The sequence below is a fragment of the Emys orbicularis genome, chromosome 5 (assembly GCF_028017835.1).
Source record: "Emys orbicularis isolate rEmyOrb1 chromosome 5, rEmyOrb1.hap1, whole genome shotgun sequence".
NCBI classification, from domain to species: domain Eukaryota; kingdom Metazoa; phylum Chordata; order Testudines; family Emydidae; genus Emys; species Emys orbicularis.
In genome coordinates this window covers 93,510,638-93,582,726 of record NC_088687.1, presented here as the reverse complement: position 1 = coordinate 93,582,726, position 72,089 = coordinate 93,510,638, and the positions used below count along the sequence as shown (strand labels likewise).

The 72,089-nt window shown below is 42.0% G+C and overlaps 1 protein-coding gene across 2 annotated transcripts; it reads right to left on the bottom strand.

Annotated features, from left to right (window-relative positions):
* Positions 1 to 14,426: 14,426 nt before the first annotated feature.
* On the bottom strand, positions 14,427 to 50,953 carry CHIC2 (cysteine rich hydrophobic domain 2). 2 transcript variants are annotated; one of them, XM_065404909.1, is made up of 6 exons: positions 50,685 to 50,953; positions 36,599 to 36,653; positions 36,035 to 36,190; positions 19,887 to 19,943; positions 19,661 to 19,720; positions 14,427 to 16,471 (listed from the first exon to the last, which is right to left on the bottom strand). In XM_065404909.1, exons 1-6 carry the CDS (start codon positions 50,801 to 50,803, stop codon positions 16,421 to 16,423), a joined length of 498 nt encoding a protein of 165 aa, XP_065260981.1. In that variant the 5' UTR covers positions 50,804 to 50,953; the 3' UTR covers positions 14,427 to 16,420. The 2 variants fall into 2 exon arrangements, 1 of the variants encoding a protein (XP_065260981.1); XR_010561439.1 differs by lacking the exon at positions 14,427 to 16,471 and adding an exon at positions 29,791 to 29,948 and having other exon boundaries at positions 19,692 to 19,720.
* Positions 50,954 to 72,089: the final 21,136 nt, after the last annotated feature.

Here is a 72,089-nt window from a genome sequence, read left to right as displayed (position 1 = left end):
CGTGGATAATTTGGGAGAGAGATGAGTTAATCTTGATTGTGTAATTGGGCTTAGGTCTTTATTTTGTAACTTTCAGAAGTGAAACTGTGCGTGGGAGATTTGATAACTGCAGTAGAGAGCACTCAAGGCCAAGTGATGGCATTCCTGGATTCTGTGAACATTCATTGGGATTTTCAACATGTATGAACCCAAGATAATCTGTTTCCATATATTCTGTCAGATCCTGGTGTTCTTTATCTGTCGGTACACCACATATTTAAATATTTTGGCTGAGATCTGATTTTCCAGTAGATCCAATCTACAGGGGTTACAGGCAAATTATCTTCATCAGCTTTTTCTTGAAGGTTGCTGTAGCAGGGGGCTTGGGGTGCCGAGCAGCCTAGTGGTTGGAACGTTTGACTTTCAGCCCACTGCTTGGTTGAGGAGCCTCAGTCTTTAAGGCAGGGAGACAGGGGGACCCAGATCATCTCTCTCCACAGGCTTCAAGCCCCTAGCCCTGGGTGCATCGACCCTTGAACAGGGTGGGGGGGAGCAGCCTCCCAGAAAAGAGTCTAAATCTACTGCCCTGGGCTTCTTCCTACCACTGTCTCTTCAGTTCGGGGTGTGGCCCCTCTAGTCCAATTCGCTGGGTGTCTTGCTTCTCATAGTGCCCGCTCGTGGATCTTGCCATCACCTTGCCACGGTCCTAGGCTCCTTCAAGCAGAGCAACCATGAGTTGGTGAGGCCGAACCCCACAATGTCTCCGGGCTTCACTCACCAGTTCCTTGGGTGCAGGAGGCTCCTAGGTCTCCTCCTTGGCTAGGGAGACAATACTTACTCCCAGGTGGCTGCATTGGCTGGCAAGCTAGTGACCTTTCTCTTAGGTGTGGAGGCAGCTAGCTCTTGCCTCTTTGCCATTCAGCACTGAGCCAGGTATTCTCCTTTTCTTCCCCCCTCCAGACCTGGCATTGGCTGCAGGTATAATGGGGCTGGGCTAGCTGGGCCCTTTAACCCCTGCTGTGCTGGCGGGCAGTTTCTCTGTTTCATCACAGTTGCCATGCCCTTTCCCAAAGGGATTGAGTGCAGATTCTATGTATATTCTAGTGCAGGGGTGGCCAACCTGAGCCTGAGAAGGAGCGAGAATTTACCAATGTACATTGCCTAAGAGCCACAGAAATATGTCAGCAGCCCCCCATCAGCTTCCCTCTCCCCTCCCCCCCCACTCTCAGCACCTCCTGCCCACCGGCAGCCTCACCGATCAGCACCTCCCCCTCCCTCCCCGCACCTCCCGATCAGCTGTTTTGTGGCATGCAGGAGGCTCAGGGGTGGGGGGAAGGAGCGAGGGCACTGCAGGCTCAGGAGAGGGGTGGAGTGGGGGCAGAGCCTGTGGCAGAGCCAGGGGTTGAGCAGTGAGCATCCCCCGGCACACTGGAAAGTTGGCACCTGTAGCTCCAGCCCTGGAGTCGGTGCCTATACAAGGAGCCACATATTAACTTCTGAAGAGCCGTATGTGGCTCCATAGCCACAGGTTGGCCACCCCTATTCTAGTGGCTAGGCAGCTCTCAAGCACATGCAGGAAGAGTGACTAGTGGAGAAGAAGGTCCTACATATTATGGGGTTCTGGTGTAGCTTCCATTATATGTACCCAACTCTCTCTCCTGGCTGCAGGACTAGTAGGGGCTCTGTGACAGCATCTCAAGCAAGGAGCTACACAGCATAAGGACCATTCCTCTGTTTATTTATCTGTAAAATAGATATAGTACTCACCTCAAAGGGTAAGATAAAAGCTTAACTACTATTTGATGTTTAAAGCCTTTTATTATGGCTATTTGCACTAGCCCATAATAAGAATAATTCTTGGTCTATATTATAATGTATATTGTATAGCTGTAGACAGTATAAGCACAAGTTAAATATATAGCTAGTACTAAGTTCTTTTAACTGCCTTCTGGAATTTAAAAAGGAAGTTCCCTGTGTTCCCTTTTTTTAAAAGAAAAAAAAAGTTTTATTCACTGCTCTTTGACAGGTCTCAAAAATCCATGAGCCCTTTGGCAATCCCAAAACAAACTATGGACATGGAATAAGCAGTACATAAGCACTCTGGTGCACTACAAGTGCAAGCTTTAAAAGAAAGAGAATCCAATTGTTCTCTATTTCCTTTTTGGTGCAACATACCGACAAGTGAGGCACCTGTGATCTGTAAAACTGTATATGAAATGCACACAACTTATATTGGAAAAATTCATATTTGTTAAGACTACACTGTTTTTAAGCCTCTTAGCTGGGTTTAGTTCAAATTAAGCAACAATTATTGGATTTATAAAATAATTAGTAAGGTTAAAAACAGCAAAAAAGCTCGTCTAAATTATTTTGGGAAGGAATTGATCTAGTGACTAGAATGTGGACTAAGATTCAGGAGAGCTGGGGTCTCCTTCCTGGCTCTGCTACTGATGTCCTTGGTGCCCACAACTCACTTAACATCACTTGGCTTCAGCTAACCCAACAGTATATTGGGCATAACGGAGTTGAAGTGAGGCTTCATTCACATTTGTTGATGTTGTGAAGGCCAGGACTATAACAGGGTTCAAAAAAGAACTAGATACATTCATGGAGGATAGGTCCATCAATGGCTATTAGCCAGGATGGGCAGGGATGGTGTCCCTAGCCTCTGTTTGCCAGAAACTAGGAATGGATCACTTGATGATTACCTGTTCTGTTCATTCCCTCTGAAGCACTTGGCATGAGCCACTGTCAGAAGACAGGATGCTGGGCTAGATGGACCTTTGGTCTAACCTACTATGGCCGTTCTTATGTTATTAAGTGTTTTGACTTTCTTAAATGAAAGCGCAAAATATTGTTCAATTATTACTAATTGGGGGGAGGGGGGGATCTGTAAAGGAATTATCACAGTGCTACCGCTATACAGCCACGGCGATTTCCGTTTTTGAAACTGGGCTTTTTTCTTTGAATTGTGCAGAAAGGCATAAATAATTTTAAAAGCTTCCTGTGCTATAAGAGGTAGGGAAGAAGAAAAAGTGTTCTATTATACAGAATGCGGTAACATCTACTACTAAGCTTGGCTACTGGATTTCTTGCCTGCTCCCATTAATTCAGGAATTAAATGTGCTTGTTCCAAAAATGTTTTCACGTCAATAGTTGAAGATCTGATGCGTTAGTATCAAATCTTCAAAAGGAGGGGAAGTTTTATTTTTAATCTTTTCTATGGCCTTCTGGAAAGGTAGAATGCATGGAAATGGTATGGACTAGAGCTAAATTACCCTCTCTTTAACTATATACACTTCGACACCATCAGTGCCATGGCTATCATCTCCTTCATAAGGAAGTGAAAGGTAATGAAGTCACTCAGCCAGCACATTATTTACTGCTTTATTGCACTTATTATATCGATAACGAGACAGATTGATATTCCCGGTGAAAATGCTCACTTTTTCAGCTTGTAAGACATCTAACAATGTAAACAATTGTACATCTGAAAAAACGAGGACATTTTTCTAGCCTAGCATGAGCTGTTTGGCTGTAACTGCTCACAGGGTATTGACTCTGGTTCTCTGATCTGACTGTATCAACCACCTTTGGCCAGGAGGGTTAGCAAAAGCAAGCATGGCTCATTTTCTCGGAAAGCGGGGTTACATTTTGTATCCTTAACGTAAGAACATAAGAAAGGCCGTACTGGGTCAGACCAAAGGTCCATCTAGCCCAGTATCTGTCTACCGACAGTGGCCAATGCCAGGTGCCCCAGAGGGAGTGAACCTAACAGGCAATGATCAAGTGATCTCTCTCCTGCCATCCATCTCCATCCTCTGACGAACAGAGGCTAGGGACACCATTCTTACCCATCCTGGCTAATAGCCATTTATGGACTTAGCCACCATGAATTTATCCAGTCCCCTTTTAAACATTGTTATAGTCCTAGCCTTCACAACCTCCTCAGGTAAGGAGTTCCACAAGTTGACTGTGCGCTGCGTGAAGAAGAACTTCCTTTTATTTGTTTTAAACCTGCTGCCTATTAATTTCATTTGGTGACCCCTAGTTCTTGTATTATGGGAATAAGTAAATAACTTTTCCTTATCCACTTTCTCAACATCACTCTTGATTTTATATACCTCTATCATGTCCCCCCTTAGTCTTCTCTTTTCCAAACTGAAGAGTCCTAGCCTCTTTAATCTTTCCTCATACGGGACCCTCTCTAAACCCTTAATCATTTTAGTTGCTCTTTTCTGAACCTTTTCTAGTGCTAGAATATCTTTTTTGAGGTGAGGAGACCACATCTGTACACAGTATTCGAGATGTGGGCGTACCATGGATTTATATAAGGGCAATAATATATTCTCAGTCTTATTCTCTATCCCCTTTTTAATGATTCCTAACATCCTGTTTGCTTTTTTGACCGCCTCTGCACACTGCGTGGACATCTTTAGAGAACTATCCACGATGACGCCATGATCTTTTTCCTGACTCGTTGTAGCTAAATTAGCCCCCATCATGTTGTATGTATAGTTGGGGTTATTTTTTCCAATGTGCATTACTTTACATTTATCCACATTAAATTTCATTTGCCATTTTGCTGCCCAATCACTTAGTTTTGTGAGATCTTTTTGAAGTTCTTCACAATCTGCTTTGGTCTTAACTATCTTGAGTAGTTTAGTATCATCTGCAAACTTTGCCACCTCACTGTTTACCCCTTTCTCCAGATCATTTATGAATAAATTGAATAGGATTGGTCCTAGGACTGACCCTTGGGGAACACCACTAGTTACCCCTCTCCATTCTGAAAATTTACCATTAATTCCTACCCTTTGTTCCCTGTCCTTTAACCAGTTCTCAATCCATGAAAGGACCTTCCCTTTTATCCCATGACAGCTTAATTTATGTAAGAGCCTTTGGTGAGGGACCTTGTCAAAGGCTTTCTGGAAATCTAAGTACACTATGTCCACCGGATCCCCCTTGTCCACATGTTTGTTGACCCCTTCAAAGAACTCTAATAGATTAGTAAGACACGATTTCCCTTTACAGAAACCATGTTGACTATTGCTCAAGAGTTTATGTTTTTCTATGTGTCTGACAATTTTGTTCTTTACTATTGTTTCAACTAATTTGCCCGGTACCGACGTTAGACTTACCGGTCTGTAATTGCCGGGATCACCCCTAGAGCCCTTTTAAATATTGGCGTTACATTAGCTAACTTCCAGTCATTGGGTACCGAAGCCGATTTAAAGGACAGGTTACAAACCTGAGTTAATAGTTCCGCAACTTCACATTTGAGTTCTTTCAGAACTCTTGGGTGAATGCCATCTGGTCCCGGTGACTTGTTAATGTTGAGTTTATCAATTAATTCCAAAACCTCCTCTAGTGATACTTCAATCTGTGACAGTTCCTCAGATTTGTCACCTACAAAAGCCAGCTCAGGTTTGGGAATCTCCCTAACATCCTCAGCCGTGAAGACAGAAGCAAAGAATCCATTTAGTTTCTCTGCAATGACTTTATCATCTTTAAGCGCTCCTTTTGTATTTTCATCGTCAAGGGGCCCCACTGGTTGTTTAGCAGGCTTCCTGCTTCTGATGTACTTAAAAAACATTTTGTTATTACCTTTGGAGTTTTTGGCTAGCCGTTCTTCAAACTCCTCTTTGGCTTTTCTTATTACACTCTTGCACTTAAGTTGGCAGTGTTTGTGCTCCTTTCTATTTGCCTCACTAGGATTTGACTTCCACTTTTTAAAGGAAGTCTTTTTATCTCTCACTGCTTCTTTTACATGGTTGTTAAGCCACGGTGGCTCTTTTTTAGTTCTTTTACTGTTTTTCTTAATTTGGGGTATACATTGAAGTTGAGCCTCTATTATGGTGTCTTTAAAAAGGGCCCACGCAACTTGCAGGGATTTCACTTTAGTCACTGTACCTTTTAACTTTTGTCTAACTAACCCCCTCATTTTTGTATAGTTCCCCCTTTTGAAATTAAAGGCCACAGTGTTGGGCAGTTGAGGTGTTCTTCCCACCACAGGGATGTTGAATGCTATTGTATTATGGTCACTATTTCCAAGCGGTCCCGCTATAGTTACCTCTTGGACCAGCTCCTGCGCTCCACTCAGGATTAAATCTAGAGTCGCCTCTCCCCTTGTGGGTTCCCATACCAGCTGCTCCATGAAGCAGTCATTTAAAGTATCAAGAAATTTTATCTCTGCATTTCGTCCTGAAGTGAAATGTTCCCAGTCAATATGGGGATAATTGAAATCCCCCACTATTATTGGGTTCTTAATTTTGATAGCCTCTCTAATTTCCCTTAGCATTTCATCATCACTATTACTGTCCTGGTCAGGTGGTCGATAATAATAATAATCCTTCATTTGAACCACCCCCCTCCCCCCCAAAAAAACAATAAACCAAAACCTAACTCGGAGCTTGAGCCCTGCGGTTTCCAAAGCAGAACAAACAGTTCGCCTGGTGAATGTTTACAAACGGAATTGGCTAATTAATTGCATTTTTGTACGAATTTCTTGGCAGGCGCAAGGGCAGTGAGCTACTTATTGCTGATAGCCCATAGTCCCAAAAAGACGAGCAAGCCAACTGTGTATATGACGGTCAAATATTTTTTAAGGGTCACATCGCTCCTCAGCTGTGCACATATAGGAAGGAGAAAAACAAACAAGTTGATGTGACGAGGGAAAAGGAAGGAAGTGAGCGCAAATGCCTGGAGACTTTACTAAACATCTATTTTCAGTCCTCTGGTTGCATCGGGTTAGAAACTGAGCTGACGGCTTCCTGACGACAAATCTCTAGTGCTTATCCGCCAATGCAGTGTTTACTGTGTTAGTTTTCACACGTGCCTGGTCCGCCTTTAGCAGTGCTGCCTGGCAGCGCCACCGCCCCAACCAACCTAAGCGCCACCAACTCCCGCTTCGCCCAGCAGCTCTTTTAAAAATAACGATAAAGCTGAAGGGGGGGGGGGGGGGAGGGAAGGGGGAAAGAACCACCCTCTGTTCCTGATCTGACCAGGTCCTACCTTTGCAGCAATCCCCTACACCTGCTCGATCCTGCTCGAAAAGGAACGAGTTGCGACCACCGTTTCTCTTCCAAACCCGACTCTCCTGGGGTTTTGATGGTTTGGTGCAAACGTTAAAGATCCCCCCGTTTGTCATGTGCAGATGAGCACTTGCCTTCAAATTGTTCAAGCCTCTGACAAAACTCCTCTTGGGAGGAATGGGAACCGGTGGGGCCCTTCCTCAGCTCCTGATTTTGCAGGAGTCAGTAGCTATTTCACACTGGTGCTGCTCTGTAGCACGGCTACTGCAGTATGAGCCCTAGCCAGACCGCCAAACACGACACCCCGGCAAGATTGTGTGTCTTTGGTTACTTTGCTCTATTGAGTCAGCTCACTGTTTGTTAGGCCCAGGACAGCGGGGTTTGGCTGGCCAGGGGGATCGGACACGAATCCATGTTTTCTAAAGGAAAGCACCGGCACACACCGGTGACCGCTCTCCCCGCTTGCCTCCTGCCCTGGTATTCACAACAGTGATCATACGGCCACAGCCAATCCTTCGCCCCCCACCCGAGAGCGAATTGACGCTGCCTAGCAGCGGGAGGGGGGCAGTTCGCTGGGCTCCAGAAGGTCCCCGCAGCCCTTAGCACGGAGGGGTCCGATGGGGAGGTCACACGCCAAGACAAACGCCCGAAGGCAGCGCTAAGGGTGTTTCCAGGAAAAGCCCGGGAAGCGCCGGGGGAGCAGAGCGGCCTGGCTATGGGACCCCTAGGGGAAGCTCCAGCGCTGAGCAGTGGCACAGCCCTAGAGCGAGCCTGCCCCGGCCGGCAGAGCAGCGCTTTGTGCGCAGTGAGGTAATCCCCGGAGAGCAGCGAGTGGGTGGTCTTTGCGGAGGGAGGCGCTCGCTCTTCTCCCTCTGCCTCTGGCCTGAGCCAGTTCCTGCAGCTGGGCCGAAGGCGGCCCGCAGACTGCACTCGGCACATTTCTTCATTTCTCACTTGAGTGCCCTTCTTTAGTTCCCTTTCAACTGCCCACTTTATATCGGCTTCATTACACCACCGCTCCATTTGTAATGTAAATCGCGAAACTCGGGGAAGTTTTTCTTTTGGCCTTGTCTACGGAAGAATACCGAGAGGTATTCAAAACGTATTAACACAAATCAATGGCACCAATAAAAGCAAAATCTCCTTAGCAACATAATCTTGATTGCAAAGGGAGAACTGAGAGCATTTAGCAGAACAGTGGCCCACATGGAATACGCATTTGTCTAGAAGAATGCAGCACAAAGCCTAAAAGAGAGATGCTGAAAAAATCCAAAATTAACTCACACTGAACAGTTACTCTTTTTTTCAAAAGTACACAATTGGCTACATTAAATCTATCGTGCGCTTTTCTGCTCAGCAACATTGTATCATACCGCTTTGCAAGCTGAAATTACAACACCCTGCATGCTTCAGAATAGTTCCAGGGCGTTTTTTAAAATATATCTAAAAAGAGGCTGTTAGGGATTTCCTAAGCAGAGTAACCGAAGAGGGTAAAATGTTTCATACATAAAGAAATAAGTTGGCTGATTAAATTCAATGCTCTCCTCAAAGCACTGGATAGAAGTAGAGATAATATTGCTTATTAAGGTTCAGTTTAAGGAACATTACTAGGTTTTGTAAGACAGTCTGGGAGATTTGCCTAATATGAAGTAATGAAACAATAATGATTCTTATGGGAGTAAGCTGGTGACTTTGTCAATTGGATGGAAATTATATATTAACGGTGTAAGTAAGTAATATATAAAACAAAGTTGAAACACAGCCTTAACCATGGTGTTATTTACTCCACCATAATGGTAATATATACCAAGTAATACCAATAGCACTCTGGTATGAAATACTTAAGAACTTCAACCACAGAGTTAAATAAAAGCTAGTTTGAAAAATTCAGTGTAAGCAAGACTATCCAGTTTGAATACTGCAGTTCTAGAGAGTTTATGAACAGTAAATCACTCAAAATTGATTTTTCATTCTCTCTAAATCAGATTTAAAGTATTAACTGATTTAAAACAGACCTGAAGAGGCGCTCTGTGTAAGAAGGAAAGCTTGTCTTTCACTGTCAGAAGTTGGTCCAATAAAAGCTCTTACCTCGCTCACCTTGTCTCTCAAGACTTAAAATAAGCTATTATGCCATAAAACAGCTTTCACATATTTTATAAAAGAAAATAAGCCTGAGTAGATAGCGTCACAATTATTTTATTAGTTTGTAATACATACAACTTAACTGCTTTAAAAAGGTTTTGTATTTGAATCCATTCCAATCCTGGGTCAGGCCAGAAAAAACTAACAGAAGGTTGATGCATTAAATAAAGTTGTAAAATTCAACAAGAGATTAACTTCAGTAATAGTAGCAGACGTGGTTAAATACTGTTAAATATGCATAATTACAATTGTGCAGTTTTAAAACTATCCTCTCCTCACTCATTTCCTTTCCCTCCCCTCCCCATTAACATAGTACTGGCCTTTAAGCTTTCAGTCACTCACCCTGGATTTAAAATATCTGAAGAGTAATGCTAATATAGTCAAGTCACAGCAATCCAATCCTTCTAATATTCTCAACTGTTTATTACCAGGATATCCTTAAGTGACATGATTACTTTTGAATTTAGCTATTTGGGAGACTGCTACTAAATCTTAATGTAAAGTACATTTATTGCTTTCGTTTTTTTTAACATAGACTGATGCAGTGTGGTTATTTTAACAAGTTTGTTTATTTGGCCAGTTTGACAGATTTCTTAGGTCATTTTTAGGATTACTGATTTATAATGTGTTTCACAGGATTTTACTAACCATATACAGCCAAAGGTAACTCTCTGGAACTTCACTTAATCAGCTGAGTTACAGAGAGATTAATTTAGCCCATACAATCTACAGTAAATTGTCTTTATTTTAGTTGAACCTAAGTCAGCATTTTCACTGCAAAATTTAGGTCTTTTAAGGAAACCGAATAAGTTACACATTTTAATGCTGAACTACTCAACTACTCGAATTTCCTTGAAACAATTTATTCTCTGAAAAAAACCTTCTATTTTAAAATATATACAAAGCATATTCTCATGGATTAGACAGTGTGTTGCAACCATAACATAAGAGATCATAAACTAACTTTTAAAGCTTGTTAAGAAAGTTCCTCCATACGCAGACCCACCTTAAAGTATTTTAGGATTACACTGCACCACCATATTTTGATTTATAAAAGGCTGCTAACGCATGGTCTATAAAATGGATTAACCACCCCATTTTTACAAAATAAAAATGATTGAAACAAAATTTTTAGATTACGACGAATCCTAATTTTTGACATTTGAGGCAAAGTAATTTTCAATATTTGTTACAGAGAGAAAAATAAACTGTAGGGACCATTAAAAATGTAATATCTGCCTCTTAAAGGTGAACATTTAACAGTTCCTTTTCAATAAAGACAACCAGCTACAAAATCTACTTAATTTACCTGAATTTAAGCTATCCTCACTGGATCCTAACTCTTGGGTTTTATATATGTTGTCACATGACAGAAGCTGTATGCACAAGTTAAGATTTTTCTTTGAAAACAATTAACCATGCATTACAGGCTCTAGCTTTGGAAAAGATTGGTGTGTAATTAAGGCTGCCCCGCTTTTATCCATGATTCCTTTTTGAGCTAGATATCTTAAGTTTTAAACTAAAGATACCCAGTTAACAGAAAGGTAGAAGATGGTTTATCTTTAAGGTGGAAGTGTTTCTCATAAGTAGCATAGCTGGAGAAATCTCTATCAATTAGGGCACAGCCAAAAAGGTTAATGAGGCACTTGCTGGAGACCCAAAATGTAGTGGGAATTAGAACACTGTCTACAAAAGCTCAGGAAAGGGATTCAATTAGCCTTGACATAACCTTCATCCTTCAATACCGTTTGATACAGAAAGAAACCCATTTTGAAGTACACTCAGAGTTCTGTTACCAAGCTCTATGTTCAGCCTTTTGCACCTTGCCTTCCTAACTAAAATTTATTACAATTACCTTGATTGCACCATTGCCTCATTGTAACTTTCACAAATGCTTGACTCCTGAGGGTAAATGGGAGAGTGTAACTTCATTTTCTCCAAGACAAGCTGATTTTAATGAAGCAATATCAAAGGAAATAAGCCTGGATGAACTTTTAAAAGAGCGTCTTCCAATTAAACAAAACAATCTAGGTTACAAAAAATCCATTTCATCCAGCTGTGATGTGGTGGGGATATACACTGACAAAATTAAATTTAATACACATAACTCAGAGGATTCTTTTTTAACAACCAGTCTCAAAACATACCAAATCACACCGACTCTCATTTTTCCAGGAGATTCCAGGGGCAAAGAATTATGCTATACCAGTGGACAATAACAAAGTCCAAAGTTAGACACGTGTTACTAACAAAGCTGAATATATTAATCTGGCGGCAAACTAGAGCACTGCATTAACTAAGGATATGACACACGAGTCACATCACACAGTAGCAAGAGCATTTGCTTCCACTGCACTTTTTTCCACTGGCACCCACTGATTAAGTCTCCCAGCAAAAAGAACATTTGCATTTATCAATACCAGAAAATCCTGGCTCACCCAGTTTGCACACATAACTGTTATAGAAAAGGGAAGCATATGGAAAGCATTTCAATGTGGAACTAGTCTTCTTTGGAAATATTCAGGTTCTGCATTTACAGCAAGGGAATTCATCTATCCTTATCTGGTGATCTAAAATGCTCATTGTGTTTAACATCCTCACACCACACAGTGAAGTGGGCTGCCTTGGCCACAGGCTGATTACATTTTAAATAGTCATGCATACTAAAGTCCAAGTAACCTTCTGGGAAGCAATTTGTAAAATAAGCCTTCATGGAGACAGGCCTATTCAGCCTATTAGCTCTGTTATCTTTCCTATTAATGCCTCAGGAATTACATTTTCATCTAAGTGTGGCCAACAAAATCATTATATAGTGTACATATAACAGGATGGGAAGGATGCTTTTGGGGAAAGAATCACAGAAATTGGAGCAAATTAGTAATGATGATGAATACAGATTTCTCTTCTGAAACACTGTCCTTTCAATAGCAAATTATCTATGCAAGAACTTGATTTTAGTCATGGATCCAAAGCCAGCCAGCTGAAGGCACCACCCATACTACTGGGCTGCTACAATAAATCCAAGACACCTTTTCAGACTAGGATGCATCCTTGCTTTATTTTAAGTATCCTTCACATTCAAAATGTTGACCTCAGATAAGGGAGAAGGCCCTTATCTACAAAAATGCAGTGCTTTGAAATGTAGACTAGAGCCACTAATATTTATTTATTTATTTATTTTGCTAAAGTCCTTCCCATCACTGTTTTTTCCTGCAGGCACAGGTTATCAGACTTAAGAGGTACATGTTCCATTTATGTATCTCTTTAAATTGTTCAGTATTAAGCTTTCTGGATCAGCAATCTGCAGGATTACCAACCTCACGTATTTAAAAATCATGAGTCACTCCCCCTCAAAGATAGATTTGTTTAAATGTCTCTTGATTTAAAAAAATAAATAAATTTGAGGTTCTTTTCCTTTTCCTTCTAGTTTCTGAGCCTTTAGGGTTCATATATTCAAACTTTTACCTGCAAACAGGAGGGCTAGAAATTTACTTTAAAAAAAAAAAAAAAAAAAGCTGAGATTCTAACCTAATCACCTGCCTCCAGGAGCTTGTGATAAAAATCATGAGTTAGCAACACTGAAATTGGTAACTATCTGGGGGAAAACAGTTTTTAACCCTTTCCTATGATATTTAGAACTCTACTACTGCAAGTCCTCAGAATCCACAGCATATGGTAATGAAAAGTTCTGTTATTCTGATGGGTGTAACGGACTCTTGGATTTACTTGTAAAATTTATTAAAAAGTACCCTTACCAAAGGGATTTTGAAATGCTTAATAGCTTTATGTAACTTTTATCTATAAAGATTCCCTCCTCTGATTAACAGCTCACTGCAAACTCTGCAAATCGCACTGGAAGCTTCAAACCTTAACCAATGGCCAACTGTTAAGGGTTCTTGCAGATATATTATACCATCAGGACTTCTCATGTAGGGCCTGATCCAAAGCCCTCTGGAGTGGGAACCTTTCCCCAATAACTACAGTGCATCTTTTGATGATGGAGACAACTGATTTTCTTTGCTTATACTATGGAAAGAAAGAGAAATCCTGGCCAAACCATTAAAGGCAACTGCATTTACAATCAACTATCTAAAATAACTTTCAAATGCAGTTACTGATGCCCTTAGCACCAGTTTTTCATGCTAAAGGTTAAATAGGCATAACTAGATACTGTGTTAATTAAAAAGAATACAAATGAGAAATCTTAAGTGTATATCCAGCCTTCACAGTTCAAGCAAAGATAACTAGTTCAAGGGAATCAGAAAGGTTACTTTCTTTTGTAGGATATTTTCAGGCTATCCTTTATCATTGTAAAGCAGTTAACACGCAGACTAGTCTAGTGTGTTAACTGCTTTTCAATTATAAAAGGGCAGCCTGAAAATATCCTGCAAAAGAAAGTAGCATTTTGATTCCCTTTTCTCCTTATCATTGTCTTGTGGCCTGCCCAAACTATAAATTGTTTAATTTTGGTAGTTGGACTCATAGGAAATGAAACTATTGCTAGAGACACGTAAACCTACTGCAGATTGGACAAAACATTAGAAATTATGTTAAAAAAATCCCTACTGGCCGCTACGGAGATTAACTTGATGACTTTTTAAGGTCTTTTCCATCTCCAATTTCTATTATTTTTGTTCAGGGGTTAAGGGTTTCGTGTAAAGAAGTTTTATAACTACTACTGGATGAATGGTCTACTTTGACAGGAGAAACCACAAAGATTTAAAAATCTTGGTCAGCCATAACTGCCTCAATGATCCCAAACTCCTGAGTCTCTCTGGAGGCCAACCCAAGTCAGCGACATTGAGTGTGATGAGAATTGCTTCTTAGGCCTGGTCCCCACTAAGCCCCCACTTCGGACTAAGGTACGCAAATTCAGCTACGTTAATAACGTAGCTGAATTCGAAGTACCTTAGTCCGAACTTACCGCGGGTCCAGACGCGGCAGGCAGGCTCCCCCGTCGATGCCGCGTACTCCTCTCGCCGAGCTGGAGTACCGGCGTCGACGGCGAGCACTTCCGGGATCAATCCGGGATCGATTTATCGCGTCTAAACCAGACGCGATAAATCGATCCCAGAACATCGATTGCCTGCCGCCGGACCCTCCGGTAAGTGTAGACTTACCCTTAGAGCATTTCATATATTTTGACTTGTCCTTCATATCAAGGAATTTCCAAAGTTTTTGATCTACAAAAGCTCTAATTTGGATTTCTACAACAGATATTCAAAGGGTGATACAGAAGTTTCAAAAATGAGCTGCAAAGTCTGATAAAATTAGACTGACATCCATTTGGTTAATACAAATTTGACACCTTGAGCAGTCATGGCTCTTGTGTTAACACAGGGTAGTACCACATATAAACTTTACAAGAGATATGCCTCAAGTGAAAATCTTTCAGCCACTCAGACACTTCTTCATTAATGAAATACCAATGGAGAACTGGAAGGGATAACAGATACTCAACAATACGTCTATGAAAGAGCTATTTTATACAGTCCATTGAGAACTTTGATAACAGTAAAGCATATCTGCAGCTCACACAAAAAACACAAGAGCTCCTTTCTTCAATAGATAAAAGCTGAGTAATGGAAGATCGCTAGTCTGGGGCATATATAGAGAACACAGATTAAGATAATTCAGAGAAAACCCTTGACCTTTCTAGACAGCTCCCAATATCAAACAATGAATACGACATTCGCTAGTGAAGATTTATAGAGAATAACTATTTTGAAGTATACAAAAATAGTTCATAACATCCAGGTACTTGTATATATTAATGAGAAATGAAACTTGTATTTAAAAGAGTAAAAAGAGAAAGGTATTCATGTAGTGATATCAACTTTTCATTCATACGAATATTATGCAGACTATATTTGTTTGTCATAGTAATTCACATTATTGCTTGCTACCACAGATGTATGAGGAACAGTTTCTTAGCATACATTAATGTTCATGTATGGTAATTCCAGACATAAAAAGAACAAACTAAAAAATAAGATTACTGAGTAGCTATTAAAAACAAACATATATGAAAATATGTACAACCAAGTGAGATAAGTAACAGAATGAAATAGAACTGGCCTGACCCAAGCATACATCACATATCCAGGTTTTTTTTAAATCATATTTGTGCAGAAAATAAACCTTGTAAACCTAAATGGGAAGAAATCAGGGTGCAATAAATATTTATCCAATACATTTCTTAAGTTCTCACTATTGTCCAGTGTACCCTGCTTTGACTAATTTTGTGATACATGGCATCCGTCTGCATTTGTGTCTGGAACTGTATTTTTCAAGATTTCTCTCAAACAACTGCCTGTGTGAGGTTATAAATGCATTTTAAAAAAAACCTAAAAAACCCGAAAAAGATTTTCTTGGGACAATAAATTTACTGAAACAAATATTTTTGCACCCTTGCGTACAAGATCTGGTAAACAATAAGAAGTAAAGAGTAAAGCTGTTACATGGCATTAACCTGAATTAAGATATATACATTATAAGTTGCAATACTAATGTATTTTTGTGATCCTGAGCTCTAGTAATCATTAGATGCATGCAAACCTTTCCATGATATTTCTAGTCTAAGTAAAATACTTTGAATTCTGGTTTATTAACCTTTAAGGTAGAATTTCTTCAGAACCAGCTGATAGATTTCTTCACAAAAGAGCACAGAGACTTCTAATGGTGCATTGACATTTGGGTTCCAAAATGGACAGTTTCAAACAAGCATAGCTTATTATCCCAGTAGAGGTGGCTGGCTGATATTCCCTTCGTTCCCCCACCCGCCGCAAAAAAAGGGAAAATAAAAATATACAACTAGAATGTCACAGGCAAAATCTGGAGAGGGTCATAGAAGTTACTTAGGTATACAGGTTAAAGATTAAAAGAACTTCCACAATTTACAGTCAACTCATTATGTGTATTATGGGTTAAAAAAAGTCTGCTCGCTTGTAGGCTATTTTCAGCTGTATATTTATGTTATGTATATATACACACACACACATAAAAGACTCTCTGAAAATCAAGATACATTAACAAACATAATAAGTACAAGTAATAACTTAAGTAGTACTTAACATTTGCATGAAATGACTTTTGCAAATTTTGACAAAATGCACTTAGAACATGCTGTTATTAAAAAACAAAAAGAACAAAAAACACCACAATAATTTGTAGAACCAATGCTATATCACCACCAGGAGAGCACCAAGCAAGGCACCATTGGAAAGACAACATACTTGGATAAGTCTCTATAAATAAAGCAAATGCTAATCTGGTCGAAAAATCGGTGTCTTTGGTAAAAATTCTATCAGAATGACCTGTATAAAAAGAAAAACAAATTTAATGAAACTTGGCATCAGTCTTATCCATTAACTGAAATTCATCACAGCAACCACTCACAAAATTTGTTTACAATTATCTAAAAATGTGGGGAGAGAGGAAGGAATGAACAATCAAGGGCCATGCTACCCTTTTTAGGTAAGGGACCACTAGGAAATGACACACACATCATGTGCCTATCTAAGGGCAGTAAACCTTAACAGCCAGAGTATCAGATGGGATAGAGAAACGTATGGCTCATAGGTCATGTTAAAATAAGCCACCAGCTAATTATTCATTGACAAACTCAGCTAACTGGCTCAATTTTTTTCTAACAAAATGTAAAGACATGAATGTTAAAAAGAGAAGATGACTACATGTAAGAATAACTTTATAACCAAACTATCAACAGTTGTTCTCAGTTCAGTTCAGTTTTGCAATCAATTGAAAATTAAAAAAAAATCTTTATAGTTTCAATGATTTTCCATAAAAAGTACTAATTACTATTCCACTAAACTTCTGTCTTACATATTTCAAGGCCATCTCCGTATCAAACAAATTCTCAGGTAGGTAAAAAGAAACTTGACTTATGTTTCAACATGAATATTCAGACCTAGATTCTAATGTGTGAGCCATTTTGCTATAGGAGGCCATCAATATAACATATCTGAATATAATCTATCCCTTAGTGTGTGTTGAAGGGCATCTTAAGAAAAACTACCCTTTCAAAACTTTCCTCCTCCATAAAATTGTCCATAAAATTACTGACACATCAGTAAGATTGGGACTCCTAACACTCTACTCTGTTCAACAAAGGAATGGAATTGAATTTTATTGGTTTCTAACTGTGCAATTCAAAGCACACTAGTAAAAGGAGGTAGCCTTTCTTCTAATCAATTAAAATTGCATTCCTAAACGTTTCTGAACTAATACGTTTCATCATCAAAAACCTATCATATAAAAAGCCTATTACCTGAAACAGACAAAAAGCTGACACTCGGTAGGTACATTTGGGTGTATAGGAGAAAACTGGCTGTTTAAAGGATAAATGCCTCATCTGTCTTTTATAAAAAGGTGTGTATGAGTGTGTGGGGGGAGAGGGAGGGGATGTTTAATCCACGGATTTGATCACTGAGGCCAAGATTTTCAAAGCCTTAAAGTTAGGCTTCTAAATATAAATGTAGGCACCTAAGTAAATAGTTTGATTTTCAAAAATGCTGAGCACCACTGCCCTCAATTGGGCTGCTGAGTGCTTTTGAAATTCAGGCCATGTTTCAAACTAGAATAAGCTGAAGAGGTGCAAGTCATTTTTTATACTGGTGGAGTGAAACAACTTGTACGCTCTTTAGCATCAAGACCAACAGATAAAACCTTCTTGTAGACAAGCCCTATTTAGATGCCTAAATATGGATATGGAAGCCTCACTTTTGGCATTCATTTGTTAAAGTCTTAGCTTAATTTTTTCCCCCAATTCTTTTTAAAGTTAACTTATAAATGGAAAATTCAAAACAGCTTTAATACGACCAGCATCTTAACTAGTTACAGATGAAAGAATAGAACACAAGTTCTGTGGAAAATCAATGTTGGATTAAAATAACTATATTAAATATTTCTACAGCTAACTTGTTAGAAGCTTTTAAAAATATTTCTCACTCTTAGATCTTGATCCTGCAAACACTTATGCACAAGCTTAACTTTACTCCTGTAAGTAGACCAATTGATTTAAAATCTTTAGTTAACAGAATGTCCACTATATAAAAAGTGACTATAATTTCATACAAGTTCACCTAATAAAAGGTGAACATTTGTTTAAACTCTAATAAGCCACCTTCCAAAATTAATAAAAAAAACCTGTAGCCTCTTTTGCTTAGTTTCAGTTTAGTCTGTAAAGGATTTGAGGTGACAATGCTAACTACTTCTGTAGAAAAACAGAAGCATTCAGTGATGAAAAAGCAGGACATCGTCATATAGGTCAGCTCAAAACAGCTTACTGAAATTTTCGTTTTATAGTGAAATATCATGCATCTCATCATAAATTAACATGTTTTATATAATGGATAATGATACAAAAATCTACTTATTCAGTTTAGTGAATAGAGCTATTCTGTGAAAAGAGACATTAAAAATCTTTTATGTTTCAGGCTAGAAATAGGATTTAGTGTGAAAATGGAAGAAAGGGGAATGCTAGCAGCGAAAAGATGATTTTAAGATAATTTCTAATTATTTAAACACTATTTTAACCAATCTTTTTATATGCTGTCTATGAAGGCTTTATTGTTTCAAAGAATAGACAAAATATCACATAACAAAAGACCATGCATATTTAAGAAGTGCTATCCTAAGTATTTCTCCCAGGTTAGTCTTTATTTTCAATAGTTAACCCCTTCCTGGCCCACTCGCTTCTCCTATTAAGGAAATCCTACATATTTCAATGATTTAATCAATTTAACAGACTCATCTCACCACACTCATTCTCCCTTGACTGCACTCAAAAGCTTTTGAAAACAGTAATAAAACAGAAAACAAATAAAAGAGCAAGAAAACAGCTAGGTGAGCAAACTGAAATCCCATACTGACTGACTGTAGAAGGCATGCAACTTTTCAGCGTATATATTTCTATAACTTGAGAACTTTTTAGGGAATAAAAACCAAACCGAAGTGTCTTTTGTAGCTTACTTATAAGACTGATTTTAAAAATATTTTAGTAACCCTATTAAAGATAAAGATACTTTCAAGACAGTTGAGATATGGGGCAGTTAATATCTATAAAGGCTAAAGGTTTCTTAAGCTCCAACAGCTTAGCTGAAAGGTCTTCTTCCATACTTTTAGACTTGATTAGCATCATATAAAACAGCCATATCTGACTTGCTGCGTAACCAAAGTTGTGGTTATTCTTTATACAGCATCTAAAATTTCACACTCCATCAACACACGTTCAAGCTATTTTATCTTGGCAATTAATTTATTATTTTTCAGAACACAGTGAAGCCTTGTTTTCAAGTCATTCATAACTTTATAAATCAGTCCTGCACATGAAACCATGCATCTGTGAACCGTAGAAAATCCTTGCACTCAGGCGATTAAGCTCCTGACACCTTTACTGATTAATAATCATGAAAAGAATAAGATCAGAAGCAAAATAAATGATCATTTAATAGAGAAACTCACAAAACAGCCCTTTAACTTACATATTCCATCATGTTATTCGTTTCACATTTCCTTTTGCTCAGTCTCCAATGCAAGCACAGCTAGACAAGGAGGAAAGAAAAAGAAGAAAAATGAGCTGTATTTTATTGCAGCACACAGACTAGCCCATTTGTCCACCTTTCATATTTTTCGTTCAACAAAAGCATCTGTTTCCATACTGTGCAATTCAGACTCCAACAGTACGAAGCTGCTCCCTGCGGCACTCACCTTGTGGTATAACCTATTGTTTTCCCATTCTAATAACTTCTCAATCGATCTTCGTGTCTGGAAGACAAATGAGAAAGAATTTTACTCTTGACTGGTTTTAGAAAAACTTTGTTTTGCAGCTGCTTTTGTGTGAAAAGAGGAGAGGTATAGGACAGTGACTGAGTACAGGGTGGTCTGCAATACTATCAAAACTTCTGTAGTATTAAACAGTAACTAGAGCAGAAATGACCCTTTTTAAAAAGTAAAAATTAACTATGGGACAATGTGAAAAAAGCATTACAACTTTTGAGCACAATGGTTCATACATATGTTTTAATTGCTTGGACTTAAAAATGTCTCCTAAGAGTACTCAACAGCAATTTTCAGACAATTTTTAAGTCTCAGTAAGAATGTGAATATACTGCTTCCAAAATGTCACTATTTGAACAGCTGAAAGATGCTATAAACTTTATTTTGTAATGCAAGAGGTCAAGTATAAATATCTAATATTCTATCTAACCAACACCTTAAAGAAAATCTTTTATATCTTTAGCTCTGAAAACTAGCCAGGAAAATCCAAATATAGAAAGTTAAGATGGTAACTTGCACAAATGCTAAGTGGTTAAAAAAAAAAAATCTATGATTTACACAAAAATGCAGTGCAATACCAATATTTCAGATTCTCAAAATGTGGATATCTGTGTTTTTACATTTGACATTTCATGCAAAGAATTCTGATATTTTGAAATCTAAACCTTGATAAATCTTTACAACTGAAATTTTGCATCTATGCAATTCTAATAACTTCTCACTCAATCTTCATGTATGCAAAATGTAATGAAAAACAGAGATCTTTTTGAAGTACAGCTTCACGCCTAGAGATATTTTGAGTATCTGAGTATAATAATTTAGTTATACTTACATTTTAGAAATGTACTCTGACATTTATGGTCATTTGACTGCCGCAATGTATACTGCTCAGCCCTTAATGGGATTTGCTAGCAAGTACGAATAAAAGAGGATAATTCATGATGCCAGGTGTTAAGATGAGACCAACAGAGCTGCAGGTGCAAAAGGACGCAGTACTGACAAGGATCAACTGCAACTTAGTGCAGCTGCAGCTTCCTTACAAAGCAATGGGGATGAAGTGGGAAGCATCTTGCTGTTATTATTGCAAAATAACAGAGGTAGTATAAACAAACACTAACAATCACAAACTAGAAATCTGTGTGTCAAGCAAGTATGAGCTGAATAAAATAAAAATTAAACAACTGTTTTCAAATGATTGGCTTGGCATTTCAAATGCAAAATGTTAATATTTATTTAAAGTCAGCTACTTGCTCCCTAGTTACCATACAATCTTTCAACATCAAACATGTTTAGGCCTGAGCTATGGTCATATGATTAAAAATAAATTAATTATAATCTATGAATAATCATTATTGGGTTGTGTTTCTACTACATTATATTTTAAAAGCAGACATTACAAGAAGAGGTGGCTTTGTCAGTGACTAAATTTATTTAATCAGTTTTTGGAATTCAGGGTTTCTTTTTGTTTATTATTAATTATTATTATTATAACTAGTACTATTTTTTAAGACAGTGTCCTTTAAGTATGATCAGCAGACCTAACTTGTTTCTTTGTAAAGATAGCCTTTTAGAGTCTGCTCTCCTTTTAAATGAAAATAGGGCAGCAGTTATGGTCACACTTTTGTTAATTTAGTTGCCAGTCAGCTCCAAATCAAAAGAAAATAAGGCTGCAGAGTGTAATTAACATTCAGTTCAGTCGTTTTGTCCCTTGTCTAGCCCCCAAGCTTTGTTAAAATTGCCATCTGAATGCTGAAGGCTGTAGGGAAATCGATTTGATTCTAATCGCACCATGAAAAGAACATGATCTAACTGCTTTCAGCCCTCCGTAAATCTGTACTAGGTCTTTAGCACAATGCAACTTCCAATTTAAAAAGCACTGAATGTCTCGTCAATGACTTTGTGAAGAAAAAAGAACAAGGAGCAGACATAAAAATTCCAATAGTTGTTTAAGCATTAAAGTTCATTTGCATCACAGCAAACCTGAAAAGGGCTGACCTCTCAAACCGCCTCTCAGGTCTATGAAGTTGTAGCCTTGACAAGCTCACATTGACAGAGCTCATTGACTCTGAAAGGCTACTCTATCAATGGTGAAAAATGGCAATAGGTTCTACTCTGAGCAGGCATCTGCCTGCCCACCCGCTGCTAAACCAATGGCAAAACTGATTCAAAACCTGAATCTACCTTGTAATCTTCCTTTCCCGGACCTTTTAATAATAGATTAAGATCACAATACAATTTAATTTTACTACTTGCCTGAAAAAGAGTGGAACAAACATTCAAGCTTTCCAAATTCCAATAAAATTGTACACATACACATGTGCGCATACACACACACATATAGATAGATAGTGTACTATACAAGGCATATAATACATACACACAAGAAACTGAGCATACAATATTAAAATCTTGCACACAGAATGGACCAAAAGTACTTTCCATAAAATATTTAAAAAATCCTTCATTACAGTAAAAATATCACCACAAATATTAAACCTGTTAGACTAGTGGCATAGGTTTAATCAATTTATTTAAAAACTGTAATCTATTGTCTCCAATTAGAACTACTCTAACTAATACACTTTTGACTATATAACATTTGATAACACTATATTATACAGTTGGTCTTGCTCACTTATGTAAAACTGCTACTATAGTACTTTATATCCCCCTGTATATATATGCCTTGTGAGATTTAAAATTCGTAAACCAACACTGAATTACAGCTATAAAAATGTGAATGAAAATTTAAATGTAAAACATTACTGCAAACTCCACAGCTCGGGGAAAAAGAAGTGAATTAAACAGCATCACACAATTGTCTATAGCAAGTCTTCTTTCCTACTTGACAGGTGAAAAAAAGCACTTGCACGTGCAGCTTAATTAATCACTACACTTGACATCTCAATGATTTACAGTGAGGAGCAGGTGAGGACATACAAAACCAGAAAGGAACCCTTGATTTGAGTGTAACATTTCCAGCATACTGGGATGACAAGCACATAGATCCTATCAATGGTGTACAGAAAACCCATACTGCAAATTATTTGTTAGTAGCAACAAAAGCACAAATTAAGTGGAAGAAGGCTTTAGTTATTAGGAAGATTTCATACTGTCCCCATTTAAAAAAAAAATTAAAATCAATATTGCAACAAAACTAAACTACCAATTCAAGTTGATTTTAATTTTTTTTTAAAAATTGTTAAAGGACAGACAGATGATGTGACAAATCAGAAGACCTTTACCCTCCATTAAAAAAAAAAAGTGGCATAACAAATTCATCTTCAAATAACTGGCTGGATGTAGAATTTAAGGAGACATTTCAGTAAAATGAAACCATAGCAGCTTAAATTCTTACATGCAGTTAGAGTTGACTCAGCTTCTAAAATGTGCATGTTTGATGGCCTCCTTTGAAAAATTATTCCGCCAACCACCAGGCAATCTAAAGCCAAAATAAACACTTTCAGCCTGATATTGCTCCCATTTAAGTCAATGGGAGTTTTGCCATTGTCTGCAAAGGGAGCAAAGTTGAGTCCTTTAGCTAAAATGCTATGTTGCGTTTCTTTAGTTATTTAATTTGTGTGGTTTTTCAGGTGCGATATGAGTGTGACAAGTCATTATCAGCCACCAATTAAGTGTTATCTATCAAAATTACGTAGACTGTAAGATCTTTCTGTTATATGAGGCGACAACCTGCTTCTTCCTGGGATTGTACCTTATTCAACACTGGTGTTTCTGGATCATCAGAATAGCCCTTTTACCCCTCTAATCTTCCTCTTGTCAGTGATTCTGGCTGCTTTTCATAACTCTATGTTACTGAAGATCTCTTCAAAACCCACCGATTGACTATGCCTCCAACTACTGGGTTTGAAAAACCACTAAACTTATTTAACCAGAGCAAACATAACATACATAACAGTTGGATTCAGTAATCCTTCAACTTCTTACTCCACTAGGGAAAGCAATCTTGTAAAACCTCCGCAGTGCTTCCCTTGCTGATTACAATCTAGATCCCCCTCTCCTGAGGAGCCAAACAATGATCCTTCAAATTCAAACCCCTTAAATTCCAAATGATCAGTATGGGTGGAGCTTCCATCCACGAGTCCAAGCCTCTGTGTCTCTGTGGAATAAAGACAGAAAGGAACACAACATACCCCATCCTACAATTTTGCTTAACACTTATCCTATAAACTCTCGTATCATTCAATTTCAAGTTAACCTACTCCCTTCTCCACACACATGTTTACAGCATCTAGCTGAATGTGGACCCAATTCCTGTTGGAGGCCTCTAGGTGTTACTGCAATGCAAATATTAAATTATAATAACCTGGCACCCATCATGTTATTTGAGTACCTCCCTATACTTTAAGGTGTGGATTCCTAAGGATTAGTCATATTACATTTTTGTAAATATTTAGAGGACTATATTGTTCATAAATGGTAACAGTGACAGTCCTGGAGAATGAAGCCCTCTATTCAACAAACAGAACAGGGACAAGGCCAGTAGTAATGCAGCTTTCTCACTCTACCCATTAATTTTGTTCACATTCCTCTGGGGTTGATAGGCAGGTTCATTTTTCATGTCCATTCGATCTTTGGCTTCTTTCCTGAAATTGCCAACAAGGGTGCTAACATATCCAAAAAGAATTGCATCAAGACCACCATTTATTTTACATAAGCCTTTACACAATCAAATGATAATGGTTTTTGCCTGATTCTGCAAAGACTTATGCGTGTGCTTGACTTCTTAGTTGGGACTTTGCAACACTGGGGCCTTACAGGAGTTGTACTAAATACCTAGACAGAAAGGCTCCTTATCTTATCTGTACCCTGACCTAGGCTCCTTTCGTCCTAAAAAGGAAATTTTACACACAACTTCTTGTTTATCTCCATACAAATATGTGTTAGCTTCCAGTTAAAGTTGCTCAGGTACACATCCTACCAACACAATGAAAGCCAAGGAAGTCACAAGTTAAATACATTTCACCCCCACTTTTCAACATACCTCACCATCCCAGATTACAAAAAAACCACATAGACCTCTCTCTTACAACCAAATGCTTACCTCAGTTCTTACCAAATTAGTTAGAGAAATGTGTTTAGGTTGAGATTGTGGGAACAGTTAAACATGTGGTTGTTATATCTGAACTATGGTATGGTGGTAATACAGTGAGAGAAGTAAAACAACTGAGGGATGATATCTGTGCAGGAAATTTGCGAGAAAGTAATGCAGTTAAGAGTTATGAAAAGAGAATTTTGTAATCATGTGAAAATATCATTGTAGAGAGTTAACTGTTAGCGTTTAGCATTATAGTATATCAACACAGTGTCATTCATTTGAATCTAGGGAGGTCTGTGTAGTTGTGGGGTGATATGGGTGGCATGATAGGTAAGTTGAACGCGCAACTGAAGTGTGCAGTTGGATTATGTACCTGTGATTTCCTTTGGTTTTATGGTTTGTGTTGAGAGGCTGTGCACCTGAGCAACCTTAACTGTAAGCTAAGCAAGTGTGTCTCTGGAGAAATCTTACAGATTTTCTAATATCTTTCCTATGCCGGACCCCCCCGTTCCATTTCTCCTACTGGCGTTGCACAGAGCTGACTCCTCCCATAATCTCCCACAGCCCTGTTCCTCAACACACTTCTGCCAATGAGTGTCACCATCAACCACAACCCTCATCTACCATCAAGATATATGTGAATACCTAAAAGCTGGATTGGTAAGGGCATAGGGCGCATTGGGCTTACTTGGGATGAAAGAAGTAGAATACAGAGGATTCTCCCATTCGTCAGAGTGTAGCCCCCCTCCACTCTGCTTATTCCACCACAGGTTCCCCGTTCAGCTCAAGCACCACTACTCCATGCACTCTTTACAAAACTGTGGTCTCCCTACAACTTCATATCCCTGCTCCACCAATCCAAACGTCCCAGGGGCTACAGCCTGGTGCCCTGGTAGGAGTGAGATGGGTTGTGTGGAGTTAGGGAGAAGAAGCAGGGATGCATATGGGACCATGGGACGTGGCTAGCATGGAAGGGAGCCTGCTGCCTACCAAGGCAGTTGTGCTGTCCCATGGAAGGTGCACTGGTGGGAGACATTTGGGATGTACATGCAAAGATGGGGACAAAAAAGCCATTTATGATCTTCCTCTCCCTAAGCAACATGAAAGGTTTTAATCCTCCGCAACTCTGGCCTGTTAGACCACAACTCCCCTCTGGTGAACCACAGTCACTGGGCCAGAGTGAGATTGAATGACTCTATAGCCTGGTGGCTAGGACACTGAGCTGGCAGGGTTCCAGTCCCTGCGCCAATGACTATTTAACAATTTCATACAAAGTGGAACAATTTCCACAGCAGAGATTAAGCGAGACCTACCAATGAATACCCTATAGTTGGGCACCCATCTGGGAGGGGGGAAATTTGGGTTCAAGTCCCTGCTCACAAGGGTGCCACACATCCCAGGTGAGTGCTATCATAAAGGAGGGGAACAGGGGCTGTACCACCACCACCGGTTTTGTCAATCTAGTCTTTTTTTTTTCTGTAAAGAAAATAAAGTTAAAAGTGCTCCCAAAACAAAACATTTAATTCATCCAGAAACAAATTGTTCCCAACTTTTTCAATTTGCCAAAAATGCTAAGAACTGTCATTTTCAGTTCAGGCCAAACTAATTTTACTCTTCCTGCCCAATTTTTCAGAACTGATAATAAACCAAAAAAACAAATCAGGTTATTTTCACAGCTCTAGCTACAGTGCCTCTAGGATGGGTCAAGTTTTTTTCTTTTCTGCTTTCACCAATATATTCTTTTTTGCTTCCTTGTCATTAGGGCCAAAAGAGGACATTTCCTTTCATGCCAGACTTATATCATTCAAACATAAATCATTCCAGTGGAATTTATTAGTCTTATGTTTTTACAATTTCTGCTTCTCTGTATTACCGTATATTTGCTCTCCTTTTCTTTTCTGTACTTTCAGATTGGTTAACTGCACTTTGCTGGGATTTTAGCCATCACCATAATTAGTGACTATAAACTACTAGGTCCACATCACTATTTAAACGTTTATTGATTTTATTTTTTTAAACTAATGTTAGAATCAATAAAACTTGTTTGGTTTATTTTTTTATGTACTACATATTGCAGTTTGTTTATATCTAAAACATTTCAAATATTGCCATGGTATGTAGACATATATATCCTTTATGGATTACTGTTAAAAGTGTTCAAAGGCATAATTCCAACATACAAATGCAATTAATTCAGAAAGATCAGTAAGTCGGCATTCAAAGTATTCACTATAACATTTTCAAAAAATGATTGCTCTTACATTTAAAAGGCATATCCTGCACCTAAATAGAATCATAAATATAAACTTTATTCAGAATACATAAATGATCTAATGTTCACATAAGTAGCATTCCTTATAGACTTTCTATTATGTTGAATTTTGAATCAACTTTAGAAGATTATTTTTGAAATATGAGAAAAAATGAACTTTAATACACAAAAAGTTATATATCACTGAATATCTTGCAATTTACTTCATATTCGTATAGATGTTCTCTCATGCCAAAAATAATATTTAACAAAAAAAAGGTTGCAAAATAAAAAGACAGTCCCTCAGCCATTTACTCCAAAACCTCACTCACTTTTCTACTTCCCAAAAAAGCCTGGTAAAAAACCGACAGGTCTTCGCAGAGTGCCCTGCAGTTTATCAAAACTGGGCTTTGATACTACAGAAGTGGAGTAGTGATTTCCTGAGCCAAGGACCCACTACTAAAAATGCCCTGCCAGCTTTACATTATTTTTAAAAGTCAGATAATTGTCAGTTCAAGTCACTGTTGATGGCAGCTACCATGAAATCAAAAGAACAGAGACTCAGTAAGACCCAAAAACATTTAGGGCTTTATAGGACATTAAAGAAAAATACAATATACAATTGAGAATATTGAAAAACCTAGAGATGCTTTAAGATAGTTGTAGACAGAACAAGCAGATAGTGATGAATCTATATTCTGATAAATATCAGCTGTATTGTAAGACAGTGAAAACCAGTAAAACCATACAAGTGTGTTTATCTGGCTGAGATAAAGCCGGAGAAATCCAAAACACTGTTTTCCAAGCTTCTTCCACTATTTTTACTGTTTTACCTCTGGGGAATTATGAAAAAACAGATCAAGATAAAATACCGAAACAAAGTCACTAGAAGTTGACATGAATCACATTAGTTTATCGATCATACATACTGGCATATTGCATCATTTTTCCAAATGATTCATGCAAATATCAATGCATCTCCAATTGTAAACTTTAGGTACATATGGACAATTGAAAATACACCTTCCTTCATTAACTTTTGACAAGTGAAATGTGTCAGTAATCTCCAGAAGGTGCCCACATAATATTTTAACATTCATGGAGAGAGACACAATAAGAACATAAGAATGGCCATACTGGGTCAGACCAATTGTCTATCTAGCCCAATATCCTGCTTTTCAACATTGGCCAGTGCTAGATGCTTCAGGGAGAATCAACAAAACAGAGCAATTATCAAATGATCCATCTCCTGTCGTCCAGTCCCAGCTTCTGGCAGTCAGAAGTTTAGGGACACCCAGAGCATGGGCTTGAGTCCCTGACCATCTTGGCTAATGGCCGTTGATGGACCTATCCTCCATGAACTTATCTAATTCTTTTTTGAACCCAGTTATACTTTTGACCTTCACAACATCCCCTGGCAATAAATTCCACAGGTTGACTGTGCATTGTGTGAAGTACTTCCTTTTATTTTAAACCTGCTGCCTATTAATTTCATTTGACGACCCCTGGTTTTTATGTTATGCGTAGGGCCCTACCAAATTCATGGTCCATTTTGGTCAATTTCACAGTCATAGGATTTAAAAAAAAAAAAAAAAATCTGAAATTTCATGATTTCAGGTATTTAAATCTGAAATTTCATGGTGTTGTAACTGTAGGGGTCCTGATCCAAAAGAGGGTTGTGGGGGGGTTGCGGTATCGCCACCCTTACTTCTGCGCTGCCTCCAGAGCTGGGCCCTTGGCCAGCAGCCACCATTCTCCGTCTGCCCAGCTCTGAAGGCAGCACAAAAGTAAGGGTGGTGTAGTATGGTATTGCCACCCTTATTTCTTTGCTGCTGCTGGTGGGGCACGTCCTTCAGAGCTGGGTGCCTGGGCAGCAGCCGCCACTCTCCAGCCCCCCAGCTCTGAAGGCAGTGCAGAAGTAAGGGTGGCAATACAATAACCTTGCAACACCGCCTCCCACAGCCCCCTTTTGGGGCCAGATCCCCAGTTTGAGAAATGCTGGTCTCCCTATTAAATCTGTATAGTATAATGTAACAGTATACAAAAGACCAGATTTCACAGTCCGTGATGCATTTTTCACGGCCATGAATTTGGTAGGGCCCTAGTTATGTGAAGGAATAAATACTTCCTTATTCACTTTCTCCACACCATTCCTGACTTTACAGACCTCTATCATAACCCCCATTTAGTCATCTCTTTTCTAAGCTGAACACTCCCATTCTTTTTAATTTCTCCTAATATGGATGCTGTTCCATACCCCTAATCATTTTTGTTGCCCTTCTCTGTACTTTTTCCAATTCTCATATATCTTTTTTGAGATGGGGTGACCAGAACTGCATGCAGTAAAAAGGTGGGGTGTACCATGTATTTATACAGTGGCATTATATTATTTTATTATCTATCCGTTTTGTAATGGTTCCTAACATTCTGTTAGTTTTTTTGACTGCCACAGTGAATAGATGTTTTCAGAGAACTGTCCACGAGGACTCGATCTCTTTCTTGAGTGGTAAAAAATGATTACTTACCTTTCCGTAACTGTTGTTCTTCGAGATACGTAGCACATACCATTCCACTGTAGGTGTATGTGTGCACCTTATGCACAGTGGTTGGAGATTTTTCCCTCAGCAGTACCAGTCAGGGCAGTGCAAGCACCCTCTGGTGCCTCACGCCACTGCACACACACCTACAGAGGAATGGACATGTGCAGTCACTTGACTCCATCATTTTGCATGCATAGTTGAGATTATGTTTTCCAATGTGCATTACTTTGCATTTATCAACACTGAATTTCATCGCCATTTTGTTGCCCAGTCGCCCAGTTTTGTGAGATCCCTTTGTGCTAGGTGCTGTACAAATACATAAGTAGAAAGTCCGTGCTCCAAAGAATTTACAATCTAACGCATCTTGATTACTACTACTATGATGAGCAGTTGAACTAGCAAGGCTAGTCTACAACCAGTCCCCAGCACAGAAGGGCTAGTGGAATCCAGTCCATACTCCCATTTTTAACATGTTTTAAGGTAAATTTAGTACTCCAGAATTCTGGGGGATTGAGAGCCCTGAAAATTGAAGTCCTCTGCAGGGTTTAATTCCTAAGTTTGTGTAAGTGGAAACATACGCCTCCAAAGACAAAATGTGAAAAGTAGTGAACACATTTTAGAAATAAAGGTCATATTTAACAAACAAACAAAAAGCTAACAAGCTTGCCTTCCAACAGGTGAATTAGCAAACCCCTATTGTTCCTGCTATTTCTTGGTAGTTGAACTGGCTTTTCTTAAAGCTGGATTTTTTTGTCGACTGACAAGAGAGGTGCTATCTCTGGCAAAGGATACATTTATCTTCTGTTTTTCCTCTGCTATCTTTTACTGTGCATCTTAGTGCCTTCCTTCTTACGACCACCTCCCTCTTGCAATGCTCCCGTCTTCTATCCCTTTCCCTCAAATTTTCCCTGCCAAACTTCCTCCAAATTTTAACAGCATTAATTGGTAACTATTTTAGCATCTAATGGACCAGTGGGACCACCCAAAACAACCAGCTAGGGTAATGAGCAGGATACCTCACTCTGAAGCCCATTTATTTTACTCCTTGTAGGGGGATTACACAATGAGAAATGGGTATACAAGTTCCGATGGACAAAGATGACCTGAATGGGTTGTGCTGCTCAGTTCTGACCAAACCCTCCCTCACTAATGTTTGGACACAGTCCACATCTACTAGGAGAACATCCCTCACACCTCACTGCATAGCTACATTACATACAAGCTAAAAGCTATTACCACAGCAAGATTACGTTTCCTCATACTCATGCTCCATCAATGCTCAGAATATATACGTATATGTGTCTCTGTTGATCACAAGTGAAACAGAAAAGGAGGGACTTGGTGGTTTTCTTCTAGAGTCTGGGGACAAGATACTGTGTTGAACCGCTAAAAGGTGCAACACTCATAACCTAGGGGAAAAGGGGGAACCTAAAGTGCACCTTCCAGATTCAGGGCTGCTCAGTGTGGCCCAGCACATCTTCATCTTGGAGGGCTGCCTAAGCTATAATAGTCTGTTACCAGACATCTATGGGAAGCGGCACTGCCCAGAATCTCTACACACTGTGGCTCCAGCCCCTCACGCCCCCAACATGCCCCACCCATCACCTTTCTTTCACGCAACTTACACCAGGGTTTGCAAGGCAGTTGTGGGAGGACAGCCTACGGTTGTCTTCCTCAATTCCTGAATTCTCCCCCAGCCAGATCTGGGATTAAGGATCTCAGTTTGGAGGAGCATCCTTGTCCTTTCCAGTTTCTCTCAGAGGCCCTAAGCCATTTTATTCTTCCCCATGACAGTCATTTGGACAAACAATGCAGCTCTCTCAGTTCTACATTGCGGCTGCGGTCTCTCTGATGGATCAGCCTCCAAGATGCTCTCTGTTTACTGCACAGCCTCTGCCAGTGTGAACACGTTGTTCTGCCACATCTGCACTCTTTCAGACAGACTTTGTAAGTAAAGATCCATCTATGTCCCTATTTTCTGGGTTTCAAGCCTGAGCTAATGAGTCACTTAGCTTGTCAGGTGTAAGACAGAGATACCTGGCTGAACCCTCTTCATGTAACCAGATATGTTTCTGGGTTATCTTCTGGTTCCAGTTTTGCTAAGAAAGAGACTGGATTTCCTGGCAGCATGAGTGGTGCATGTGGGCCAACCCCGGAACTGCAGTTGCCATGCCTGTGGGCGCTGCAACCCAGGTTTGCTGTCATTGTTTCTATTAAGTATCCATTTAACAAAGCTGCTCATTTTCCCTCCTTGTGCAAAGTGTTTTATCCTACGACTAACACCATCATTAAATGCATAGCTTCCATCCTGCTCTGAACAGAATATATTAGAGAGAGAGAGAGAGATACACACACCCCCAACTTATCCCCTTGGTACACCTTGCCTTTATTGGCAACTCAAACAACAACAAACACAACAAACAGAGGTGCAACTTTCCTCAAACTTGTTAGTTTCTAGGATTTCCCTGCAGGACTCCTTTTCCTCCCAAACCCTACTTCCCTCAGTCTCATATACTCCAACCTCTTATATCCTGATTGGAGATAAGATGCATCTGTCAGTATAACTCAGCTATAATTTTCTGCCTCTTTATGCAGGGCGGAAGCACTTCACATTAGGATAATTACAAGGAAACCTGCATCCTTATTCAGAATCTTAGAGCCTACCACCCTATTCCATGTTGCTAATGACTTCCTGCTGCAACAGCACACTAAGGTTGATCCAGTATGGAGAAGAAATGGGTCAGAGCAAGACTGCAGGGTCAGCATGCCATGCATCTGTTTATCCACAGAACAAGTTCAGCCTCAGTAGTAGCAGTGCAAGTTTCCCTTCCGTTGCACCACAGGCCTGACTGCAAAAGGACATTTTGGGCTGAGACGACAGATCAAGCACATTCAGTCCATGGCATCTCTACTGAGACTGCCATCCAAGTGGCTAATCACTGTCAACTGTAACAGTGTTTTGGGGCTTGGACATATGACCATCTTGAACTAGTCTAACAGAAAGGAGCCATGGGAGCTGGTGACAGTTTCAAGCCCTGACAAAAGCCAAAGGTTTGACCCTTTTCCCACTGAAGTCAACTGGAGTTTTCAATTGACCCCAACAGAAGCAGGATCAGCTCTAATGAAGGTTAATGTATCTTAATTTTATTTTGCATATAGTAAAACTGGTCCTAAGCAATCACTCAGGGGACTGACAAAAAGTCACTGCTTAACTAATAAAAGAGCAAAAATGGAGACACTTTGGGGAGGCTTCTTAAGACAGAAAGTTGCCTAATACAGAAAGTCTCTTCTTCAGGCTTCATTACATACACCAACATGTATTCTAAGAATACTGGTAAGAGAAGCTGTTTTAAAAATGCTTTTTACCTACCAATACATGTGGGTTTTAAGTGCTTTCATAGCTTCTGCAATATTTGAGGATATCACTAACATCTAATCCCAAGCAAGCTCCTTTAACTGTTTTAGGTTTTAGTGATGTCATCAACCATAGCACAGAAAAAAACAGAACCTCAGGACCCTGAACTATTTTAAAAGATAAGTGGAAGAACTAATTTAAAATTATTTTGGTTTTAATCTTAAATCACAAACAAAAAACAGGTGTACTATAATTTAAGAGCTCAGTCTTGATTTACCAACTGAGAGAAGTGACGTCTTACACTCAGCTCGAAGGCATTTTTCCATTTGTCTGTCTGTAATATTAAAACCTTTGCATGCTGTGGGTATTAGGGGACCCAGGTATGGAGGTCCAAAGGACCTGGGTGGGGGGGACAGAGCAACTGGCATGGGGGAGTAGAATGGGGGAAAAGGGACATGGGGGCTATGCAGAGTCCCTGGCATGGGAAAGGGGGTTTGCATGGAGTCCCTGAAATAGAAGGGGATGGGAGGGTGAGACACAGAGCGCTAGTTGGGAAGGAATACAAGGAGCCCCTGAGGTATGCAATGTACACAGCCTACAGAAGCAATGAAGTGTGGACCCCAGCACAAAGTCTAGATATTAACACACTAAAGTATTTTCGTCATTTAGAATCTGGAAAGAAGATCCAATATTCTGATCACAGATCACTTCATTTGACTTATATATTTAAAAAAGGTCTTTTGAAATGAGATTAAAAAATCTGTAATCATTAGGAGTGTAATCAGTTTGTCAGCATAATCAATAGCTCTTCAAAACTTAAAACTCATTTCAACCAATATCTCTAAATAACTGTCTAATATTCTGACAAGTACAAACAGGATATTATGGAAAAGCTGAAGTAACAGAAGTTCTTGTATTTATTTGTATTGTTGAAAGTTATTTTCTGACGTAAAATTGTTATTCATGTATGTATAAAAATTAGGGCCGTCAAGCAATTAAAAAAATTAATCGCGATTATCACGCTGTTAAACAACAATAGAATGCCATTTATTTTAAATATTTTTGGATGTTTACTACATTTTCAAATATTTTAATTTCAATTACAACACAGAATACAAAGTGTAAAGTGCTCACTTTATATTTATTTTTTATTACAAATAATTGCACTGTAAAAAACAAAAAAATTGTGTTTTTCAATTCACCTCATACAAGTACTGTAGTGCAATCTCTTTATCATGAAAGTTGAACTTACAAATGTAGAATTATGTACAAAAAAAACCTGCATTCAAAAATAAAACAATGTAAAACTTTAGAGCCTACAAGTCCACTCAGTCCTACTTCTTGGTCAGCCAATCACTCAGACAAACAAGGCTGGTTACAATTTGCAGGAGATAATGCTGCCTGCTTCTTGTTTACAATATCACCTGAAAGTGAGAACAGGCATTCTCATGGCACTGTTGTAGCTGGCGTTGCAAGATATTTACGTGCCAGATGCGCTAAAGATTCATATGTCCCTTCATGCTTCAACCACCATTCCAGAGGACATGCTTCCATGCTGATGATGGGTTCTGCTTGATAACGATCCAAAGCAGTGTGGACTGACGCATGTTCATTTTCATCATCAGAGTCGGATGCCACCAGTAGAAGGTTGATTTTCTTTTTTGGTGGTTCTGGTTCTGTAGTTTCCGCATGGGAGTGTTGCTCTTTTAAGACTTCTAAAAGCACACTACACACCTCGTCCCTCTCAGATTTTGGAAGGCACTTCAGATTTTTAAACCTTGGGTCGAGTACTGTAGCTATTTTTAGAAATCTCACATCGGTACCTTCTTTGCATTTTGTCAAATCTGCTGTGAAAGTGTTCTTAAAATGAACATGTGCTGAGTCATCATCCAAGACTGCTATAACATGAAATATATGCAGAATGCGGGTAAAACAGAGCTGGAGATATACAATTCTCCCCCCAAGGAGTACAGTCACAAATTTAATTGACCAATTATTTTTTAACGAGCATCATCAGCATGGAAGCATGTCCTCTGGAAGGGGTCATACGAATGTTTAGCATATCCAGCTACAAAAGTGCCATGCAAACATCTGTTCTCACTTTCAGGTGACATTGTAAATAAGAAGCTGGCAGCATTATCTCCCATCAATGTAAACAAACTTGTTTGTCTTAGTGATTGTCAGAATAAGAAGTAGGACTGAGTGGACTTGTAGGCTCTAAAGTGTTACACTGTTTTGTTTTTGAGTGCAGTTATGTAACCAAAAAAAATCTGCATTTGTAAGTTACACTTTCACAATAAAGAGATTGCACTTCAGTACTTGTATGAGGTGAATTGAAAAATACTATTTCTTTTGTTTATCATTTTACAGTGCATATATTTATAATCAAAAATAATAATATAAAAAGTGAGTACTGTGCACTCTGTATTCTGTGTTGTAATTGAAATCAATATTGAAAATGTAGAAAAACATCCAAAAATATTTAATAAATTTCAACTGGTATTCTATTGTTATAAGTGCGATGAATAGCGATTCTTTTTTTTAGTTAATCGCGTGAGTTAACTGCAATTGACAGCCCTAATAAAAATGTATACGTATAGCCGTGCTACCTGAAACATTCAAAATAGCATATACTTGCTTAAGTACACTAAACTGGTTCTGTACAGTTTCCACTGTAATATTAAGGACTGGTCACAACTTGCACTGAATAACTAAATAAGCTTAATTCACACCTTTTGGTATTTTGCTGCTGCATGGACCAGACCTAACGTACAGAGTTTTGAAAATGAACAAAAAACTAATACACAAATGAACCCAATCACAATTTCCAGATTTACAACAGATAATGCCAAATGAGAATATAGTCCAACTTACTCTTTTACTGAGGCAAATAACTGGCCACATACTACAACCTAATGTACAGCAGCAACAAAGGCAGCCACAAAGTAGCCATCGAACATTAACTGGAAGGTTCTTCTTAAGACAACTGTTAACTCTGCTGATGCTGGCTTTAAATTCCTCAGGTGCGACCTGTGAAGAAAGAAAAATAATCCAGTACTACTGCAATATACAGGTCTGTCGCATCTTACGCGCATTTAACATGCGCGATTTCAACTTTACGCAGTCGGCAAAAACAAAAAACAAAAACAAAAAAAAAGAGAAAAACAACAAACAGTTTTAATACCTGTAGCCCGCCATTGAACTCAATGGGGTTTTGGCTGTACGCGGTTTTCGCTTTACGCGCTAACCGCGGAACGGATCCCCGCATAAGATGAGACAGACCTGTAATTTAAATGATGAGTATTCCTGCAAAGCTCAACTATATGTAGAAACCCAAATAACCAAGCTTTTCTAGTAGCAAAATCTTGTTACCCAAATTCTAAGTTTTAGAGGCTATTATAGTAAATTTCTAATTGAGACTTATCCATAGATACTCACCTTTCCAGTTAAAGAAGAAGGGAATTCTGCTTCAAATTTGTTGCTCAGTCCAAATCTGGGGGGGAGGGGAAAAAAGGTAGATCATACCAGAAACACAATCATTCAATTAAGAAATTAATGAATACCTCATCACGAAGGTTCCTTTGCAAAAGCAAACAAACTTAAAAAAAAAAATCACATTTCCATCTGAAGGGTTAGGTGGGAGGGGGCAGTGGGGTGGGAAGAGGGGGTGGGGGAAGGGCTCCGGTGGCCTGAGAAAGAGGCGACTTTCCCCAGCTCCATGGCTGTGGCTGCCGAGGAGAGACGGCCCTCCTTCCCAGCCCTAGCTTGGGGGCTGCTGCGGCAGGGAAGAGAGGGCACACTGCATTAGAAAGATAAGACTACTGATATTAAAATACGAGTTGTGTGCTTTTATTTGTAGAACAAAAAAACATTAATTATTATTAAGGGGTTTTTTTATATAGTGCTTTTATCCAAAGCGCTTTACAATAGTTAGCTAACAGTACAAACAACATTTGGAAAGATCATTAAGTGGTCCGCCAAGATCCTCAGCAATTTTCAAGTGGTCCGCGAAAAAAAAAGTTTGAGAACCACTGCTTAATGTAATGTACTTTTGGCTATGTCTACATTAAAGAGCCTATATCAGCATAACCTTTCAGTGTAGACACAGCATACACCTACAGGAGCTTTTCTGCTGGTGTAGAAACACTACCTTCCTGAACCATATTAGTTATGCCGACAGAAGCACTCTTACATAGTCATCGACTCCGTGGGTGCTCCAGGGCTGGAGTACTCATGGAAAAAATAGTCGGTGCTCAGCACCCACCAGTCCCCTGCCGATCAGTTGTTCAGCAGGCCCCCCCCCCCAGCGCCTCCCACCTGACACCAATTAGCTGTTCAGTGGTGGGTGGGAGGCGGTGGGGGGGGGGAAGAGGAGGAGTGGGGGCAGAAAGAGGCAGGGCAGAGCGGAGCCTTGGGGAGGGGTGGGGCAGGGTTGGGAAGAGGAGGGCGGGGTGGAGCCTTGGGGGAGCGGCGGAGTGGGAGTGGGGCCTCAGGGCGGAGTGGGAGTGGAGCACCCCCAGGGAAAGCAGAAAGTCAGTGCCTGTGCACTCTTACGTCGGCACAGCTGCATCTACACTAGGGTTTTGTTGCCACAGCTATGTTATGTCAGGGGTGTGGGATTTTTCACACTCCTGACCGACAGATTTGCTGGTATAGGTTTTAAATGCAGACAAGGCCTTACTGTTTGTTGATGGTGCCAGCCCTTCCCCAAACCCTGCAAGAGGGTGATTACCAGTGGAAGTCATGGCAAAGCTGATGCTAAACAGGCTGTTGTATGCACTGAAGCTTTGTCTTCACTAGGAAAAAAGATATATTTTCATACCAAGTGGTAAAAACACCTTTTTTCCCTAGTGTGGATGCACCTTGAAAAGAAAGGAAGGGGAGCATGTTCAGGCTTTTTACATTCAGGCCCAGCCACATCACTGTTCTATGCATAAGCAAGGGAGCAAAACCAGAGTTAATTTTTCAAAGAATTATTTTAGGACATAATTAAAGGACACTATCAGAAACTTTTTTTTTACGTCAATTTGAAAGAAATTAAAGTTGACAGCGCCCATTTAACGGTCAACACTTAAATTTAAAACCCCCCACAAAATATGTAAAGTCAAGCTAAGTCCACAAATATTACAGCCAAAGCTGCATGAATCACATCAGTAATACATCTTATGAGCAACTATGCAATGGCAACAGAATTAGATTACACAGCAATACATAAATATGACAATTACATATTAATTCAATTTGTCCTACTGGGTATGCACTGCTGTGCTATATTTTAGGAAAATATATTGCATTGGTGTTTCTTAGAAAGCTCTGTCATTCTAGAAATGAAAAAAAAAAAAACCACATAGCTATAGTACATAAAGTTCAAGTTTGGCAACTTATTTCATGGGGGGGAAGCCCTGTGCCATATGGAGCCCTACAGATTTCATTTGGCTTTTTGAAGTGTTCACCCACATGGACAAGTTGCAGGACTGAGGCCTAAGAGTCTTCCCTCTTGACTTGTTTATTAATCCTCATTGAGTTCTACAAAGCCAACCAACTCCAAAGAAATCTGACTGGATAGTTTTTAAGTTATTAATGTTTAATGCTTGAGGTGAGGTGGTCTAACACTGTAAACTATTCTAGCTTTGAACAGATCTTAAGAACTAGATGAGAAAAGTTTCAACTTGCCAGCTTTAAACTACTAAACAGATTTCCTGTAAATTTGAGGCAAATCTGAAGACTGTACATACTGTAATCTTGTAGAAGAAATTCCAGAATATAATATACAAAACCTGACAAATCCACTCACCAATATCCTGTAGGAAACTTTACTTGGCAAATGGTGGCCTTTCCCAGAAGCCTGTGTAGAATTTAAGCTTTTATTTTTATAAAGTTACATTTCTAGCCCTTATAATTATGATAGCCTTCCAAACTACATAGTATTATTGAACTGAATCTACAGACAGCCTGAAACAGAGGTTAAATTGTCCAGGACACAAATATTGACCCCAAAGAAAAGCTTGAGCAGTTGGACTGTGTGCAGAAAAGTTCCCCTGAGGTTTGAGAGTAAGGAAAGGTGTTAAAGAAATCATTCCCCCGTGCAGGTCACTTTGTGACAGTACATCTGCTCAATGGCTGCTACTACACATGATTAACATCCCTACTAAGGCTTTGTCTTCACTACCCGCCGATCCGGCGGGTAGCAATCGGTTTCTCGGGGATCGACTTACCGCGTCTAGTGAAGCCGCGGTAAAATCGATCCCTGATCGCTCTGCCGTCGACTCCGGAAATCCACCTCGGCAAGAGGCGGCAGCGGAGTCGGCGGCAGCGGTCGACTTTCCCGCGTCCTCACCGCCAGGTAAGCCGACCTAAAATACGCAACTTCAGCTACGGTATTCACGTAGCTGAAGTTGCGTATCTTAGGTAGGACCCCCGCTGCAGTGTAGACCTAGCCTAAGTGGGCTGAAATGGCCAGAGGATTACAAAAATAATATGGAAAAAATAAATGTTACAAAGAGATACAGAATAGAACAAGGTGCTTAAAAATAGGTCTGTACCTTGATCTAGAAGTCTTACTATACATAACCCAACTGGAAATCCATAGTCAAAAACTCCTTTGGTCTGCTGTTCTGTAACTTAGGCTCTTGTTCTACAGTGGTATTGGTTGGGATCAGGGTGGATAAAAATCAATGATTTCTTTAAATTGGATTTTTTTTGATAAAATGCTTTTTGAGGAAAAAACCTATCTAAAGATAGTTTTAATTAAGATACATTATAGCTCAAAGATATCTCATTGTGGAATAGGGATTATAAATTCTAATTCTATAGTATGAGACAATATATTCATGTAATGTTTAAGGACAGTTTTGTAAATGAGTTTCAATAGTTCATGGATTATGGACTGTGGCGGGGTGGTGACCCACTCCACCCCTGATAGGGTTGGAACCAGCCCTGGGAGAGGGCTGGCAGGCTGTGAAAGAAAGACCTGGGCTGATTGGGGAAGCAGCCACAGCTGGGCCACGCCCCAGTCAGGGCCCAGCTGGCCCTATAAAGGCTGGGAGCCAGGAGCAAGGACACAGTCTCTCTTTGTGTTCAGAGAGAGAAGGGCCTGGCTGAAGGGAGCTAGAGACAGGGTACCTGAGCTGGAACGAGCTAATTCCCGGAAGTCACCAGCAGGAGGCGCCGCAGGGGTGAGTCCGCTCGTCTACAGGGACCCAATCTTATCGGGTTCCAGAGACTTCTGTATAGATTATTTAGGTTAATCTTTCTTTTGCCTGCCAGACGAAAAAGGTTGGGGACCACTGGTCTAGAAGATACCATCAGAGATGCTTAGTTTGCAGTTCTCAAACTGTGGATTTGTGTCTCCAGAGATAACACTGGTCTACAATTTTTGAGAAGTCGTCTGCTTCAGAGATAAAATGTGCTATTTATTATGTATTTTGATGTGCTGAATTCAAATATGACAATTAAAACAACTGATTGGCTACTGTTTCTAAGATATTTAAGTTTTTACATTTTATGTCTATGTATATTGTGTAGATAGTAGGTACTACCCCTCCCTGTCAGGGAGGGGTAGTACCTCTGATGGGGGAGCAGTCGTACTCCTAGGAGTAGCTCATCCACTTTGGTCCCCACTTGACACCCAGCTCTCACCTGTGGCTCCAAGTAGCTGTCAGCATGCGACAGCGGCCACACCCCGGAGACCGTCTCGACTGGAGGGCTAAACCAGGTGAGGGTAGCTGATGAGTATGAGACTCTCGGTGAGTCAGGGCCTGTCTACCCATTGCATGCGAAGGCTGGATCCGGCTGACTGAGGCAACCTAGTTCAACCTGGTTCAATGGTCAGGAAGGCGGTGACAGCAAGCGTTGTGGAACGCTTAAGAGCACGACAAGACACGTAGGCGTCCTGGTCATCCACTGCGCCCTGTCCTATCTCCAGCCGTCTCGACTTCTGTCCTGCCACTGGATACAGATAGGAACTGGGAAGAGAGAGTGAGGCTGACGTTGCGCAACTCTCCCTCACTTTAATCCAATTCACGCGCAAGTCTCGACATCATATCACATCATATCAAGTCCTGTGGCGATGGGTGAGCGACGAAGCAGCAGGTGTGGATACACTGGGAGTTGTAGCTGCGGACCTGCACACAGGCGGCTCAGACATAATGGTCGTTCCTCACTGACCGAAGCAGCAGTGGAGCTTGGCATCTTCTTGAGCGACTGAGCAGCCCTATTCAGGATTGCACTGCTCACCTCCGTAGAACGAGGAGGGGGCTAGAAAAGGTGCCCTAAACATTGCCTGCTTCACCTTACCCTGGCCAGCATACCGCAGCTGGCGGGGATCCCATAAAAGCGGTCTAACAAAAACAAAACTTAGAGTGACACCGATCACTATTGGCACATGGAATGTGCGCACGTTACTGGACAACATCACGGCAGACAGACCGGAGAGAAGAACAGCACTTGTCGCTAGAGAGCTCGCACGCTACAACATTGACATTGCAGCCCTTAGCGAAACTCGCCTTGCTAATGAAGGACAGCTGTCCGAGTCAGGTGGTGGCTATACATTCTTCTAGAGTGGCCGCAGCAGTGATGAGCGTCGCGAATCTGGAGTTGGCTTCGCCATCAAGAATCATCTTGTTCGGAAACTTGCCAGGTCCCCCGAGGGTATGAATGACCGGCTCATGACAATGCAGCTTCCGCTTCAAAAAGGAAAACAAGCTACTTTGATCAGCGCATATGCTCCTACAATGACCAACCCAGAGGATGTGAAGATTAAATTCTACGAAGAACTAGATACTCTGCTATCGTCAGTGCACCACACAGACAAGCTGATTCTGCTTCGCGATTTTAACGCAAGAGTCGAATGCGATGCCGCAGCCTGGGAAGGAGTCATCGGGAAAAATGGAGTGGGAAAGTGCAACAGCAATGGCCTGTTACTGCTGAAAACTTGTGCAGCACATGGCCTTCTGATCAGCAATACGGTCTTCCGCCTTCCTACCCGCAACAGGACTTCGTGGATGCATCCCCGTTCCAAGCAGTGGCATTTGATCGATTATGTCATCATCAGGAGAAGGGACAGACAAGATGTCAGGGTTACAAAAGCTATGTGTGGCGCTGACTGTTGGACGGATCATAGGCTCATAGTATCCAAAATGAAGCTCCGAATCATGCCGAAGAGACGACCACAAGGCTGTAAGGCTCTCAAAAGGATCAACGTGTCGAAGCTGAAGAACAGCCGCATCACTGAAAATCTAGCGGAAGACGTAGAGAATGAGCTTGCTGATCTTCGTATTGAGGAGGACGCTGAGAAAGACTGGGAGCGATTCCGCAACACTGTCCATACAGTTGCATCGAAGGTATTGGGGCCCTCCACATGCAGGCGGCAAGACTGGTTTGACGAAAATGATGCAGAAATCCAGGCTTTACTTGCTGAGAAGCACCGCCTGCATCATGCATATCAAAACGATCCATCCTCGGCGGCAAAGAAGACTGCCTTTATCAACGTTCGCAGAACAGTACAGAACCGATTGCGCAAAATGCGGGACTTGTGGCTGAGCGCCAAAGCAGATGAAATACAGGCATATGCGGACAGGAACGACTTTAAGCAGTTTTATGAAGCCCTTAACACACTCTATGGTCCACAGTCTTCTGGGAGCTTTCCCCTCCTGAACTCTGATGGTACTGTGCTGCTTACAGAGAAGACGCAGATTCTCCAGAGATGGGCTGAACACTTTGAAGCAATTCTCAATCGCCCCTCAGTCATCAATGATGAGGCCATTGACAAGATGCCCCAAGTTGCAGTCAATGACTCCATGGATGCTTCACCAGAAGAGGACGAAGTGAAGAAAGCTATCAATCAGCTGTCAAGTGGCAAAGCCCCAGGGTCAGATGCCATACCAGCAGAGGTGTACAAAGTCGGTGGACCCGTGCTGCTACGGAAACTCACTGAGCTGTTTCAGTCCTTCTGGGGGCAGGGAACCATTCCAGAGGAATTTAGAGACGCGTCCATCTTGCACCTCTATAAGAGGAAGGGCAATCGCCAGGTATGCGACAATCACCGTGGAATCTCGCTGCTTTCTACAGCGGGGAAAGTTCTTGCACAGATTCTGTTGAACCGATTGATTACTCACCTGGAGAAGGGCTTACTGCCAGAATCACAGTGTGGCTTCCACAAAGGTCGTGGGACTATTGACATGATCTTTGCTGTGCGTCAGCTACAGGAGAAATGTCAAGAGCAGAATCGTGAACTCTACACAACTTTTGTGGCCCTCACGAAAGCATTTGACTCTGTCAGTCGCCAGGGCCTGTGGAGGATCATGTCGAAATTTGGCTGTCCAGACAGATTTATACGAATGGTACGTCAATTTCATCACGGTATGATGGCTCGTGTCCTGGATGACGGTGAAACATCTGAGGCCTTCCCAGTCACCAACGGCGTCAAGCAAGGGTGTGTTTTAGCACCCACTTTGTTCAGCATGATATTCTCTGCCACTCTGACTGATGCCTTTCAACACTGCACTGAAGGAGTAGGCCTGAAGTATAGAACTGATGGGAAATTATTCAATCTGAGGCGACTGCGTGCCATCACCAAGGTGAAGGAAACTGTACTTCGAGACTTTCTCTTTGCCGATGATTGTGCTCTGAATGCTAGTACTGAGCCAGAAATGCAAGCCAGTATGGACAAGTTTTCAACTGCATGCAATAACTTCGGTCTCACTATTAACATCAAGAAGACTGAGGTCATGTACCAGCCAGCTCCCCACGCTCCGTACTCAGAACCGTCCATCACTGTAAATGGACAGAGACTTCAGACAGTGGACCACTTCACGTACCTGGGCAGTACTCTTTCCCGAGCAGTGTCAATCGATGATGAAGTAAACTGCAGAATTGCTAAAGCCAGCTCTGCATTTGGCCGATTGCGCTTCAATGTTTGGGAACGTCGAGGGATCAGCCTATCAACGAAGCTGAAGGTCTACCGAGCAGTGGTGCTTCCAACTCTGCTGTACGCCTGCGAGACGTGGACTGTCTATCGGAGTCATGCACGAAGGCTCAATCACTTCCACATTTCCTGTTTGCGAAAGCTTCTAAAAATCAGATGGCAGGACAAAGTGCCCCATACTGATGTCCTTACTAGAGCCAGTCTGCCGTCAGTTCACACATTGCTGATGAGAGCCCAGCCCAGGTGGGCCGGACATGTTGTGAGAATGTCAGATGAACGCATTCCTAAACAGCTCTTCTACAGAGAACTCACTCAGGGAAAGCGCTCCCATGGAGGACAAAAGAAGCGATTCAAGGACACGCTGAAGACCTCTTTGAAGTCCTTCAAGATCAACACCGCCACATGGGAAACCTTTGCACTGAACCGTTCAGCATGGCACAGCCTCATTCACACAGGCAGTAATACCTCTGAGGCGAGGCGTATTGCTGAGGCTGAAAAAAAGCGTGAGCTGCGCAAGTCCAGAGCTGCTCGTACATCATCGACAGTGCCATTACATGTTTGCCCGACGTTTTAACCTACTTTAAAACTGAGTTGAAGTGGAGCATATGTATCAGTAACTTAAGGTTAAATGCAACAAGGATATTGTATTTATCTACAAAACAAGCATTAAATACCCAGGAAATTCAGAATTAAAGTTAAAGTTAAAAGAAACCCAAACATATTAGGGTATGGAAATATGAAAATAAGGAACTTAAGTAGTCTTAATAGTACCCTGTAGTGATATGGTGGGGGAAACTATGAACCCCCACTTCTGCAACAACCTTAAGGTGTCTTTTTTAATAAATTCCAGTTAATCTGGGACCACAACATTAAACTGCATTAATTATTGCTGAATGGTTATTGCCTGGCATCATAGGGCAGAGTTAAGGTTGTTTGGGTGTATTCCCAAATATGTTATGGGATGGAAATATGCAATAGTTTGATGAATAAGTTACTCTCAGGAAAATGAGAAATACACCTCTACCCAGAAATAACGATGTCCTCGGGAGCCAAAAAATGTTACTGCGTTATAGGTGAAACCGCGTTATATCGAATTTGCTTTGATCTGCCGGAGTGCGCAGCCCCGCCGGAGCGCTGCTTTACCGTGTTATATCCGAATTCATGTTATATCGGGTCGCGTTATATCAGGGTAGAGGTGTATATAATTCCCCTTTTTTTTACTAACAGTCTATGAAGAAATATAATTTATTTATTAAAACAAGACACTGCTTGTTTTAATAAATACATGCCTTGTACAAGGCATGTATTCATTATCAGACAAACTCTCACCTTTTAGGTCCCAGTCTTGCCAAGAGAAGCATGCAGGTGACCCCTGAGACCAATGTAGAGACTCACAGAAAATAAATTAGGTTCTGCAATTCTCTTGGCAGGACTGGGGCCTTGGGGGAATAAGCCTACACTTCCAATACATCTTCAAATCACCAGGGCCTGATGAAATGCATCCTAGAATATTCAAGGAGCTGACTGAGGAGATATCTGAGCCATTAGCAATTATCTCTGAAAAGCCATGGAAGACGCGAGATATTCCAGAAGACTGGAAAAGGGCAAATATAGTGCCCATCTATAAAAAGGGAAATAAGGGCAACCCGGGGAATTACAGACCAGTCATCTTAACTTCTGTGCCCGAAAAGATAATGGAACAAATAATTAAGCAATTTGCAAACACCTAGAAGATAATAAGGTTCTGAACAACAGTCAGCATGGATTTGTCAAGAACAAATCAGGTCAAACCAACCTGAGAGCTTTCTTTGACAGGGTAACAAGCCTTGTAGATGGGGGGAAGCGGTAGATGTGGTATATCTTGACTTTAGTAAGGCTTTTGATACTGTCTCCCATGACCGTCTCATAAACAAAATAGGGAAATACAACCTAGATGGAGCTACTATAAAGTGGGTGCATAACTGGTTGGAAAATCGTTCCCAGAGAGTAGTTATCAGTGGTTCACAGTCATGCTGGAAGGGCATAACGAGTGGGGTCCCACAGGGATCAGTTCTGGGTCCAGTTCTGTTCAATATCTTCATCAATGATTTAGATAATGGCATAGAGAGTACACTTATAAAGTTGGCAGACGATACCAAGCTGGGAGGGGTGGCAAGTGCTTTGGAGGATAGGATTAAAATTCAAAATGATCTGGACAAACTGGAGAAATGGTCTGAAGTAAACAGAATGAAATTCAATAAGGACAAATGCAAAGTACTCCACTTAGGTCGGAACAATCAGTTGCACACATACAAAATGGGAAATGACTGCCTAGGTAGGAGTACTGCGGAAAGGGATCTGGGGGGTCATAGTGGATCACAAGCTAAATATGAGTCAACTGTATAACACTGTTGCAAAAAAAGCAAACATCATTCTGGGATATATTAGCAGGAGTATTGTAAGCAAGACACGAGAAGTAATTCTTCGGCTCTACTCCACATTGATTAGGCCTCAGCTGGAGTACTGTGTCCAGTTCTGGGCGTCACATTTCAGGAAAGATGTGGACAAATTGGAGAAAGTCCAGAGAAGAACAACAAAAATGATTAAAGGTCTAGAAAACATGACCGATGAGGGAAGATTGAAAAAATTGGGTTTGTTTAGTCTGGAGAAGAGAAGACAGAGGGGAAATGATAACAGTTTTAAAGTACATAAAAGGTTGTTACAAGGAGGAGGGAGAAAAATTGTTCTTCTTAACCTCTGAGGATAGGCCAAGAAGCAATGGGCTTAAACTGCAGCAAGGGCGGTTTAGGTTGGACATTAGGAAAAATTTCCTGTCAGAGTGGTTAAGCACTGGAATAAACTGCCTAGGGAGGTTGTGGAACCTCCATCACTGGGGATTTTTAAGAGCAGGTTGGACAAATATCTGTCAGGGATGGTTTAGATAATACTTAGTCCTGCCTTGAGTGCAGGGGACTGGACTAGATGACCTCTCAAGGTCCCTTCCAGTTCTATGATTCTATGAAATAGATAATGAAAATGTTTTGACTCTTGTCAACAGATGAAAACCAACCTCTCTTTTGGAAACACAAAAGTAAGTTTAAAAATCAAGCTTTTTTACTGATTTAAATCACATTTTTAATTAATACATCTGACCTTCTATACTTTGTTACTGATATATACATCAATTTCAAATACAATGTATAATAGGCAAATAATCTGAAATCCATTAATTGAAAGACAACCTGAAAACACATATTTTACAAAAAGTCAAACAATTTTATAACATATAAGCTTTGAGCTTTATAAATGCCTCAAATAATCAAAGAATAGGAACACTGAGCAAATTTGTCAATGAAAACATAACTTTTTCTCCTCTTTTTTCCAGGTACATAGTTTTCATACCCAACAGAGAACACCAGCTGTTAGTTGGTGAGACACTCTAGCATGCATATTTTGCTAGCAATGTCATCCCTATCACCCACTAAAAACTGGAGCTGACCTACAGATATAAAAGTAAGTACTTTAATAGTTGACTCCCTGATTTAAATCACTTTTTATGGTTTGTCAAGTTTAAAGATATTAGAACTTTAGAGAAACATGTAATATTTAAAAATGAGGGACGCTTAGTAGTAGGATGAAATAGTAGGAGTGTTACCAGCAGCGCACATACTATGGTACCATACCAAGTAAAATCTGCTGGTCTGAAAGTTGTAGACCTGAAATAAATGGTGGGGAGAAGTTTTTAAATAACAAGAGACTTTAACTTCTTACTCTATTTGGGCCATTCTGCATATAGTTCTAGTTTGTTTTAAAGGAGAACTCTGTTCAGAAAGCAAACTTGGAAAATGGTCTTTAGACATTAAACCAGGGATAGTCAATAGGTGGACCGCGGGCCAAATCTGGACCACCAGACACACCTGAATTGACGACAAAATCTTTTTATTGATTTAATACAAAAATAACAACAACATTTTCTCTGGAGTCTGGACCTTGACTATATTTTGACCAAGAAATTTGGACCTTGACAAAAACTAAATTGATTACCCCTGCATTAAGCTTTTTATTTGCACAGTATTCACCTGCATTCCCTTTGTTATTTTTAAAAATAGTTTTAACTAAGGATTCTCTCACGCATAACCCATTTTCTCCTCCTGGTGGATGATGGTCAAGTAATAATTCTGTCTTTGTGACATTAATCTGTAGTCATGAAAATGACTGATAATACAAATTCAACATTATGACTCCAATGCAAGATCAGAAAGGATAAGACAATAGACTATGAAGGAGGAAGCCTTTATTTAAATACAAACACAGTCAGCAACTGCTTTAAACTGCAGAATCAGTGAGAAGACCATAAATATTCCTTTTGCTTGCTAGATCTGTGATAACATTTTCCAGACCTCTAAAATGCATGTTTCTGTAAATCAAGGAAGAAGAATGCTTTGCATACAAGTTCTATAACAAAAATCTAAATGAAAAATAGCTTTTATATCTTATCCCAAATATGTTTGAAATGTATCTCTAGTGTCAAAGTCCTCATTTAAGGAAACACAATGATACAGAAGTAGGAATTACAAACGGGTTGCAATTTCATTAGAAGGAAAGAGGTGAAAGACTCCAATAGGAATTTTCAGTCTTCTCTGATGTCACGGAATTACATTAAATAGATGTAATTTAGGGTGAAGAGAGGGAAAATGGGCAGCTGAAGACATTCAGAGCATATTTAATACTGGGTGGGATATACAAACCAGATGAAGACCACTCAAAATAGGCACTCTTTTGGCCACCCAAAAGATCAAGTACACTCTACCCCAATATAACGCGACCCGATATAACACAAATTCGGATATAACGCGATAAAGCAGTGCTCCGGGGGGGGGGGGCTGCGCACTCTGGTGGAGCAAAGCAAGTTCGATATAACGCGGTTTCACCTATAACGCGGTAAGATTTTTTGGCTCCCGAGGACAGCGTTATATCGAGGTAGAGGTGTACTAGAGATTAGGAGATTTTTTTTTTATTAAAACAATTCACATGAATAGTTGGCAGGACTGGCAGCCCAGAGCCAAATTTCTTCTATGAGCCACAAGTGTGAAGGCTTTTCCATGCTTTCCCACCAATGTGCCTTGATCTTGGACCACAGGACCCACAATCAAGGAAGAGAAAAGAGAAGTGTCTTAATTTCCTTTAGTTCTTTGCCTTTTTAATAAGAACAATGAAAAGGTTGCCAACTAGTGAGCAATAACAGTTATGATTTTAATATAGTATATGATCAGCTGTCCACTAGAAATGGACTATTTCACATATGCTATTGGATGGTAACAAGTACAAACCAGAGCTGTATTCAAACTGACCTACAAACAAATCATTCCCTTCCTTTCAACATCTTCTCACCCCTAACATCTCTCCCAAAGAACACCTAGGCCTTATGTATGCTTTCTGATTTCTCACCAGCAAATCAATGTATTTCTGCATTGATACTTTCCCTGACATTAACAACATAGTAAAACAATATTAATGAAAAGTTAACCCCAATATCTTGAATAGCTTTGCATCACATCTGATAATAGGAGACAGGGCCTTTAACTTCTATGCTGCTGCCTCAAATCCAGCCCAGTTCAGTAGTGAATACAACATGAAGAAGCTTGTGCTTCCCCTATTCTATCTTTTGCAGATTTTTTTTTTTAAGTTTTCAAGAATATGCAGTACCATTCATAAGCACTAAGTGATTTGTTTTAAATAGAGTTCCTAATAGAATAGATCACAGAAAACAACCTAGCCTGTGAAATTATTGAAAACTTAAATACACTTTTATTTTAGTCACCACCAGATCCTCACTGATACCTGGCCAAAAAAAAAAAAAGGAAGCCACAGCAACAGTGGGTCGGTCACCCTCACCACATGCCAAAAAGCTAATGACATTGTTTTGCGTGTGCTTGTCAGACTGGTTGGCTGCTCTTACTGTATTTACTAAGACTTTTCAGACCACAAGAGAACGTTGTCGCTTGATAAAGGAGGAGACTGAGATCTCACAGTGACTAACAGCAGCATAAACAACTACAGGTCATGTACTTGTAAAAAAAATAGCAACCAAATGTCCCACTTCCTGACAGCTCATCATTGGATTTCATACTTTACATACCTCTGTTAATCACAACCCAGGTCAGCTTTGTTTCCTTAATGTCTCAATAAACGATCTGCCTGTGAAGGTTTCTAGCCAACAGTACTGAGGGCTTTACAACGTGACAAAATGCAAGATGCGACACAGGGGAAACGCCACAGGTGCCCCCACGGTTGGCTGCGAAGAGGCAGCAGGGAGGGAGGAGCTACACTCCCCCGACCTGGGCTGGAAGTTCAAAGCCAGACTCGCAGCCTGGCTCCTTGCAGCAGCGGAGCTTTCCGCCAGGCCCTTTCCAACCAGCTGGCAGACAGCAGGCACCGCCAATCGCATCACACCCCACGGGGCACCGCCAGGGCCGATCCAGCTCCCAGAGCAGGGGCTGGACGGGGCACAACTCTGCCCCCTCCCCCGTGGAGCCCAGGCTCGCCACATTCCCCCCGCGCCCCGGCCCCATCGCGTGCCCGCGGCCTACCGCCCTCCCTTCCCCCCGGCGCGGCCCTTACACGGTGACATGGCCAGAGCCGCGCACCACCACCGGGTCGGGCGAGTATTTCAGCAGCTGCTCCTCCAGCGCCCGCTCCTCGTCCTCCTCCTCCTCGTAGATCTCGTCGAAATCCGCCATAGCCGGGCCGCGCTGTGTGTCCGGATAAGGAGCGGGCAGGCGGCCGGGGTCCACCGGCGAGGCTGAGCCGGCGTCGTTGCCGCTCAGGGGCAGGAAGCGCCCTTCATTATCCGGGGAGGGGGAGAAACAACAACATCCGGGCCGGGCCGCGGCGCCAACGCTAGCGCCGCCCCAGCCGAGGGAACCACAGCAACAGCGCCGCCGCGGCCTCGCGAGAGCTTGCGGGTGCGGGCTGCTGCGCGCGGCCCTGGCTCTCTCGGGGGCTGGGGGCGGTGGCAGCGCGGGGAGTGGCTGGGTGGAGAGAGGGAAGAGCGGCGCAGGCGTGACTCCTGGCTGGGATAGTTCGGGGCCAAAGGTGTGTGGAGGGGGCTCTAGGGCTGGGAGGAGGCTGGGGCGGTAATTAGGGGAGATGGGCCAATGTTGCCTTTGCCCAGTGGTGGATTAACGCCCGGGCCCGGCCAATTTGGGGACCCCTCAGGAGCGTTGTCACTCTGGCCACGCCCCCTGCTGCTCCTTCCGCCTGCGGCCCCGCCCCCAGCCAGGTTGGAAGGTGATGGAGCCTGTGGTAGAGTGGGTAGGTTTGCGTCCCCCGTCCCCCCCCCGCATGGAGCTGGAACAAGCCCCTTCTCCCTTTCACTGCCACCCCCTGGAGCTGGCCTGAGCCACTCGCCCAAGCCCCCTTGTCCCCCACACAGGGCTGGACTGAGCCCCGCCTCTCACCCCTCCCCAACCCCTTTTTGGTAAGACTGGGCATTTGTATAATTTGCCCTTGCAAACTGGTGATCCGTTGGCAAGAGCAAATGAGACAAATGCCCAGTTTTGCCAAAACAGTTGGGACATCTAGAGCCAAAATGGAAGGTATGATTAACTCTCAGCCAGGGATCCCCAAACTTTTGGTTGTGTGTCCCCCTTACCTGGTCTGTGCCCTTTCCCCCCGGAAGCCAGGGGCTGCAGTGGAGCTGGGAGTGGGGTTGTGGCCGGGAGCGGGGCCAGAGGTGCGGCTGGAGTGTGGCCAGGAGCAAAACCATGGCTGGGGGTGGGGCTGGGGGCAGAGCAGGACTGGCTACTGCTCCCTCCCTAGCCCCTTTGTGGGGGTTGATTCGGGCCCTGCCACACACACCCGAACATTCCTCTCTGCCCCCCTAGGGGGCACACCCCACACTTTGGGGACCACTGCCGTTGGCTGTGGTAAGAGCCACCTAGGAAGCCTGGCCAACTGGGGAGCCAGGCCCTCCACCTGCCCTGGGTGAGGGACTGAGGAGCCCAAGAGCAGCCCGTGTCCCTGCCCCAGGGCAGGTGGAGGGTCCAGGGTCCCCTCTTAATCCACCTCTGGAGGTGAGTAACAGTGCCGAGGGAAGGTGGGAGGAATCCTGTCCACCCTGCTGTTGCCTGATTTCCCATCCCAAGCCCCTCGCTCCACAGACCGCTGCCCTGCTGTGCCCTGATTTGAGGAAGGTGCAGTTATGGGGTTCCCAATTGGGGGCAACAGTTGGAGGTTGACTCATGCCCCAAACCATGAAGGTTCATAGCTTTTTAGATATTCCCTCCACCAGGCTCTCAGAAACGTAAAGATTCTTGGCACTGCACCAAGATGAATAGGGTAAAAATGTCTCTCATCTCCAACATGGCCAGGTCCCCACATGATGCAGGAGAGTGGAGCATGCTTTGAAGATGCAACTGAGGATGTCATTACATCAATAAACCTAAGAAAATAAAAAATCCAAGAAAAACCCCCACCATCCCTTTCTTTCACTAATTATATCAGGAACATTTAACAGAAATGTGTCTTTTCAAACAATATTCCTGGCCCGGGGCCTGGCTCCAGCAATGTTTGAGGCCGGGTCTCTCCCTCGGCCCTGCCTTCCGCCCCCAGCACACACACCCATGCATACCCCGGGAGATTTAAAACAACCCAGGGCCCCCACCCACCACCGGCAGCACAGCGGAGCGGCTTCCTGCCTGCTCGCTCCACGTGGCTGCTGGCCCCTCCCTGCGGCCCCAGGGCAGGGTGGGTCTGTGTCTACGTGCGCTGCTCCCACCCCAAGCACTCCTGTGGCCAATAGGAAGCTGCGGGGGCAGTGCCTGGGGGTAGCAGTGCACGGAGGCCCCCCAGTCTGCCCTGCCTGGGAACCCCAGGTAAGCACTGCACCCCTCCACCCCCTCCCAGAGCCTGCACCCCCGCCCCTTTCCCACACCCCCTCCTGCCCCCAAACTCACTCCCTCTGCACCTCCTCCTGTCCCCAAACTCCCTCCCAGAGCCTGCACCCCCCACCCCTTGCCCCAGCTCAGAGCCTACACCCAAACTCCATCCCAGAGCCTGCACCCCTCACCCCCACCCCTTGCCCCAGCCCAGATCTTACACCCAAACTCCATCCCAGAGCCTGCACCCCTCACCTCCTCCTACACCCCCACCCTCTGCCCCAGTCCGGAGCCTTCACCCAGCACCCAAATTCCTTCCCAGAGCCTGCACCCCCACCCCCTTCCCACACACCCCCTCCTGCCCCCAAACTCCCTCCCAGAGCCTGCACTCCTCACCCCCTCCTGCACCCTCTGCCCCAGCCTGGAGCTTGCACCCCAGACCTCCTGCCCCACCCAAACTATCTCCCAGAGCCCAACCTCTCACCTGTTCTGCATCCAAACTCCATCCCAGAGCCTTACTCCCCAAACCCCCCGCCCCAGCCCAAGGCCTGTACCCCAGATCTCCTCCCCCCACCCAAACTCCTTCCCAGAGCCTTAGGCTGTTAGGTTCACCACATAATGGTAATTATTTGGGGATTTTGGTGCTAGTTGCTCAATTTGATCCATTTTTGGATCAAATTGGATCGCTAAATTGGGACAGAAGGGTAAAGGCAGTACCTCTTATCTGTCATTGACTACTTGTGAAGAATTCATTGATTTGGTGGGCCAGAAAGTTAAAACAAAATAGTTGCAGAACTTCAACAAGCCAAATATTTTTCAGTTATTGTGGATTCAACACAGTTGATGTTGCATGTTGATCAGCTCACTTTTGTATGCAGATTTGTCAAGTCAGAGGGACAAATTGTAGAATGATTCATTGGATTTGAGCCGCTAGAGACTTATACAGGTACAAGCCTTGCTGATTGTGTACTTGCAATGACAAACAGCTTGGGTTTGGACACACCTAATTGCCATGGACAAACATGACAATGTCAGCAATATGTTGGGATGATATAACGATCTGCAGGCATATCTAAATCGACTAAACCCTCTTATTGTCTACAATCCTTGTGCTGCTCATTCTTTAAATTTAGTGGGAGTCAACAGTATTAACAACCGTTGTTCAAATGTAGTTAATTTTTTCTGGTTTCTGCAGTCACTTTGTTTTCTGTTCAGCCTCTACATATCAATGGAAACAGGTTTTTCCATGATGATAGGAGCCACTCATTCTTGACAGTCAAAAGTCCTGACACATGATGGAGCAGTTGGACAGATTCTACAAGGGCCCTGTGTCAGAACTATAATACAATTCAGCATGCCCTAGAAAGCATGTCAAAAGATATGAACCAGTAACTTGACACCCAACTGGAAGCGGCTTCCCTTCAGAGAAAAATGGAACATTTGGAAACAGCCTTTATGGCACAATTTTGGGACATCATTCTTCAACGGTTTAAAATGACCAGCTTGCAGTTACAGAAAAGTGACATCAACCTGAATACAGCAGTTCACTTACTGCAATCACTACAATTATTTGTGGCTTCTCTACGAGATTAATTCAAGATTTTTGAAAATGCTGCTACAAACCCATGCAAGACTCTTTCACAGAATTATCAAACTGCTCTGAATTGTTACTGAAAACGAAAACAGTTAGCAGATGAATTAGGAGGACCTGAGGTTTTACTTGAGGAAAGTCAAAAGTTTCGCACTGAGACTTTTTACGTAGCTTATCTTCATCACCGACAGGATGCCTATAAGTTGCTGAATGACCACTTTGGAGTACTATTTGAAAACAACTTGCTGGACATTTCTGACATTCACAAGCATGCTGCTGAACTTGCTGCAGTTTACCCTGATGACTTGGAACAAAATTTTCCTGATGGACTCATACAATTCAAATTCTTTGTACAGGATGAGCCTGACAAATCTCCAGCCCATTTGCTGCAAGTTTTAAAGCAAAGCGGCCTTCAATCAACATTCCCTAATACGTACATTGCTCTCCGAATTTTCATGACCCTACCAGTTACAAATTGTGAAGGAGAACGTACGGTTTCCAAGCTGGCAAGGATAAAAGATGAACTGAGATCAACAGTGCATCAAAGGCATCTGAATGCCTTGTCTCTAATGGCAGTTGAGTCAGAACTGGCTCGACAAATGGACTTTGATGATATTATACATGATTTTTTTCCTTCCTCAAAACTCAGAAGCAAACAATCATTTAAAAGGAAAGACGTACATTCTTATGATATGTTTTGTATTTTTATTTTTGGGTACACAATGTGATAGATAGTATTATTAAAATGTAAGTGTAATGGGTACATTAAAGAGAGACATTTATAGTATATTACTTGTAGCACATTTTTTCCATTGCTATGTACTGATGTTACTGGGAATGATACGCAAAATCTGGCTGTAATTAGTTTCCTAAACTACTCTCAGTTCAGTAGATGGGATACAAGTCACAGAATCAAAATGACACCAACATGTAATCTCTTTAAAAGAAATGTGAAATTTTAAGGGCATGCATGGAGTCTTTGTATTAATGCATTTTGATACATTTGTGTTTTTAATGGGGTGGAGGGATCCCAGGTGTGTTGTGCCCAGGGCCCCAAATATCTTAATCTACCTCTGCCCGTGCCCTTTAGCTATCTATAGCAACCTTTGGACCATTTCATCACCCACATGGCAATGTTGATGAGAGGGCTTTTTTTAGGCACCATTTTTTCTTTTAAAGGTGAATTGCCCAGTTTGCACCCTTCTTTTTCTTCTTTATGAAGCAGGGCAGGGGTTTTCCTGTTTGTTTTTTACCTTAAAATATCAAGTTTTTTGCCTTCGCTGGTTTTGCTGGGTTTCTTGTTAGAGGAGCAGAGAAATGGAACTGGAGCTTTGTTAGCCCTCGTTCAGCACCCTTCTGCTTCAACTCTAAACAATGAGAACTTTCCTCCCAACTTTTTAATCAGGTTTTGGATTAAATAGTTGCCTTAAAAAAAGCAAACGAAATACAATTTGACAGAAAATCTCTTCCACGCTCAGTTATTTAGATTTCACTTTCTTGGTACTGGTGATGTCTTGGCCCCTGACTCAGCCTGGGTTGGAATGTGCTAAAATTACCCATTAAAGGAATAAACTCTGTGCCCTACCAGGGGAAGTAGAACATTCATCCTTGCATTTAAAAACCAGTCTGTTAAATAAAGATAGTTTGGCTCAAATGTTCAACATAGGCAGCTAAGCTGCACCTCTGAGCTCCAATCAACATTGGGTACTTGCACATGCCAGCTGCTTTTACTTTTGCATGTGCCAATGTCTTGCAGTCATAGTTTTGGGTTTTGGAAAATGTGTCTCATAATCATACTAGTTCTTCAATAATACATAGTGTCTTCCAGGAAGAACACTAGTGACAAGACTTGCATTTATAATGTGCTTAAAAAAGCCCCAAAACAATTAGAAGACCTTCCCCACTCCCCACAACATTTAGGACTCGATACATTTGTTGGTTTTTTGTTTTTAAAAAAAGCTTTTGGTTTTTCCTTTGCACCATTAACACTTGTCAAAACTGGAAGTTAATGTAAAGGGTGCAAAATTCTAGCAATATAATAAGGCTTTTAGTAACAGAATGTTGGCTGTTGTGCTGGTGTGGGATTTAGTGGGAACAGGATGACATTTTAGAAAGGGAGAATTATCTTTGGTTTGGACAGAGTAAACTAATAAACTATGAAGTGTGCAGAAACGTTTAGATCCTGTGCTTAGGTGATGAGTCTATAGCCTTCGTGTAATAGGCTGCCATGAATTGATTGAGAATATTGATTGCCAATTTGCTGCCTGTATCTCACAGAAATGGATTTCACCTACTATTTTCAACAGGCATTTATGATAGTCACTGATAGAAATGTTCTTTATGTGTTGGCTGCTGTCCAAAGGCTACACTGGGGTGTGACATAAGTTCCATTGTAAAACCCGATCATATTGTTGTTCTGGGGGTTGCATGAAACCTTGGTAAAGTGGTAGGTGTAACACAGCTGCCTTTCATTCAGGATAAATATAAAAAGTGATTAAGCTTCTTTACAGAATAGATAGCTTTGATAGTAGGAGGTATTGCTCAAAACACAGGCCACATGCAAGACCAGCTAGGAATCTAAGGCTTGGTCTACACTTATAAGTTAGGGTGACATAGGTATGTTGGTCAGGGGTGTGAAAAAACCCACCCCTGACTGACAGAGTTATGCCGAACTAACCCAGACTATAAATGCAGCTGTGTCAATGAAGAATGTTTGTCTATGTAGCTAACTTAATTTGGGGCGGTGGTGGTCTTCCACTGACAGAAAAAATGCTTTTCTTGCCGTAGGCTGCATCTGCACTAGTGGGTTATGGAGGCACCTTCCAACTTCTGGAGCAAATGAGGCAGGCAACCTCATTTCTGGCATTTCCTAACTTTTGAGTGCTTGACTTTACAAACTTAATAATGTTCTTTTAACATAGTTTTTGTGCAGTTTTTTTCAGTTTAAAAAAAAAAAACCTGAAAAAACAGAACTTCTGTCATGTGGCATCATGTTGACACCCATATGGTTCATCAGCTGATTTGTAACCTTTAGATCCACTGCACAGACCTCTGCCACTTGAACTAACAGAGCAAATCATAGCAGTAGTAAGTTGACATCCTCTGTGTAGACTAGTCCTAAAAGGGATTATGACACACACTTTGCCAGTGGGTTTCACAGATATTTGATAGCAGAGGAATGGTGAGACTCTGGGTTCTTGCTTTCCATTTCAGGCTCTGGAGGGCAACGTGTCCTAATGGGCAATGGTTCTTCTGCCCATTCCCCCCAGGCTTGTCCCCTTATGTCTTGTCCTCTCCATCCTGTCCTTTTCTTGTCTCTTTCCCCACCCGTGACTCCTTATCACAGTCTCATTCTTCTTGCCTACTCAGTCCTAGTCTCCACTTCTCATCCCAGTCTCCTTTCCAACCAATCCTAGTATCCATTTCTGAATCATGTTCAGTGAGAACTGAATCTTTGGAGATTTTCTATGCTAAACCCCAAGAATTCTCTACTGAACATGGGAACTATGATTTTTCAAAGGCTTACAACTTGGCAAAAATTGGATGAATTTTCATGGGGATGGCAAAAGGCACATCCCTGACACAAAGCGCCTGCCTCCCCACTATCAAATTTCAAGTCTCTGCTCCAAAGCACAGGGCTCTAGCACTTCTCAAAGGAAGGGTTGCCCAAAATAATTTAAATGTCAAAACAATCTATTTTCCCTTGCCTCATTCTTAGAAAAGCGTTAACCTTTTTGACAAACTTCAAAATAATTGTCAGTGGCAGACACTTGGCACCGAAAATTTTAGCCCAAACACAAAACTGGGCGAAGTTTTAGACAACTGAAAACAGTCTTCTAATTGGGAGTGTCGGGCAACCTTAATATAAAGTACTTATGTGACCCTATTAACATGGTATCTGAGCACCTCACAATCTTTTATGTAGTTCTTCTCACAACACCCCTGTGCATAAGGAATTGCTATTATCCCCATTTTACAAATGGTGAACTGGGGCACAGAGAGGCTAAGTGACTTGCCCAAGATATCTAATGGAGCAGGAAATTGAACCTGGATCTGCTGACTTCTATGCTAGCACCTTAACCACCTGACCATTTTTCCACTACCAGCCCTGCTTACAATGACTTTCAGTAGATTAAATGCGAGCAACTCAGACCTGTCACTCCCCTGGGAACACTATGAACAACTACAGTTTTGTATTAGCATCTTGTATTTATAAGGCATCTACTACATTGGTAATTAAGTACCAGTAGTTGGACTGGAAATCCTGTGTAAAGGTGCAGGGGCTATGGCAAAAATATACATGTGATAACTTAGGGTATTACTAGCATTTCCCTTTCCAACACCCAATGTATTTGTTTTCAGCATCTATCTTTGTATCTGGGGGTGAGTTGCTGCAGTAAGCTGTGTTCCCACCTACCAAGATCTTAACTACCAATAAGTGGTTACCTCCTTTCTTCTTCCTTCTTTTTTCCTCTCCCTGTTCCCTTCCCCCTGTTTTGCTGCTTTTCCTGTGCTCCTTTCCTTACTTCTATTGCCCTCTTTCTTCTTCTTTTGCTCCGTGGTTTCTTTCTTTTTCTTCTATTTCTGTGCCTTATTGCTTTCCCTTTCTTCTTCCATTTTTCTCCTTGCTTTCTGGCCTTATTCCTTCCCTTCCTTCATGTTTTCCGCCATATTCATCTTTAACTTCTTCCTCTTTACCTCCCCCTTGCCTCTTCTTTTTTTGCCTCACTCCTTCTCCCATACTTGTGAAGATCTTCCCCTTTCCTTTGTTTCTCCCTATCATTTTTCTTGCTAATTAGCAAGGATATGGGCTGCTAAAGAGAAATTGTTTAATTCAAGAAGGGCATGAAAGAACAAACAGCAGGTCCAGGAGTAAACCTGTACTTTAAACTCCTCCTACTGCCAAGCAGCAGAGCAAAGCTGTCAGCAACAACTTTTTTTTTCAGGCCTGACCCTGATTAGTTATGAGAAGTGGGGAGGGGGAGTTAAAAGAAAAAGTGAGTGGCAACTGGCAAGGAAAAGGGAACAGAGAAGGTAAAGAAAGCAAGGGAGAGGAAAAAGCTGGGGGGGGGAGGGGAGCAAGAGAGGGCTAAAGGGAACTTATATTCACACACATCATAGTCCAGTTCAGCTGATACAAATACAGAATTGTATAAAACCTCTCAGGCTTTCCACATCCAAGCTGTCACCAAATGCTCCTGGTTCTTCATCTGTAACTGCTACAGAATGCTGTCAAACCTCGTAATACTGCGAATTCGGATATAACGCCATCATAAGTTGGCTCCCCTTTAAGGCTGTAATACTGTTCGCATTTTGCCGGAATACTTTTTTTATGACATTTATAAATAAACCGTGTTCTTCCAGTCTTATAGGATAAAGTGACTCGTGGCCATTGCAGGCCCATTGCATTTAGTTCTCGGGTTGTACATGTGTATGGTGTTTGCTACAAACTTATTAATTTCCTATATTAATTATTAATTTCCTATATTTAAAAAAATATTTTACCGTTATGGATACGCCAGTACGCAAACGCAAGTCGTTTTCTGCCCAAGAGAAATTGTACGCCCTGGATCAACTAAAGAAGGGCAAACAACAAACTCAGCTTGCTAGAGATCTAGGAATTAGCGAGTCCACTCTGCGAGGGTGGAAAAAGAAGAAGAAAAGCTCCATAGCCTACCCTGCATTCTTGAAGAGGAAACTGGTTTACAGCATAAAAAGGTCAAGTTTGCTAATGACGAAAGCCTAGATTCAGCCTTGTACCAATGGTTTGTCCAGGCTCGCTCAGAAGTAGTTCCCATTTCTGGCCCTATTCTGAAAGCTCAAGCAGAGAAATTTGATCGCTTTATCAATGGAAATGAATCCAAATTTAAGGCGAGAACGGCTGGCTGGACAGATTCAAGAAAAGGCACACTATAAGACAAGTTCTTGTGTCTGGGGAAATACGCTCAGCTGATAAAGAGGCTGCCGATTCCTATCCAATTGAGCTTAAAAAGTTGCTGGAGGAAGGTTGCTACACAGCCGATCAAGTTTAGAACTGCGATGAGACTGATTTATGCTTTAAAATGTTACCCGATCGCACCCTCGCAACCAGGACTGATAATCACAAATGAGAAGGCTTTAAGCAGAGGAAGGACCGAGTCACTCTCTTGTTTTGCATCAACAAGTCTGGCAGCCACAAAGTCAGATCTCTGATGATCGGAAAAGCGAGGTCTCCCAGATGTTTTCATCATGTTAATATGAAGGCCTTCCCTTTGAATACACCAACAGCAAAAATGCATGGATGAATAGCTCCATATTTAAAGACTGGTTCCATAAAACTTTCGTGCCAGCCGTTTGGGCTCATTTGCAAAAACTCAAGCAGGAGGAAAAAGCTCTCCTCCTGCTGAATAATTGCCCTGCCCACCCCGCAGCAGAAAATCTTGTCAGTCGTGACAGCAAGATTAAAGTCTCTTATCTCCTGAAGAACACTATGTCAGAAATCCAGCCACTGGACCAAGGCATCATATCGGTATTTAAGTAAAACTATCGTCGCGAAATGATCAAGCGGATGGTAGCGGATAACAACTCCTCCGTCGACACATCACTGGCGTCACTCAACTTGAAAGAAGTCTGTCACCTCGGAAAGCCTGGGATGCTATCTCTGCACGTTGCATTGAACGATGCTGGATAAAGGGTCTTGGTCCAGCTTTTCTGTCATCTACACACGATGATGGTAACGACGACGAGCCTGAATTTACAAGATTCATTGAAGACAACGTACGTTTAGCCGAAGAAGCACTCAGAGAATATGAGCACAGTCATCATGATATCCTCAACTGGTTTTCAGCAGATGACATCTGCCCCATATATGAACACATCTCAGATGACGAAATTGTTGCAAATGTCAGCGGGAAGAATGAAACTGCACCACCAGAGCCTGAAACCAGTGGCGCTAATGACGACGACGATGATGATGGCACCTCAACTCCCCCACCAAAAGTGTCCGAGGCAGTAAAGCACCTAGAAGCCAGTTTGAGGCGGCTGGAAACTCAAGACGTGGACAGCGTCAAAATCCTCCAACTCAGAAGCATTCTTGACTTTGCTAGAAGCCAACAGTCCACGCAAATAAGCAGACCACACTAGATAAATTTCATCACTTCTTAAAAAAAGCTAAAATTATGGATTCATGCAACCAGATTGACTTTGCACTCTGCGCAATGATTAGTATAGTCGATTTCACATGTTTCTTTCATGTACATGTAATTAAATTACTACTTTTGTGTTTAAAACACGCTGGGATAACCATTGTTTTTTTTACAAGACTTAAACTGACCGGCTTGAAATCGTAAATTTTCGTAACCTCACTATAAAGCGACCCCGCATTTATCGCGATCGAATTTTTTGGACCCCAATTATCGTGTTATAGCGGGGTTTCACTGTACATCCTTTCCCCTGACATTTCTTCTGCTGAAACCCTGGCTTATGCCCTAGGCATCTCCAGCCTCCCTAATTCTTACACAGCTCCCCACAAGCCTATTCAAAGTGTCACTGATACTTATTTAAACTTCCTTGCCTTGATTACTTGCATTGGCTTTGGATAGCCTTCAACATAAAATATATGGCCCAGATCCTCAAAGATATTTTCAGGATGGAACTGAGAGATATCAAAAGGAAGAGAGAAAGAGGAATGATAGGAATAAGATGATGAAAGATGTGTAAAAACAAAAAATAACCCCCCCCCCAAAAAAATGAAATCACATCTCACTCCTGTACAGAAGCTAAGTGCGGGGGGATCATCATCATCATCATCATGTTCCTATTACGCCTCTGGCGTTTGGGCCAGTGACGAAGCTCCTCCACTCCTGTCTGTTTCTGGCAAGTCTTTCAATGGTTCCCCAGCTGTTCCCCAGGTTTTTCAGCTCTGCTTCCACAGCTCTTAGCCATGTTGCTTTGGGGCGGCCTCATTTTCGCTTGCCTTCAGGTGTCCATCTTATTCCTACTCTGGCGATGAAATCAGTTTCCATCCGAAGCACATGACCAATCCATCTCCAACGCCTCCTGGCAATGATGGTACTCAGATCCTCTTGGCTGCACTGTGTCAATAGATCTTGGTTTGAGATTGTTCTGGGCCAAAAGATAAGGACGATTTTTCTGAGGCAGGTTGTATGGAATGAAGACAGTTTGGACATGTCATACTTTCTCATTCCCCAGCATTCTGCACTATAAAGTAGTGTTGAAAGTACATAGCTCTGATAAATCTTGAGTTTGGGTTTGGTGTTGTATTTTGATGATTTCCAGACTGTATTTAAGTTCCTGAAGGTGTTCCTGGCTTTACTGATTTTGTTCCGGATGTCCTGGCTTGTTCCACCGTCCTGGCTGATGGTGCTGCCCAAGTATATGAATGTTTCTACATTGGTGAGAACATAATCCTCTATCTGTACTAGTGATAGTGAGGCAATATTAAAGGTCATGATATCTACCTTATCGCGGATGATTTTCTGTCCAATTTACTGGCTGAATGCGTTGAGTCGAGTTGTTTTTTCTTGTATATGGTGTTGGGTATGTGATAGGAAAGCGACATCATCTGCGAAGTTTAGGTCTTCAAGGAATGAGAAGAGTGTCCATTTAATGCCTCTTGGCTTGTCTTCTGTTGTACGCCACATTACCCTGTCATTGGCAATGTTGAAGAGGATTGCAGACATGACACACCCCTGACGTACTCCTGTTTAGACTTCCAAACTGAGCTCACTGTGATCAACACTGCATGTAAAGTTGAAATAAAAGCTTTTGATTACGTTGATTATACAGAAAGGAATTCCATATGCCTGCATAATGCGCCATAGGCTGGTCCTGTGAATGCTATCAAAAGCCTTCTCAAAGTCTGTGAAATGTATGTAGAGTTGCCGTTGCCATTCTAAGTACTGTTCTATTATGTTTCGTAGAGCGAAGATCTGGTCTGTGCATCCACGCCTTTTCTGAAAACCAGCTTGCTCTTTTCTGAGAATGCTATCAGCTGCCTCTGATATACGCTGGACTATGATCTTATATAGTACTTAGCTTGGCACAGATAAAAGTGTGATACCACACCAGTTATTACAGTCACTGAGAGTTCCTTTCTTTGGTATCTTCACTATAACCCCATTGGTCCACTCCTCTGGCACTTTTTCCCTTTCCCAAACTGCTGTAAATAGAGGGGCCAGGATAGATACTGCTAATTTAGGATTTACCTTGAACAATTCTGTATTTGAGTTATCCTTGCCAGGAGCTTTCCCATTTTTTAAGGATTTGATGGCTTGAATGATCTCTTCCTTAGTTGGGGTGCCTGTGGTGATATCAAGATCTTCTGCCTCCTGGATGTTTGCTTCCTCCTTAGGTGGCTTCCTGTTCAGCAATTTTTTGAAATGCTCTGTCCAGCGCATTTCTTGTTCTTTTTCAGTTGTTAGTAGGTGTCCTTGTTTGTTCCTGATGAGAGTGTTTGTTGGTGTCTGCCATTTACCACTGATAAGCCGCGTCATTTTGTAGATGGTTCCTTGTTCACTACGAGCAGCTGTATCCTCTGCTTGTGTTGCCAGATTATCAATATAATGCCGTTTGTCTGCTCTCACAAGGCGTTTGACCTCCCGGTGTGCCTTGCTATACTGCTCGTGGTATTAGTCCTTTAGCTTCTGGGATTTTGTGTCTAAAACTTTTTTCTTCAGGGCTCGTCTGGTTTCTATGGCGATCCATGTGCTGGGTGTAATCCACTCCTTCCTTCTCTTCTGCCTGTAGCCTAGACAGGCTTCACTGCTCTGTTTATAAATTGCTGTTACTTTGTCCCACTTCTTGTTGATCTCCTCATCTGCATTCCCCTCCTTCAAGGTCTGCAAGTGCTTGAAACCTGTTCTTTAACTGCAGAATGAAGGCTTTCTGTATTTCAAGGGACTTTAGCTTGTCAATATCATAACGTCTATGTCCCTTGTTTGGTGGACCCACACTTCTCAGTTTTAGCTTGATGGAGGCAGTCACAAGGTGGTGTTCTCTGCCAACATCTGCACCCCTTCTCACTTTCACATCTGTCAATGAGCATCATCATTTGCCATTGATCATGATATGGTCAATCTGGTTCTTATCTCTGCCATTTAGAGAACACCATGTCAGCTTGTGAATTTCATGATGTTCAAATAGGGTTCCGCCAATGACTGGGTCATTCATATTACCGAAATCAACAAGCCTTTCTCCGTTTTCATTCATGGTGCCACACCCATGTCTTCCCATTGCTCTGTCGTTGTTTTGTGTTGTCCTTACCGACCTTAGCATTCAGGTCTCCCATGACAATAGTTAGGTCATGGTGTGGTACTCTCTCTAACGCCGCCTGTAGTGTAAGGTAGAATTTGTCCTTTACTTCTTCATCACTGTCATTTGTTGGCGCATAACCCTGAATCAGGGTGATATTATGTTTCCCTTTCCGTCTGGCTCTCATAAGTCTGCTGCTGATGGATTTCCATTCAAGCAGGGAATGCTCCACTCCCTTCAAAAGGATGGCAACACCCTCATGGTGTTGTCCATCATCCCGTCCAGAAAACAGCAAAGTTTCTCCCGAGGCTGTTGTTAATCTTCCTGATCCCGTCCATCTGCTCTCGCCGACACCCAGGATGTGTAAGCTGTAGTGTCTCATCTCTGCTGAGACCTGAGCTAGCTTCCCTGCTTCATTCATTGTCCGTACGTTCCAAAAAACAAGTTTGTTTTTTGTCTTGGTGTTGAGCACTTCAGTTTTCATGCCAGTGGCTTCTTTTCAGCTTTCACTACTGGCAGTTATACAGGTCATTGACTCCTGAAGGCCATCACACACAATAATGGTCGATTTCTCCGTCACTGTTTCCATAACATATTTTGTTTTTTTACGGGACAGGGTTGTTAGCCCTCTGCCTAACCCCCAACCTGGAGGACCAGGGTGTCTGTTTTGTCTGGCCTCTCCCCCACAGACCAACCCGGCATGGTTGAACCTACCAGGAGCAAAAAGTCCCCACCAATACAGACTCTGGGGATCGTTAGAGCACGCAAGCTGTCCCGCCACAACAAGGCACAGACACTAGAGGACAGAAGTGTGGGGGATAGGAGCTAGAAAATCTACCAGAAGAAAAGTTTGTGTCACAGAGGCAGAGAAAGAAAAGACGGCTTCTGTTGCCTAGTCAAAATATAGCAAGTATCTGAGGGTATGTCTACACTACGGGATTAATCCGAATTTACAGAATTCGAATTTTGGAAACAGATTGTATAAAGTCGAATGTATGCGGCCACACTAAGCACATTAATTCGGCAGTGTGCGTCCATGTACCAGGGCTAGCATCGATTTCCGGAGCGTTGCACTGTGGGCAGTTATCCCATAGCTATCCCATAGTTCCCGCAGTCTCCCCCGCCCATTGGAATTCGGGGTTGAGATCCCAGTGCCTGATGGGGCAAAGAACATTGTCGCAGGTGGTTCTGGGTACAGCCTTACCCCTCCCTCCATGAAAGTAACGGCAGACAACCGTTTCTCGCCTTTTTCCTGGGTGAACACAGCAGACGCCATACCATGGCAAGCATGGAGCCCGCTCAGCTCAAGACAGCAGTCATGAACGTTGTAAACACCTCGTGCATTATCGTGCAGTGTATGCTGAACCAGGACCAGAAAAACGAGGCAAGGAGGAGGCGGCGACGGCAGCGCGGCGATGAGAGTGATATGGACATGGACACAGAATTCTCTCAAACCATGGGTCCCGGCGCTTTGGAGATCATGTTGTTGATGGGGCAGGTTTTATCCGTGGAACGCCAATTCTGGGCCCAGGAAACAAGCACCGACTGGTGGGACCGCATAGTGTTGCAAGTGTGGGACGATTCCCAGTGGTTGCGAAACTTTCGCATGCGTAAGGGCACTTTCATAGAACTTTGTGACTTGCTTTCCCCTGCCCTGAAGCGCCAGAATACCAGGATGACAGCAGCCCTCACAGTTGAGAAGCGAGTGGCGATAGCCCTGTGGAAGCTTGCAACGCCGGACAGCTACCGGTCAGTCGGGAATCAATTTGGAGTGGGCAGATCTACTGTGGGGGCTGCTGTCATGCAAGTAGCCAAAGCAATCATTGAGCTGCTGCTACGAAAGGTAGTGACTCTGGGAAATGTGCAGGCCATAGTGGATGGCTTTGCTGCAATGGGATTCCCTAACTGTGGTGGGGCGATAGATGGAACCCATATCCCTATCTTGGCACCGGAGCATCAGGGTACCCAGTACATAAACTGCAAGGGTTACTTTTCAATGGTGCTGCAAGCACTGGTGGATCACAGGGGACGTTTCACCAACATCAACGTGGGCTGGCCAGGAAGGGTTCATGATGCTCGTGTCTTCAGGAACACTACTCTGTTTAAACGGCTGCAGCAAGGGACTTACTTCCCGGACCAGAAAATAACCGTTGGGGATGTTGAAATGCCTATAGTTATCCTTGGGGACCCAGCCTACCCCTTAATGCCATGGCTCATGAAGCCATACACAGGCAGCCTGGACAGGAGTCAGGAGCTGTTCAACTACAGGCTGAGCAAGTGCAGAATGGTGGTGGAATGTGCATTTGGCCGTTTAAAATGTCGCTGGCACACTTTACTGACTCGCTCAGACCTCAGCCAAACCAATATCCCCATTGTTATTGCTGCTTGCTGTGTGCCCCACAATCTCTGTGAGAGTAAGGGGGAGATCTTTATGGCGGGGTGGGAAGCTGAGGCAAATCGCCTGGCTGCTGATTACGCGCAGCCAGACACCAGGGCGATTAGAAGAGCACACCAGGAAGCACGGCGCATCAGAGAAGCTTTGAAAACCAGTTTCGTGACTGGCCAGGCTACCGTGTGAAAGTTCTGTTTGTTTCTCCTTGATGAAAACCCACCCCCTTTATTGACTCATTCTCTGTAGGCAACCCACCCTCCCCCTTCGATCACAGCTTGCTTTCAAAGGAAATAAAGTCACTATCGTTTAAAAATCATGTATTCTTTATTAATTGATTATAAAAGGAGAGAGAGAACTGACAAGGTAGCCCGGGTGGGGTTTGGGAGGAGGATCGGAGGGAAGGAAAAGGCCACTAAAAAAAGGTTAAAATAATGACAGCCTTTTGCTTGGGCTGTCCACTGGGGTGGAATGGGAGGGTGCACGGAGCCTCCCCCCCCCCCCCGCGTTCTTACACGTCTGGGTGAAGAGGCTATGGAACATGTTGAGGGGGGTTATACAGGGGCTGTAGCGCCAGTCTGTGATTCTGCTGCCGTTCCTGAAGCTCCACCAGACGCCGGAGCATGTCTGTTTGCTCACGCAGCAGCCCCAGCGTTGCATCCTGCCTCCTTTGATCTTCCTGCCGCCACCTCTCATCTCTAGCGTCTCTCCTCTCCTCACGTTGGTCCCTTCTGTCCTCACGTTGGTCCCTCCTGTCCTCACGTTCACTGGCATCTTTCCTATACTTTGAAACCGTGTCCTTCCACTCATTCAGATGAGCTCTTTCATTGCGGGTGGATTCCATGATTTCCGCAAACATCTCGTCTCGCGTCCTCTTTTTACGACCCCTTATCTGAGATAGCCTTCGGGACGGAGGAGGGAGGCTTGAAAAATTTGCAGCTGCTGGAGGGAGGGAAAAAAGGAGAGAATTTTTTTAAAAGATACATTTTACAGAACAATGCTTATACTCTTTCACGGTGAACAACACTATTCACATTACATAGCACGTGATTTCTGTGCAAGGTCACATTTTGCCTCTTAATATTGAGTGCCTCTGGCTTTTCTGCTAGAGATCACAGACGCAGGTCCGGGCAACAGAATTCGGCTTGCATGCGGCCATGGTAAGCCATTGTCTTTCAGCTTCTGCGTCCTCCTTTCCCATACCAAGCAAAACCTGTTGAGTGCTGCGGTTTTCCTGTTAACCTTCAGCAGCAGAAAACAAACTAACCCCCCCCCCATCCAATTCTCTGGGATGATCGCTTTATCCCTCCCCCCACCGCTTGGCTGGTATCAGGGAAGATCCCTGCTAGCCACACGTGAAAAGCTTAGCGCCAAACCCCCCTCTCCCCCCCACGCGCTTGGCTTACTACGGGGAAGGATTTCTTTTCAGCCACAGGCAAACAGCCCAGTAGGAAGGGCCACCTCTGTCCCCTTAATTAAATTCCCGTATTTCAACCAGGTTACCATGAGCGATATCACTCTCCTGAGGATTACACAGCGAGATAAAGAACGGATGTTGCTTGAATGCCAGCAAACACCGGGACCATACGCTGCCAGGCTTTGTCATGCAATGATACCAGATTACTTGCTACTAGCATGGCGTGGTCAAGTGTCCTACCATGGAGGACGGAATAAGGCTGCACTGCCCAGAAACCTTCTGCAAAGGCTTTTGGAGTATCTCCAGGAGAGCTTCATGGAGATGTCCCTGGAGGATTTCCGCTCCATCCCCAGACACGTTAACAGACTTTTCCAGTAGCTGTACTGGCCGCGAATGCATCCCAAGTCCTCAGGGCAAATTAATCATTAAAAAACGCTTGCTTTTAAACCATGTCTTATATTTTAAAAAGGTAAACTCACCTGAGGTCCCTTCCATGGGGTCATGGTCTTGGGTACTGGCTTGGGAGGGTACTTCAGTCAGGCTGAGAAAAAGATCCTGGCTGTTGGGGAGAATGGAGTGCTGTGTGCTCTCCGCAAGCTCGTCTTCCTCCTCCTCCTCCTCCTCCTCTTCCCCGTCCGCAGAATCCTCAGGAGTGGCTGATGAGATTACCCCCGCCTCGGAATCCACGGTCAGAGGTGGGGTAGTGGTGGTGGCCCCCCCTAGAATTGCATGCAGCTTAGCGTAGAAGCGGCATGTCTGCGGCTCTGACCCGGAGCGACCGTTTGCCTCCTTTGTTTTCTGATAGGCTTGTCTGAGCTCCTTGACTTTCACGCGGCACTGCTCTGAGTCCCTATTGTGGCCTCTCTCCATCATGCCCTTGGAGATTTTTTCAAAAGTTTTGGCATTTCGTCTTTGCGAACGAAGTTCTGCTAGCACTGAATCCTCTCCCCATATAGCGATCAGATCCAGTACCTCCCGTACGGTCCATGCTGGTGCTCTTTTTCAATTATCGGCCTGATGAGCTCTCTGTGGTCACCTGTGCTCTCCTGTGCTGGGCAAACAGGAAATGAAATTCAAATGTTCGTGGGGCTTTTCCTGTCTACCTGGCCAGTGCATCCGAGTTCAGATTGCTGTCCAGAGCGGTCACAATGGTGCACTGTGGGATAGCTCCCAGAGGCCAATACCATCGAATTGCAGCCACACTAACCCTAATTCGAAATGACAATATCGATTTCGGCGCTACTCCGCTCGTCGGGGAGGAGTACAGAAATCGATTTTAAGAGCCCTTTATGTCGAAATAAATGGCTTCGTTGTGTGGACGGGTGCGGGGTTAATTCGATTTAACTCTGCTAAATTCAAATTAAACTCATAGTGTAGACCAGGCCTGAGTTAAGATAAGGAATGGAAGGGAGTTCACTAAGGGGGCAAGCTATAAAAGTCAACAAATCAGAAAAAAGAGGTGGACAAAGTATGTCTAGGGAGAAAGATAAACAGTGCCCACCCCCCAAGAAATGATAGTGATGTTGGAAGAGAGACTTTACTTACCTAGCTATCTGAATTGAAAAGTAGGATAGCAAAATTCAAGGCCTGCAATACGTCTCAAATGGTATCAACATCATTTTGTTTGAAAGTATAGAAGGAGAAAGTAGACACTACTTTAGATCAGATACAAATGAACATGAATTAACTGGTTGGGATCTTGGAAAGTGTAGGTAATAGCTGGGCATCAGTGCTCACAAAATGTCAGAGTGATAACACTAAGCATGGGGAAGGATGAAAGCAGCAGGAAAGAAGAATAGACTTGAAAAAGGCAGACTAATGAAAAATAGGAAAACTTAATGTGTAAGAAATTGGAGAAAGAAATTGATCATCAAAGGGGTCTGATGGTTTTCTTCTCAAGGTACCAACAAAAACAATCCAAAATAGGGAAAACAGGAAAAGGAGCTAAAGGTCAATGTAGTTTAATTATATAACATTAAACAAACAAAAAATCCAAACCATGAGCAGAAAAGTAAAAAGGGTTGAGTTTAAGGTATTAATAAAGACATGGAGGGGCACAGTCAAGAAAGGAAAAGTAGATACAATTCACTATTAGCCCAGTAAAAAGAATCCATGTCATGTAATCAGAGAATTGATGTAATTTCCCTGTCTAGGTTTGCTGATCTGTTTATGTTGATGCATCCTTTAGTTTGCAATCTCCTTATGAATCTACAGTTATGTGTATAAAAATGCTCTTTGTAAACAAAAAAGGGAAGAGATGCTCTCAACTGAGGCTTGATTTTGAACCATTGAAGTTTACAGGTGTTTTGTCACTCACTTTAATGGTGCGGAACTGGACCCTTACAGCAAAGAGATATGAGAGTAGATTCAATTTTCTTCATATTTTTCTCTGTCCTTTTTGCTCCAGTCAAGTCATTTATTCTGTTTTTCCTTTATAATATAAGAAGCTAGACCTTATATGTCACACTAATGAGGAGAGGGTTCAAAAGGTATTTATGTAGAGGTGTCGTCTCTTCTTGAAAGAGACTCTTTATAAGCCCCATGTAAAATACAGTAAAGAACAGATCCCTTACAAAGAAAAAAAGCAGATATCCTCCTTTTCAATGCCCTTAAAACAGGGGTAGGCAACCTATGGCATGCGTGCCGAAGGCGGCACGCGAGCTGATTTTCAGTGGCACTCACACTGCCCAGGTCCTGGCCACCGGTCCGGGGGGCTCTGCATTTTAATTCAATTTTAAATGAAGCTTCTTAAACATACAACAATAGTTTAGTTATATATTATAGACTTATAGAAAGAGACCTTCTAAAAATGTTAAAATATATTACTGGCACGCAAAACCTTAAATTAGAGAGTGAATAAATGAAGACTCAGCACACCACTTCTGAAAGGTTGCTGACCCCTGCCTTAAAATATAGTAAAGTATAGTGAAGAATAGATCCCTTGTAACTTCAGATCTGTGGACTGGTGCAGTTGGATGCTGCCGCTCTTAAGGACCACATGACACAACACATTGAGGGTAGAATCCCCTAATCCAGAAAGAATGTGTAATATGTCCGACTTAAAGAACTACTTGTGTTCCACGTTATATGCTGCCAAGATAAACTCTCAGATGCTTTTAAGCATTCCACTGATTTTTTTCCTGTTCTTAGTAGTAAGAATCACTGAAGTAGGGAATGTGTGTGGTCACTTATTTCATAAGAGAGAGCTATAATATGACAGAGTCCTTGCTTACTTTGTTTGTGATCACACCATATTATGCACACACACAAAAAGGCACCTATGAAATGTTAGGTGTTCTTGCAAAAATGTTCATCATCTTGACATGTTTTCATATATTTTTGTTCATGTTAGGTCTGCAAAGTATAAAATATATTTTTAAAAGCAAGCATGCGACAGTCCTAATGCAAGTTCAAGATTTGAAGAAGTCCTTTAAAAATGACAAATGTACAATGCCAAATCATTACCTCATGAAGCCTCCTGAAGATCATTTTTAAGAAC

Bases quoted from the DNA above. Each gene is read 5' to 3' on its own strand.
- CHIC2 (XM_065404909.1), bottom strand. From the start codon at position 50,803: ATGGCGGATTTCGACGAGATCTACGAGGAGGAGGAGGACGAGGAGCGG. The intron at 19,721-19,886 runs GTGAGTGCCGCA...CTCCTTGTCTAG, and splicing joins ACAATAGGTTATACCACAAG to CTGTGCTTGCATTGGAGACT. The intron at 16,472-19,660 runs GTAAGTTAAAGG...CTTTTTATACAG, and splicing joins CGAATAACATGATGGAATAT to GTCATTCTGATAGAATTTTT.